The sequence below is a fragment of the Ylistrum balloti genome, unplaced genomic scaffold (assembly GCF_031769215.1).
Source record: "Ylistrum balloti isolate Yb309-2 unplaced genomic scaffold, AGI_CSIRO_Ybal_v1 Utg370016, whole genome shotgun sequence".
Taxonomy (NCBI): Eukaryota; Metazoa; Mollusca; class Bivalvia; order Pectinida; family Pectinidae; genus Ylistrum; species Ylistrum balloti.
The window spans coordinates 445,321-501,409 of record NW_026782086.1 but is presented as its reverse complement, the minus strand read 5'-3'; the positions used below and the strand labels follow the sequence as shown (position 1 = coordinate 501,409).

Genomic DNA, 56,089 nt, shown 5'->3' with positions numbered 1-56,089 from the left:
TTCTTTGTATAACTCAATGATAGTACGGTTGTACAAGTATGACCTTTAAGTACAATTTACTGTACCATTGTATCGCTGTGCATGGCACCGTGAAATGTTGTATCATATTATGGAACTTCCAGTTAGACCATCTATCAACCACTCTTCAATTTATATAGCTTCTCAAATTACCACATATTACGATAAGACTTGTACATATCATGTTATAACACACTGTTGAAGACCATTTCCCTATTGTCGCATGTTAAGATTAGAAACAACGTTACATAATATCGGGTAACACACCATATTCATTATCGGTGATTATCTATTGTTTTATTGATTCCTTTGTTAAACATTATTTATTGTCATAACGAGCCCTATATCATGTGAATGAGAGATGCCGGCGATGAAAGGAAGTGGGGGTGTCAAAAATGGTTGAGTTTGCATGAGAGCGATTGTGTATTCCTTTCCCATACTATAACGTTCACCAATGACGAATTGATATATGACACGCGATCGGGATATTAGGGACTAGTGACTTGCTATGAATTTTCACATGGAAACAATAGTGTATATGTACTTTTCATAACAATAATATACCTGTATCATGATGTCCGCTGAGAACTAGTACACGATGTACCGATAATAATCTGTCGCCAGGAAGAGACGCCATGTTTTAGGTAGTCAAATCGTCACTGGGTAAATGTAGGATTTGTGTAAATGGCATAGAGTAGTGTAATCCATTAATGTCTACAGAATTAAGTATAAGTATTGAAAATAGTGCATTAGCTTGCATGTCTTGTGTATATTTCTTTGAGATTGCAGGAGGTATACTCTACTGATGGACTTTGGTACCAGGATCAGGCGTAACCATGCATGAAACGTTTGAATTTTCGCACATATATCTGGTGTTGTATTTGAAATCATCCAATATTGAAAGGTTATGGTATTCATTCAATTTTGGGTTTTAGTGTGCCTCTTAATTTAGAGTTAGACATTTATTTCTATCAAAATCTACTTTCCTCAGATCCCCCGTAGTTCTCTACACATAACGCACACAGATCATCACTGAGGAGCTCTTGAAGAACAAAATAGCTGTATGGTGCTGTTTGGTTCGTTATTTGGCCAAAGTCACCAAAAATTCAATTATAAATTTGAAATTAAAGCTTTTATTTACTGTCTTGTATGGATTCATTTGACGTCCATCATGAAATTGAACTGAATGGATACCTAAAACCAGATGCACTATAATAAGTATGTCATGCTTGTAATTTTAAATATTATTGCTATACAGTTAAAGGCTCTCAGTAAAGCTCTGAAACACGCGCAAACTTCAAAGATACGTGAAGGCATTTCCCAAACATGGAATTATCATGATTTCACACCATACAACGGTTTATATTACGCAATAGATAAAAACAAAACCTGAAATATATTACAAAACATCGCAATGTTCTTGGGTCTTTTAATTTGTGTCTACGATCGCACAAAAGACACTTAAGTAAAGAAGTATCCAAATCTCACGGCAGCGTTTGTGGTAACCTTCTGAATAATACCAGTAATATCTGTAGATTTTCAGAGATAGTAATCTCATTCAAATTACTACAGAGTTTATCATTATTTATAACATATACTCAAAGTAAATAAGACTGATTACAGAATAAATCGTCTTTTGTTGGGTTGATATCCTTCTTGAGTCAGAGATACATGTAGAGAGAGAGAGGGAAAGAGAGAGAGGGAGGAAGAGAGAGAGAGAGAGAGAAGGAAAGAGAGAGAGGGGGAGGGAGGGAGGGAGGGAGAGAGAGATGTGAGTATAATATAAAACGAATAAAATAATTTTGATTTCATTATTTTATTACATATATTATTCAAATAGTTACATACACACATATAAATTAAACACTTACATCCTCGTTATATAGAAATACATAACTAATGGCAAGTCTATGTATGGAATACCGTACTCACTGGCATCGAGCAGTGTTGTATACGTATATTCACAGCACCAGGAAATCAGAATGGCTAGCTTTAATTAACTTTAAGTATACATAAATACAAAGCTAATGACAAATGTTTTTGCAAAGAGACATAAAAAAGAAGAATTTTGAAGCCTATGATAAACTTTATAATTTTTGTTATGAAAATACAATTGCAATTTCTCTATTTTGTTAGGTTTTTTTTTAATGTGTGATTGGTTCCAACTCATAAAGGCATTTGAAATTAATTTCATGATAAGTAAATTCTATCAGAGGCATCAAAATGCGGAAAAACAACTTCTTTAAGAAATTTGTGCAAAAACATTGATTCATTCATTCATTCGATCATTCATTCATTCATTCATTCATTCATTCATTCATTCATTCATAAGGATGAATTATATAATATTTAAGCACAGAAAAATGATAATACTGATAAATGAATATTGCTATTTAATTATAGTCTACAAATTTTGACAATGATTTGTTATTGCACTTTAAGACTGAAATCACACGCAATATAGTATACTGTTGAAAATAATATCTGTATAAGCATGAAACATATTCAATGAACTGGAACAAAGTATAAATGACAGAAACCAGGGGGTACATTTCTCTTTCTAATTGAGACATTTCTGAATGACGTAGTGTTCACCGTCGGATAACAATACCATTGTTGTTAAATAGTGTTACATATATGATAATGATATAATTACCCCGACTAATTAGAAACGGGTCGACACGATCACTGGAATGCACCCCCTAGGCAGAAGAAAGTTTGTCAACACAGCTGATAAATTCCATGTTCTAAATGTTGGTAAGAAAGTCAAGTTTTTTCATCAGTTAATGTTTTGGCACATTTGTTTGATTTCCAATTCACATTTCATCCATTTTCACCCGTTAGTACTAAAAGTCTGGATGTCAATGCAACATATGAATGTTCCACAAAAATCGTAATTATAGGTTAAAGTAAAAAAAGTTTAAACCTTCGGAAGTCTTGGAGTTTTTTTCACTTCTAAGTTAACTTGGGCTGAAAATCGACGCTGGATGTTAGTAAGTCTTTCCTCCCTCGATCTCTCCTCATACGTAGCTTTGGACCCTCTCCGTGACGACTTCCTCGGTGATCTGTCGCCTTCTTCGAATATTGAATCCACACTATCATCATCAAATGATTTCTCGCTCCTGTCGTCCCAACTGTCCTCAGAACTAGCTCCGTCAGACCTGTAACCGTCCCGTTTAGAGCTTTCAGTGAATTGACGAATTCTGCTCTTCTCTGACTCAAGAAAACTGGAACCGAAATCTTTAGTGGCTTTCGACCTTGCAAGATTTCCTGTAGATTTCTTCATTTTTCTTAGTTCCATTGCGATGTTCTGTTGTTCTTTATTTAGTCTGGATACAGAAACATGCTTCCTTTTTTCAATTTCTGTAAAAGTATTTTTCATTTTGTTGTGAGCACAGTTCATACATTTTTCGGCATAGTCATTAGCTTGTGAGCGTCCCTGTGGTGGATTCACAAGTACTATTTTCCTGTTTTCCATATTGTCTAGTCTCTTTAGCTCTGAAGCAAATATTATCAGAAACGATTATCACTGGATTCCACGATTCCAGTCAGCTTTAAATGACAACCTTTCGAACAACGAAAGTCGTATGGTGTGTTTGGCCCGGTGCCTTGTGGTGTATTGGTAACTTTGAACATCGTCCCGCCTTTTTATACAGTCGGGTGTCACTCTCCCACGACGCTGGTCTCCTACCAGGACGCCAGTAGATCGACAGAGGTCACGCCCACAACAAGTGCACAGGCATTACTCACACTCAGCGAGCGGACTCGAATTACCGTCACTTCATAGTTGGTAGGAAACTCGAAAACAAATAAGACAATGTTAGGGGCACCTTGTGAGTGTGAAAACGAAAGAAATTACCTATTGAAAGCCTAATGTATATATTGTGGTCTGCCTCCTCGAGTGTGAAACTGATATAGGAAAGTTGACTGTTATTTTACCCCTGCAGAGTCTGTTGATTTAGACAGACACTGTATTGCCTTAAGTGTTCTCCTGGCTAGAACAACGCACTGTTGTTATTTATTGTTTTCTTCAATTCTCTCCTACCGTATCCTATTCTCCCGTCATATCAATGGGTGTATATACTCCGGAAAATGAACTTTTAAAACTATTCATATACTAATTAAAATACCACCTAGAACTACAAAGTGGTAAATCATGGTCATCGTTTAAAAAGGATTGTACCCTAAAACAAACTAGATTACCCCAGAATTCTTAATTAAACGTGCTAGTCTTTATTTAAACGGCCTATTGTGTCAGCCTACAACTCAGATAATGTAATTACTGGTAGATATTGGATGAACCTACATTCATGTATTACTGAAACATCTGAAAACTAGAAAAAAACGTTTTTGATATGACATTTTAAAACGGACCATTTTAAAATTCTACGAAGAAAAGGAATTAAGTTTGTTAGTTCATTGTTGCTTTACGTACTTTTAACAGCCAAGGTCACTTAAGGACATGCCAGGTTTGGGTAGAGGAAGAAATCCAGACTTCGCTGAGAAGGAAACTTTGCAGCCACTAAGAAAAAAAATGTGCTTATCAACAGATATTAATAACCAAGATATGATATATTACACATATTTACAAAAAACTCCGTCTCATTTTTTCTATTTTTATAAACAGACATTGTACGATACACACATGTGAATAGAACCTTTTTATATAGATTTAAATTAAGATACAGAAGAATCAAATGATGAATCAAACCTATTCGTCCTTCCAGGATCATTAGTGGTGTTAAGGGCCTGAATTGTTGAAACCGATGAGGCCTCTGAAGAAATCTACTTTGACTGAAATAAATGTCAAATGTCAAATATGGGGAAGTACACTTACCCCCAAATAAAGTAAATGTAATAAATTTCAGCACTAAATGGTTTTTAGAGGAACATATCTATAAATGAGCGTCATATTTCGTGAAAACAGATTTCCTGATATGACCGTGATGTTAAAATAAGACATATTTCCACTGGATAAATTCTCTGGACATATCTATGCCGGACAGGTGATATTATCATTTGCATCAGAACTTGTGACTTAATTTTTCAAATTTAAATTGTTGCCATACTTATGTACATCATATTTATATACATCATGTTGATGTACATCGTATCTATGTACATCATACTATTGTCTTTGTAAATGTGTGTACATCATACTTATGTACATCATGTTTATGTACATCGTATCTATATACATTATATCTATGCCTTATACTGTTTGTATCGTCACTTGAAAAGATAACGTCAAGTAAAGCAGTAAGATATATTTTATATTCTGGTTTGTATTGCAATTTCTTTGGCAAATTCTATTCAAACTAACTTCTTGACTAATTTCCATATGTAGATGTACACTGATACACCACGTAAAGCCGTTATCACTGTTAGTATATATTCACAATGACAAAGCTAATTCTACAATAATGCTATATAGATTTACAAAGACAATAGTATGTAAAGTTAACACCAGGTTATTGATATGTATACATTAATGAAATATGATTTCAATGTCCTAGGAAGTAATTGAACGTGTTTACCTCTTGATTGGTCTTTCTACAAGTTTTGTATCCAAATCGTGACAAAAGTCCAATCTTTGATAATGTATCGAGTTAATGCTCTATACGAGATCACGTCAGGAGGACTCATTTTAAAAGTTTCATTGCGAAATAAATGAAGATTTTCATTGAAAGAAGGATCAGCATGCATTGCACATGCGGAAAAAACAAATTCGTTTTTGTCATAAACAATCAAAGCTATAAAACTAAGAGGCCCCCAGGAGAATGGTTGTCTGAGCACTCCTCGTCCGTCTCTAGGATAGCACACGAGTCTGAGATTTATGAAGGCTAGCGAGTGTCGCAGGAATACATTGATTTTCCTTTGCCGCTCTTTTACGTTATTAAAGACTGACTCGTTGACACCATTAATAAATAGAAAATGGATTGTAGTTTTTGTTAAAGTTCATATTTTAGTGGTAATACCTTGTCGGCACTTTTCGAATCGATATTTGAATCAACTGAAGTGTATACTGAGTAACCAGGATATGCCATATACAAAGCTTCATTAAATACCAGTCGGATTGGACTTAAGACACTGTAAACCTGGATGTTGAATACCTCTCGCTTTATATTCTTTTTTTTAAACCTGAAGGATCAATCTGTCCTTTGTCCACGTTTTTTACTCACTCTATAAATCCTACATTGAAAACATGTTTTTGTTTACAAGCCGTGATTCTCTTTTATTGTTGTTGTTGTTTATGAAGTTGTTTTGATACATTCTGTACTCTGTGTACAGAGGATAATCATACTCACGCTAATTCTTGCCCTCCCTAAATGGTTTCAATACAAATATCACATTTGTTACAAGCTGTTGTTACATAATCTCTGGATTGTTGACTATTTGGCGCTGTAAAATAATTTCAACACACATATAATTAACTAGCTACCATTAACATAATAAGATGTTTCTTGACTGAACTATAGAATACTATTGTTTGTGACTATGCTTCTGAACATAGTAGTAAACCACAGATTTAAACGATAAATATATTGGCGCTGAGTGACAAATTGCAGTAATAGTGTATCTTTAACAATATTCAGTGATATTTTTTTTTATTTTTCTCAAAAAATAAACGTGTTTATGATAATAGAGTTAGTGGAATGCATAACCAGTGCTCTATAAATCTATCAGACCTGTTATCATCTACTCTCTCTCAATAAACCGAGATATCAATAGGTATCCTGACACCTTTATGAAACTCGTAGTCACTGTTTAGGTAATCAATGATAGTGATATTATGATCGATTGAGATGGTTGTCGTGAGAAGAGGGGACTAAAATAGCCTTATATGTATCTTGTTGAATATTTCTCACCGTTTTACATACTTGTCATGTTACAGAGTATTTGTTCTGTTGATATATTACCTTAAAATGATATTTGAAATTCCACTATTGCAAGGAGATAGCGGATTCTGTAAACACAAAACTGATTTAATTGTTTCTCAAGATTTTGTTAAGCTGGATATCATATTTCTGCTTGGCAATAATCCCTATACTAAATGCTCTACGATAATATTCCGTACAATGTAACCATTACCAGTGAAATAGTGATTGGTACAAAAATACAAAGTAAAAATAGTCGATAAATATATAAAATAGTAATTTATGTAATAAACCAGCGAGAAGCTGGTTACATAATTAATACTGGACTGAACCGATATCGGCTGGTGTTATGTTCAAAGTTACTTTCTCACTTACATCTCTTTTCAGTTTTTGGCCTTTAAGGATCATTTTTATTTACAGCCGATGTTATACGATTTTCTGTAATCTTCCAAATATCAGTCAGTAAAAAAAAATTTTAATTTTTTTTTTCATTGTTTCATTACTGATACATAATTATGAGAGTGCTGCTACTACTAAGAAGATGATATACGTTAAATTACATTCTTTTATGATTTTGTTTGTTTGTTTGATAAAGATGTCTTTTTATGTAATATAGAGGTAGTCCTAGACTGAGGAAAGGACGTGATATTTCACGGTTCTGATGTTTTAACAAACGGACATATCAAGATGAGGTACTGGTATATAGCAAATAAGTATAAAGATTAAGCAATCAAATCATTCACTCAAAGAATCAAATCTATTCAAAACATAAAAACATCAACGAATATTTTAAAATCTGCTAACATATTTATTAATGTTTCTCTCTGAAAAAGTTTTTAAATTATTTTTTTCTGCACATTCCTTGTTTATGATGGTTAATGGTACATTTCATATTCCTTTTTTTTTCGTTTGATATATCAATAATCATAACCAAGTTTTTTTCGGTCGTTTACAAGATAATTCCTTAGAGACATAGCATAATCCCTAATATTTTGCCTCATCGTTTTGGTAGTAGTAAAAATAGATGTAAACAATTCTCAGTAGCATGGTGATTTAATAATAACTATGAGGGGTTTATCATGAGGGTGCATTGACACACCTTACATGTGTTTTATCAAAGGCTTAAATCACTTTAATTTTCAATGGTGATTTAAAGTCAAACTTTAAACGCCTTTGTCAATTATAGTCCAAAGATCAGGTACAAATATATTTAAAATCATTTAACTGCTTTTATGAACACAAAGATTCCTTTGATTCTATCGAAAATCAACTTTTTTTAGAGCTGCGCGTCATAAGATTGGAGTATATTAAGATTCATAACATACCAAGGTATTTAGTAATTATTTTTATGAATGAAAGAAGTATGATCGTAGTATAACGTGACAACGGACCCAGTGTTTGGTAGACATTCACGGCAGAAACGTAACAGCGGAACTATTGTAACTTGGTCATGGTTCGATCACTTGTCAAACATTAAATGACTAATAATGTTAAAAACGAATTAAAACTACACAATTTGTTTTTTCTTTTACGTTTTGCTTGTACTTTGTGTTGTAGAAACGTTTCCCATCAACTGGATGATTCATGTTTTTTTTCATTCCTAGCTGGTAAGCAAGACAATGTTGCATAATCACAGTGTAAGAGTGAAAGAAAATTATAAAATGTGTAAATTTATCGCTGATGTTGTGTTTCAGGTGTGTGTTTTGTAACAAATACAATATTGTCATCAATATCAAAGTCTTTCCTATTGCTTTTTGACTATTTGGCCATCACAATCATCAATAAGATAATTGTAAAATAGTATTTATAAAGATTAGGCAATAAGATGTACCGTGCTTATGAAAACCGAATAACAAGTAATGCCGTATTTTCCCTAATACATAATGAACTATGTTTACAATAACCAACATCAAAAAAAAAAAAAAGATAAATAAATAAGTGTAATGTTCCAGCACCACATGTAGTGCTTATTTATATCTTCATGTCAAATTTAAGATCACACCAACAATAATCAAAAAGGTCAAATTACTCTTTTTTATTGGTAATAATATTGTAGTATTAATATTTAATTATAGATAGTATTACTTCATGTCAAGAGGGTGACTTGATAGTGATTCAATCATGTTTGTACTTCATGTTTAATATGTGGCAGTAGTTCATCACGATATCGTCCCCATGTCACTGTTATTACAAAACTAAATCATTATTTCCATGTAGAAACCCTCCAACTTCGATATCGCACTGTTTGATCATCTGACAGTCAATTAATTGAAGTGCAGAAAAACTCCACTAAAGAGCTGTAAAAACATGAGTATTGCTCTGTGTAATTAAAGCGTTTGAATGAATATTGGTAGTTTCTGTAATAAAAAACAAACATTTGATGTCGTGACTTGTCAGTTATCATATAACTGTTTGTAGACACAAGAATCTTCAGTGACAAAGACGGCGACAACCCTACAAGAAAAGATACCGAGTTTGGACATTTAGGTCAGTCAAAGCTTTACATGAGGGTCACGTATATTTCAGAATGTAATTCCCATATCAAAATCCTATGTGCATGACCAGTAAGCAAGTTATACCTACCATTAATTTAGCATTATAAGGACAGTTGTACTTTCCAATGTACAATAAAATAAATCCTTTCCAACTGATGTTACAGGTAATTCTCTTACTATAGTTTTATAACAACCAGCAACGTATAAATATTGCTTTCTTTTATTTCGGCATTTATAATAAATGAATAGATGGAACTTAATAATTTTAAACCGTCTGAATGGAAATTTATGTGAAAATAAGTTATTGTACACCAAAGCGGTCTACTTCACACGAGGACAGTGATATTTTGTCTAATCATTCACATGGCTATTTAGAAGCTGTACTTTATCTATCGTTATATATCATTAATTTGTTTCTTACTCAGAAACATTGATTATGTATGTAAACTTACCACAGCATCAACAATTAAGATAAAATATAAATGTATTTTAAATAAATAAATAAATAAATAAATAAATAAAGGAGACACACAAATGAAAGAAAACCATCATTCCACCAAACAACATATATTCATGATTGGAAGAAAATAATAAAATACCTACAATGCCAACACACATTGACAATACTACAACATTAACGATCAAAAACAAATACCCACGTATTGTCAATGGCCAAAAACGTCGGCTAAAGAGATAAACGGCGGAAAGTCGTCATTCCGTTTGTTACACATACCAGACACCTTTAAAGGAAATGTTTATGAAGAGTATCAGCACACAAGGATAATACCACAGTTTCAACAATCGAGAAAAATATACAGGTATTATCAATAGTGGAAATCATCGACTTGGGAGACAAATAAAACAGGAAAGGCATCACCCTTCCTGTGCCACATACCAGAAACCAAGAACAACAAGTGTTCAGAACAAGTAAAGTATAACAGAAAAACATGTTAATAATTCCAACATTCAAGGACAAGGTCAATACAGAAACAGTAGGTACAGAAAACATCGGGATTATCTCCTATCATCTCATTCTTTACCATGAAATATTAAAGACTGTTTGTAGTCTGTTTTACTTCTTACTTTAGGGTATTACCATTGTTGGAAGATTACTGCAGGTATGTATGTCTATATTTACCTGTTTATCAGGTACAAAATAAAGCTGTTGTGTTGTCGTTACTTTCGCTGATCCCTTAACAAAAATGGTTTGTTTTAATTTTCGTCGACCATTCGTACAAAGTATATCACAATATCAATGGTCGTTCCACCGCAGAATGTATATGTAAAATTCGTGCTCCGTCCTATCGAGAATTTAGAAAATAAAAACCAATTAATGAATAAAGGTAATCTAAATTATTTAGAGGACAAAAGGGAATATAGAAAGAAAAATAAATTTTAGATTTTATATTTGTTTTAATCAATCATACAATCAAGTTGTCCAGACAAATTACTCCTTGTGTTAACGTAGGGAGAGCGTCTGTTGCTCATTGTTTTGTTTTGTTTATTTCACGTCACAAATAATGTTGCTATTTTGACATATTACTTCACAGGTAACTGACCACAGGAATGTTATTTTAGAACACTCACTAGGTTTTTACACAATATGTATAATAGCTGATATCTCAACAATTTGACCAGGAGATTAATGCGGGGTAATCTTCTATACCTTTAAATAGAACGAACGTCTACCATCGTTACAATGCGTGTTCAATTAGTATCCCATGGAAGCACGCACATATCACGTTATTTCACAAGATTTATGCGTGATATTTTGAGAATTACATTTTAGTAATCCGGTTGAAATATCTCGCAAATGAATGAATTAAGATAATTGTAAGATTCTTCAATTTTACACTCAAATACTACTTACTGTATTGATACTTTATAGACAGAATAAAATCCTAGTGTTAACATAAAATCAAACAACGATATTAAGCCAATAAGATAAAATATAATATAAATATACCTGGTTTATCTATCTTGATTGCGCTGTAAGTTTAGCATGAAGACAGAGCACAAAGTGGGGGGAAGCCATGCGAACAAGAATACATAGAATCAACACGTACCCTTATTAAATAAATAGATCGTAAATCTCATCTTCTTCTAGTAAACTAAAAATCTCATGATGAATGTCATTTTCTATCTTCTTTCTCAGTAATCAGGTTATATTAAATAGGGATTATACGTGTCTCTCTTTATTCCTGTCTTTTCTCACCGTTTAGATTTTTCTTACGTGTGTTTTTGATGAAGGTTAGAAAAAATTAGTTTTGAACTCGTACTGTGTCTGTCTACATCCTTCAGACATAAGGCCTGTTCTTGGGGGTTGTTCCAAGACAATGCCATCGGTTGTTCATAATTACTGATTAAGTATTTTTCATTTGCATATCATTAAGGAAACGGAGATTTCGTCATTTCCAGCTTCACTTCTACCATTGATTTTGTAACAATCCTATACACAGGTACTGACAGACCGCTCAGCATGCCCTTTAGCAGTAGGTATTATATATTGTTAAAGCGATTCTTCGTTGATGGCCCTCTAAAACACTGATTTTATTTTCTTATGCTCTCTAACAGTCTTTTTCGGCTTCGTTGTCTATGAAGAGTTTCAGGACAGTTTTACTTCGGATTTCCATATACTATTTACATTTCTGATGAATTTGCAAATATTGATAATGGATAACAAAAACTTGTGTTCTTTAATTAGATAAGATACATTTTCATATTTTGGCTGTAGGGGAATGCGTGCCGAACACTTCTCTCCTGCTAAGATGGTACTTATCCAAGTCTCTGTAACGATCTCTTCATTCATACAAAATTGTTTACTAAGTAAGTTACATACTACTTAAACACAAATACCAAAATGACGATATTAATAGTAATGTTTTTCCTGTATGCTATATAGCAAATACATAGGTACTGATTGCCTCAGCAATTTGTGCGGTATTGAACTTTTTATACAAGCCAGCGATACAGTATTAAATCAGGGGATCTTGATGAATTCGTGACGCCTTTTTTCAGATCAGATGACCACAATGTTTTCTTAGAATGGATAGAAGAGAAGAAACTAAAACAATTGCAGAAATGGCAGCATTGAAAAACAATTCAATTAGAAACAGACACAAGTTGTGCATAGTGACAATGAAAAATACAGAGTAATCTAGAGGTGATTAAGATTCACAGCACGTGTGCAGATCGTTATAGGTAATTTTTTTTAATCATAGTTTTTATCATAAGTATACAAACATTAGGAAATCTAGGTAAAACAGGATATTGCTGACGTTTGGTCCACTTATATCCATTGCTCCCACAAAATCATTTTCTAACATGACAATTTTTAGGTCCTATTCTATCACACTGTAACTGGTAAGGTTGACGTGTAATTTGGCAAAGATACCCAGCTAACTGTCAAGTAGTTTCCAGTCTCCTGCAGAGGTACTTTATTTACCGCCACTGAGTCGTTTGCCCACGTTTGACGTTATACACACTTTGTAGTAAGCAATCATAGATAACATTTAGATGGATTGACCACAGGTACACGTGCAGGCCACATCTAAACAGGTATTACATTTTATTTATAGAAATACCTCTTTGAACAACAACTTACATGTCAATTACACATAGTAAATATCCTAAATTTAAAATATGACTCACATCCTTGTTGATTTTGGGATAAATCTTGGTAGCAAGTCGACGCGACTTTTTCACATGGCTACATATGGAGCAAGTCTTAAAGTCAAATATGAAGTTGTGAATGAATACTCAAACGAAGCATCTAACTGAATGCTACAGAACCAAGTTCAACTTTATTAGTCATGTGTTCAGTCAATAAATCAAATTATGTATGAATGAAAGCCAATGTCCAGTTCCGTCATTATGAGTTTTTAAGCAGTATCAACATTATTTTCACATATCAATAGACTAGGTCGTGGTGTTTATTAATTAAGGTCCCACAACACCATTTGTCTGTTCTATACATGTATATTGTTAGTATGTTTACAAGATCTAAGGCTCCGTGAACAATGATATTTTGAGGCAGGGATTCTGGGTTTTTTTAAGTTCGACGGAACGAAATGAAAACTGAGATGCAGAAGAGACATTCATAACTCCTTGGAATGGTACAGGGGTTAAGTACAACACAACAGGAATTTCACGTGCAGGATGACCAAGTAATTGGTTAATCTGTAAAGTAAAACTACCTCACTACATACACCTATGTTTAAACAAAAGCAGGACATATCAACAATCGTAAATTAAACTAAAAATCGATTAAATGAGGGCAAAATATGAACAAATGAAAGAATTAACCAGTCCTCCCAAAAAGTATCTGAAAGTTACAGAAAACGAAGCATCTTCTGCGTCATCAAACATCCGCCATGTAACTTTTGGTCAATCGAGTCATGTTCTCAATTCAGAAAAATGCTAACAAAATATAAACGTATTTCAAAATGACTCTAACAAAAGAAAAGAGGAACCATTCTTGTTTTATAAATCATGTTTATTTCATTCAATGCCAGTAGAGATGCACTTTACACAAATAGTTACTGATCACAAGATGGCTGACTTCTGACAGTGGAATTACGACAAGCCACAGACACGTGGGTATACTCACAAGGGAAGTCACCTAACGTGGGCGCCAATTACCGAGCTTATTGAATATTTAATGACTCAAAGCATATTGTGAAACATCTATAGTGTTGGATGGGACAATTCTGATAAGATCATATAGATTATTTTCAATAATTTCAATTAAAAGCCAATTTCAAGATTGCTTTTTCTTAATATATTCTTCATAATCTAAAACAATTAACTAATCTAAAAATGTTTTTGTCTTCAGTTTAAATAACCTCATTACTTAGATAACTACCATCACTCGTTTAAACATTAACAAAAGTTAGACACTGCAGAGCCAACATAATACAACAACGCTGTTGTGTTTACCCAACATGTAGGTTTGGTTATACATTGAAGTTTATATGGACAATAAATTTTCCAGACTGAATTAAGTTTTCAAAATAATTTAGTTCCAGGCAAAATCAGAAAGCCTTAATTTACAGAAGAGTACATACCATCGTTACAATGGACTAATGCTACCTTCAGATCAAAGTCTTTTTATCATCTTTACGATGAGTCAACCTATCTCATGGTACAATGTTAAACTACCTTGTGATTGTGATGTTTGTAAAACTATTACATGAACAAACTGATAACATCTGGGTTAATGAGTCCGATTACAGCCCATAATTTCAACATTATTCGTTTCTAGCCTTTTTCAATTACAGTAATTACTTAAACCTTATACATGAATATATCACCAAGATAACAGCATCTAATAACTTGTAGAGATCCATATTTTGTCTATAATATGAATACACAACTTCATCATCCTAACATTTGATGTCACTCTTGTAATACGAAAAGTAGAAATATTACTTAGTTAAATCATAAGAGTTGGGATGAAGTTCAGTCAATATAATGTTGCTTCTTCCGATTCAGCAATTTTTCTGTGGATGTCTTCAGCATTCTTTGATAATTATTCTAACAATTCTACATCTCTTTTATAACATGTATACAGTTTTCAACCACAGTTCATAACAATACGAAAAGTAGTTATATTACATACAATGATTAAATAGCAAAATTTGCAATCAAGTTCAGTCAATAAAATCACTTAAGCTTTTCAAAAACAATTAATACACGACAATATCCACATGATTTTAGTAGTATATTGATACACATGCTAAACACATAATATGTATACATATATGTATTGTGAAAGGAGATATTGATGATTAAGATCAACACCATTGTAATCAGGGTGTGTGTTTAAAAGGAATGAAAGATAAATCATTTAAATGGAACATGGTCACAGGTGGCAGAAGGGGAAATAACTCTTGTGGCAACGCCTACAATAGTTCTAAATCGACTTGCTTATATATGTTTACTAATAGTCAGATACTCCGAAGCATGTGTATTCAACTTTTCAAATCATTAATACAACACTATCTTCTGAAAAGTTTCTTTTGGATACAGATAAATATATGCCTTGTACCAGTACAGTGTATAAATCTTTCTATTCTTTACATTGTGAATGGGACATGGTGTATGGATTCATGTTTTCAAAATCTTTACTGAAAAAAAAAGATTAATAGGATAATAATAATTTCATTTATTGAAGTGCAATCTTGAATACAAGGATAGTAATGATCCAATAATTTGATTTAATTATCAATCAATATCTAAATATATATCTATATGTTTAAAGGAAACAACCAACTATAATAGCCAAAAAAAAAAAAAAAAAAAATTGGTTCTTGATTATGTACTGAAATTATGATTTATATGATAATATATTCCATTTATAATTTAACACAGAAGCATTTCGAACAGGAAATGTAGATATTTCCCCAACAATAAAAGATTACTTAAAGCTCATCAAGTCAACAGACTGTAACTTACTAATCACACTAAGAATTTTAATGTTCCATGCTTAGTGGTGGAGACTAGGCCTACAGGACAGGAAATGTCTGGTTATGTGAGGCACTAATGAGCAGGTCAGTAACACTAATATTACTGTCTGCATGACTGTAGTGTAAGGATACCGATACCTGTTATCTTCCAAATGGAATGTTTTGTCATTCAATACAAATCAGGATGAATTTGTTATAAAAACGTATAGAAAAAAAAGAAAGTTTAACATGTATTCTCCCATTTTAAAGTGACAAGTATGTAAATTTTCAGAAATCACTTATAAATTATATGAACAAAATTATGACAGTACTGTAATTCCTTCTAACAATATATTACAAATGCTTACTAATGTACATTTTGGGATCAAAATTGTGTGAAATTCAAGGTACTTTTTAATGCATGCTTCCAATATAGATAACACCTATTTGAATAACTATTTACACAAAAAAAATATTTCAGGACTTGCACACGTCAAACGTTAAGTCATTTTATTTACAATTATCTATCAAACTACCATTGTTGTTATGTACTATCATACTTTAAAAGTTAAAATTAACAAGTTTTAATAAATACTTGTATGTACCTTATATTTCTTGCAATGCTGAAGCAGATATTTGTAAATTCCAATAAATACAATCAATTAGTGATGAATACCCTGTTATATCAATAGATATTGGTCTCAATTAGTTTAAGATATCTTCAAACCTCAGTTAGCGTGATGAATTGTGATCGACTCATGACTAGAAATTAGATATCAGATAGTTTAAGATGTTTAAATGTACTGTTTCTACGACCTGTATGAACTAACATTGCACAATGTGGTGAAATTTATAAATGATGTACCTTTTAAACTGAATGTCCTACTCCAGGTCATCTAATGACAAATTTAATTGGGTTTCTTTGATATTATCAGATAATTATCAAAGCCATTAAGATCTTTATGTATCTATACACTTTTCCTGTGTCATAAATATGATCTTTATATATCTTTAAAATTCCCTGTGTTATAAGATCTTTATTTATTTACACACTCTTCCTGTGTCATAAATAAAAATTTTTTGCATTTCCTTTATCACAAATACATACAATTGGTGGTATTGTTTTTTTCCTGTCTCTCAAAATGCCCCAAATGAATGATGCTCATCTGATCAAACAATACAAAGCTGAAATGCTATGTGAAATATTTATAACCATAGATGTGATTGGATGATTATGCTGTGACATGCTTACAACGACTTACATGATTGGATGATTGGGCATACCAGTATAATTTTGGTAAATCTACCAATATTCGGAAATGTGAAGTTCTCTATCAGAAACTTCAGACAATATTCTGAAATGTGAAATCCTCTATCAGAAACTATAGACAATATTCTGAAATGTGTTATCCAACAGACACCATCACAGAAAGAATCACCATACACAGAAGTGTACAACACAGAGAGACGACATAAGTGATTACAATATATAAATTGTAGGTTTTCCTTCACTCAATGAGCCATTAGGCAGTGCATCCATTAAACAATGAATGCAACATCATAATGATCTGAATATGAGCAATGTATCAATGATTCCATAGAGGAAACAACAAACACTTTATACAAAAGGTAAATCCACAGGCTGTCCATTTTGATATTGTTTTGAAGATAATCAAACAAAATTATCCAGGGAAAGAACAAGACTGGTTGCCAATAGGTTGAGATCAAAAAGTATCAATTTCTTTTCTTGAGTTACGTAATATCTATTTTAACTGTACACCAGCTTATAATCATGAAAATATTGAATTTCCTCTATACAGCTCTACAAATATAAAACAGCCTGCTGCACTGTGATTTAATATGGCAATATCTTCCTTAAATTACACATTAAATGATATTGAAAGGGATTTCAATATAATTTTAAGACAAATGTTAAAACCCACACAAGCATCCCCTTACAAACAATGTAAAAAAAACATGATTTTATAACATTTTTCATGCAAAAAAGAAAAAACTCATTTGCAATGATTTCCAAAAGTTACATAGACACAAAGTAACTATAGGTATAAAATTGATCACAAAAAAAAAAAAAAATATACAAAAAAAAAAAGAAAATATATTGATGCCCCATATTTCATGAACAAAATACCAGTTCAAGAAAATAATGGCAAAATTTGAAATATCACAATATTTATGTTTTATGAACTGAGCTCAGCAATGACTTGCCATAATGCTATATAAAAGCTTGGAAGAGTTAAACTACTGCATCTTTTATCAAACTTGAAAAAAAAGAAAGAAAAAAAAAAAAAGAAAGAAAGAAAAAATATATAAGTACAAGAAAAGCATATAACAGACCACACTTGGATGTCAATTTTGAAATAATAAAATGTGACCTGTGAAAAAAATCAGAATCACATTTATTCTAATGGGAAAATTTCAATGATTCTTAAAAAGTCAAATCTTCTGGCTTCAACCTCATGACTCAACCTAGGTAGGCATTCACCCTTTGAGCATAATTGGCTAGGCCTACATTTCTCTGGTAGACTTGATTACATTGTAATTGGTAATGATCCAAATAACTCAGGGACAAAGATAATCTATATCTTTCTAGAAGTTAATAATCTAGGTTCATCTTCTCAAACCTGAAGCCTGCCATTCATGAAACTCTTGTTGGCAAGCTTTTGACAATCTGATGTCCTGGTGCATCTCAGCTTAATAAATGTTTTATAAGGGAAAGTAAACTAATAAATTTTGGGAAGACCCAGTACATAAAGAATTTAGCCACAGTTTTTTAGGAAGATCAAAATTAAATGAATATTTGAAGTTATATTATTTTCAAATTTCTTTGATAAACTCTAAAAATTTAAAATCGAATTTATAGCTGATCTGTTAGCTGAGGAGAAACATCACCCTGAGAAATACAAAGAATCTACTTTGTCATGGATAACAGTTGAGCTCTAGTTAGCTCCCCTTGCACCACTAATCCTTATGTCATGTAAAGCACTTTTCTACGTGTATTGAATTAACTTGCAATATTAGATTCAACCTTCATCAGTAGAAAAACTGTTTAAACTACTATTCATTTCTGTACATCCTATTTTTTCTGTGTGTCATGGCCACATTGTTGCCCTTACTGACAAATATGATTCTGATATTTAACTGCAGATACCTACCATGAAATAACAACATCACATCAAACTTAAACTATGACAGAATATTAGTGAATCTGCATGGTTTTTTTATGTGAATATATGTTAAAATCCTTTCATTCTTCACTAATAGTTATAAATATATGACAAAATAAATTACTGCTGAGTAAATGATAATTATAGTCACATGTAGAGACGATACAGAAAAAATAGCACTGAAGCTACGTCTTTTTAGAGGGGAATCCAATATGTACATGACATACTACATGCATATGCACTTCTATAAATAAATTACAAGGTGTCCAAAGACAAGATTAACAGTAATACATGAAAAAATCAGTAAATTCCTCCCTCCTTCCGAGGAATAAGACACCAAAGGGTAAAAGCTTACAGATACATATATTATGTAAGGAAGCAACTGTACACTTTAATGTAGAATACTCACAACATCAGAAATATATTGTTACAAGTAGATTTTTTTAATGCTTCAAGCAAAATTAATCCTTCAACTATTGAGAATGTTGTTTTGACAACAGACTTATACATTCTGAACATGATTTTGATAAATATTTCTAACAAGGCTACCACTCTCCGAAACATTAACAAATAATGTGTTAAGTAGTTATAAATTGAAGGTCAGACAGATGCTGGCTGACTTCAGTAAGTACAGTGTATACTCCAGTAAACGTCTGGATAGAGGTGTGGAATTCTAACATGGGGTGGAGTTACATTGAAGGCTGGTTGATACTAGTGCTGTGGAAGAGATGCTGTTCACTACTGTTGCTGTCCCACTGGCTGTTCAAGCCAGTCTGTTGAGGGTAGGTGTATACAACAGTTTGTACACTGTCAATTTCTTGGGTACACTCTGGCTGACCTTGTTCAGGCTCCAGTCGTGTGACTGGGGTGGACTCCACTGCAAAGACATCAAACACATGAGAAACATAAATACATTATCATCCACCGTGTGCATAATCGTCTCTAATAACCATATCTTTCTCTAGAACTATACTGCCACATAAAGCATAAATATCTTTTTCCATATATGTATTACAGGGTATGAAGACAGAGGAAATTTCTAACATAGTCCTGAAAAATGAACAAGCTTACTTTATTTAACTTTCACAGAAACTTTTGTTTCTTTTAGTCTTTAAGGAGAGGTTAACAGTACTCTATTCATGAGGTCACACATTTGCAGTTTTGTCTATATTTAGTTCATAGCATGTAATTACAGAAACCTAGTTTTATGGTTATATTTCAACAATAACAATTGCAGATCACTATGGTCTAGCAAGCAAAAAGATAAAAGTGCTGAACAACTGTTAATATATTAACTGCTGGACTGTACCGAGATTTAGCAAAAAAATTAAAAATCAAGGGTTACTACAAACAATATTAAAATTATTTCCTGACAAGACCTTGAAGTGTTATTGATATATGTTATTCCAAATGATGACTGGTAATAGAAACAAAAACAAAATACACCATAGAAAGTAACTCTGACATTCATTATGGTCTGTTAACACAAAAAAAACCAATGTATTTGTTTTGTTTTTCTTACTTTCAATTTTTCGATTGCACCCAGTGCATAATTTAACCTAAAATGCATATCAGGATAACAGTTAGCTACAGCTAAGAATGTCCATTATAACACTGATATTGATATCCTTCAACAGGTAGTCTGTCTCTTGGAAATTATTCACTGTATGCAGAAAATATGTATTGTTATATTCTCTTTTATCATTGACAGCCCTAGTAATGACACCTGTATCCTGAAGTGAAATTTTAAAAGCAAGGATAATTAAAAAATGAAATGCAAACAAATACTGGTTATCTTATACCAATTTAACATAATTATAACACTGCAAATAATTTCAATTATGTTAAATTATGATTGTCTTAGCAATGAACTTTTCCCATTTTTTTTATTCATAATTTCAATATAAGAGATTACTCAAAGAAGCTGAACTGGAAAAGATTCTCATAATGAACACACAAATTCACATTATCTTCACACTAATACTTTTAACAAATGAAAAATAAAATGAGCATATGTCTATGGTAAAAAAAATTGCAATATATTATGTTAATTTTGTCATTTGAGAAAAAAAACATAACTAACAAACAGAAAATGATCTGGGTAGTACGTTGGAGTTCTGTGAAAAGTATCTTTTAAATTATAAAGGAATGCACCTGAATGTTTCGTATTTGTCTCCATTTATCCTGACTTAATGTTAAATTTCTTTCATTAAAATTATGCAAATAAACAAAGGACAGAAACTTGGCAAACAAAAAATAGCGTGTATGTCAACAATATTTGAATTTTCTTAAACATATATGTAAATATATAAACATATATATTTATGTGTATCACTCTGTTATGTTGCTCATCCTAGCTGACCTTATACCATCACATTCAGATAAAGGAAAACTTGTAGGTATTATTGACAAGTCTATTTCAATTAAGTTGTTTGTTGTTCAACTGACCAAATCATTGTACAAAAACATTATTAACATGAGAACAAGACAGTAATTTTGTGTATTACTACATCTATGCACAATAGGCCCAAATCAGGTGAACGTTTTACTTTCCTGGAAAATATCCAAAATCAATGTATTTCCAGTAATTGTCCATCAAATTTAAACTAACTAGGTGCTAATGTTCTGACTTTTAAAAAGGTGCTTCAAAAAAGCAGAACACAAATAATATAATTATTATTTGACTTAATATTATAACTGTATGGGAGAAAATATGAATGAAATGAAATCAAAATGCACTAATGTAACAATCAAATCACAACTGCTAAATAAAAGCTAAAAAAATTGGGAACAAACAGAAGTGAACCACAGGCACTTGGCATTTTATTGATGGCTGGAAAAAAATGAAAAACTGAAGCTTTACACATTACTTCACAGAACATTTGTATGGTGTTGGTTTCATAATTTGAGCCACTTTGATTATGACAAGTGTCTGTGATTTAAATCAAGACAGCATTAAGCTTGAAACTTTTAAAACTCAAAAGTCAAAATCAATGAGCAACTGGAATCTGAAATAAACAATACTGGAAGCAAAAATATAGTGTGATGTCACCAATCTAGGACGGGATTGCTGGGTGCATTCACTGTCAACACAACTGAAAATCACTTGCATTTCACCAGTAATTTTTTGGGTTTTTCTTTAGCCAAATTGTTATCATGGCTTTTTGCCAAGGCAAAGACAAATAAAACAATAATTGAAGTGACAAAATTTTGCTTTAAGATTGAAATAATCCTGAGAAATGATGACGAAACATAACAAAAGTTTAAAGTTACATATCATAATAAAGAGGTCAAAAACTAAATTCTCATTTTGCCCTAGCACTGAATTGTGTACTTGCAAAATATAAGTGATTTGCAGTGAGAACATTATACAGAAGACATACCCAATACCAGCTATTTGCCATATAAAGGAGGAAGGTTTCCGTCAACTGGAAGAGTATTCAAACAAGATATTACACTTGTCAGGCAAGACATTTTTTTCAAGTTTAAGATATTATACAAAAAATGTTAAAAAAAAGACATTATCATGTAATACAACACGCACCACCACAACAGTACAGACTATGTTTTTGACGAAACTAGAAATATGAATAAATATTTGAATGTTGCACTAAATCTGTGTTATGAATTTCAATATTTCTAGAACACAAAACTTAGTCTGTCAATGACATTTTACCAAAGTCTTATTTTCATTTTTTATGAATGATCTCCATTAAAAAGGAAACAGCACCCTATTATGTGATGACTATGCTACTAACAGCAGAAATCTGTAACTGACCAACAAGAAGAGAATCTCCATGTTTCCAGTTTTATTTTATTTCTTTTTTGATGAGGAATGTTCTTTGCAAACCAACAGATAATCTTATGTACCAATGGATTCCTGTGCTGTAAGCCTTCTAGAGACTAAACACACATCTGTATCAAACATTCACATGGTGTGAGCTCCTTAAAATGATATAGAAAGAAGTTGCTATGAATAAAACCATGACCCTACAATATTGACATGCATTTTAAACATACATCACATACAACAATGTGTTTAATCTTTAACATAAACCTTTCGTATTATTGGTATTAGCTTTCTTTTCTATTATTTAGAGCATTACATTTGCTTATAGAGAAAAACTGTAGTTTATTAAAAAAAAAAGCGTGAAAAATTGTTTTGCTAAGTTAGGTACTTTAAGAATATTTGATAAACCACTGTGACCTTAAATGTTTTAATTCTTTTTTTATACTCCAGAATACCTTTACCTATGTGCGTGTCTTTGGAAAAAGCAACTTCCTACAAATATCACAACCAAAAATGTTCATAATTAACTAGAAAAAAGGGCTTAGGCCAACAAACAGCCCAATGACTGTTAAATCTAGGTGAGGTATTAATTGCACTATTTGGATTGGAGATTAATATTATTCAAAGTGGGGTAACTGAGATTTCTATTTGATTTTATTTATGAAAAAAACCGTGTCATATTGCAAGTCAAATTTAACTCCACAGGCTTCTTTTTGGAATTTTACCCAAGGTGGTTTGTGTTTCACAGCTAGCTGAGAAACAGACCAGCCTTGGTTTTTGACTGTGTCCATGGGCAAGACACTTTACCCTAATTGTTCTGGATGGCTTGTGGTGGGCCTCCTGTATGTTATTCAGTGAGGTAACCACCAGCTAGTGCAAAGAGGCCCTGCTTCAAATGACAATGTCTGTTCATGTTCATAAACCCAGAAAAAAATAACTTTTCAGAAAGATAACATTTGCTTCTACTACCTATCTATCATATAAAGTTTGAACTGTTATTTAGGTTTTTATATCACAGATTTATGTTGAGTTAGTACAGATATTAAAGAATCATACAAAGGGTAAGGTGTAAATTACAGGTATAAACACTGAATCAATAACACTGAATTTAGTTATTAACAAATTACTTCTGTGTTTTTCTATCATAAATATGCTTGTAACTGATAATAACCTTGGAAAAAAAAACTTGTATACAAAAGAAAAATGTTTCAAAATAAACACAATTCTTTTCATATACTCAGTTGAAAAAAATACAAGGATAACCTATATATACAACATCAAAAAAATTCTGTTATCCATTTACATGTAGTTTGATGACTGTTGCTTGTTAACACTTTTGACTGATATTATAAAGAACAATACCAAGGATAGGCGACCAAGCTATTTTTGGGCTCAAGGATCATGTTTGATCTCCTGTTCAAATGATGTGGAAAGATGTTGTCAGTATTTCAATTTTGAACCAATATCATTTATGAGGAGATATGTAAGAGCAACAATTAGGCCAAGTTGACCAAGTTGATGCACCATTTGAATAAGAGACATAGAGAGTCCGGTGGCCCAAAAATAAACTTAATGAAACCAACTTTTCATTCACATTTCAATCAAAAAAAAACAATTAAAATTTTTGTGCAAACAAAAGCCCTTAAGTTTTCTACTGAAAAACTTCACGACTTTATGTTTACAAGGTAACCTTATTACCAGAAGAGTTGGTAAAAATTTTAGAGATATAGACATCACGATATTAAGAACTAATCCACTACTATACAACAATTAAATTTCCACTATTACAAATTAAACAGGAAAGCAGTTAAAGACCCTGCAACCAAAGACAAAAAGAATATCAGTTCAATTTATTAACAAAACAAAAATTATTGTTATTTGAAAATCAAAATAAATTATGTACATTGAAGAGAAACCAAATGTCTTGTACTGAACCAATGAAATGGCACCACATGCATTGCTAACATGCACTGAGTGCACACACTTACCATGGTAATTGAGTTGGGTCAAAGTCATATTCCAAAGGGGATTCTTTCCACCTGTCAGGTTCAAATCCAGAAAATAGTTTTTGATTTTTTTTCTCTGAACAACTGTCAAAGACCACTTGATTCTTTTTATTTTCAAACTACTAATACCAAAGTAGTTATGAATGCAATTAAAATATGAAAAAAAGACATAATGACTCAGTCATCATATAAATGAATTCAGTGGAATTATTTTTGTTGGTATAAAAGTATTTCAATATGAAATAAATCTAAAACCAATGAATAGCCACTAATAAGGAAAACTTCACACCAACCCTGATAGAGATGTAACAGGAGAAGAAAGACAACAAATGAGACAGGGAAGGAAACATTTCACTGTATAAGAGCCTAAAGAATGCCCAACACTCTAACCTGTCTGTGACGGTACAAATCATGTAATTTGACCATGTTAGGGATTGCCAACCTACCATTGATAGGGGGCAGTTTGTTGTTGATGGAACCGTCTGGTCCTTGGTAGCTGATCATGCTATGTTTGGTGACAGGACCCACTCCGTTACTGCTCCCGTGGAACACCTGTTCTGGTCCCACACTGTTGGTATTTGTTCCCACATTGCTGGTCTGTGAAACAGTAAACAACCAATTCTTTTTTTTAGGACACCTGTGCTGAATTGTTTAATTGAGCAATCATTTTTCTTGAAATTGTCTCTGATGAAAACTAGAATGTCTGTAAGATATGCTGCCTTCACTACCATGCATATACCAGTATCATTGTTTGATAAATTTAAAGAAGTTGTCAAATGTGACCTCTGACCCTATGAATGGCATTGTGTAAGTTACAAGAAGAAATAACATAGGACTTTGATCAGCATGCAAGGGTCTTTTTTGATATTTTACAGTATGACAATGATGGAGAGATTGTTTAGTAAACCATACTTAAGACCTGGCCCTATATCTGTGTTTAGTCAATCTGAATAGGCACCCAAGCCAAATGAGTTTGATATTTGCTATTTATGTTATTTGAATTACATCAATAAAATAAAGGATTATTTGTGAATAATTCATTTGCAAACTTTTATTAAATATTTTACCGATGATCTTGATCAACTACTTCCCATTGTCTGTTGTATCAATGAACTATGGTTAACGTAACGCTTACCACTTTGTAAGAAAGAGTGAGTCTTATATGTGGATCAAATTGAAAAAATTTAGTTAAAATCGGCTCCGTGGCTTATATACCGGTGCAGCTTAGAGCCTTAAAAATATAGTATGTCATAAGTTGGTAATTCTCGCTGGATATTTGTATGAGATGTTCAGTAAGAACTACACACCTTTGTTTCATTAGTTGATCCATAATACTCATGCTTTACATTGACAGCATTACTTTCCTTGCCTGTGGATGCATTCAGTCCACTGTGGATCTCTGTGGTTTCTGGCACCACAAAGCCTCGTCTGTCCAGCAAACTGTGGAACACAAGTGGCAACATATTCAATCTGCAATATTAAATCTAGATCTCGAGTATTATTCAATGTTTAGAGAAGTTAGTTTTTTTTCAGGAAGTAAATACGTATCTAATATCCATTGATGTAATTGTTAAGTGAATATCTCCTCATACATTGTGCACTTTCCAATAAACTTTTGTTTTACAAGTGATAAGCATTCTAATCCTACACAAAGATCTAATTTAATTCACGACTGCAGCGAAACAAAAAATATATGATTATTGATGAATGCTGGTTAGAATACTTACAACATGATGGGACATTCATAACAATCAGGACCTGATAAGAGACTTTGCATATGTAGAAGTAAAGTTTTAAAAAATTACAATGGAAGAAACACTTTATAAAGTGTGACCTTGTGAAAGTAAACTCCACAGAGTTGAATTCTGAATTCTTTCTATAGAGTTTGAGAGAATGAACAAACACGGAAGTAATAATGTTAAATATATCTGTATGATGTACAGTAATGTACATCCGTTATGGAAAATATGTATTCTACTGACAAACAAGTCTTGAAAATCTAATTCAGGAATCCTCGGGTCAGCTGATTTATCAAAAGTGCCTCAACATGAAAACCTGTAATGATTGCATTACCTTGGAGGTGTTGGACCACACAGCACTACCAAACAGTTTTTCAATATCGATCCCTGACTGTAAGGATTGAAATTTTCTTGGCCCCTTTTAGCAGAGAAGGATCCTTTGATCTGTAAGATGAAAACAAATAGTGTTATCAATCATAATTGTTGTAAATTTAAATGAACTTATATTGAGTACAGAATGCTGTTACGACGTCACAGTGTCCTCCGAGTATTCTTTTAATTTGATCTGCATTCCAGATTTTCATGATTTGAATGCATGTGAATTCCATTCTGGCGACAGAATAATTTGTTATGATCTTGTTTTCTTTGTTTTCCTTTTCAGGAAAAGCAATATATCTCAGTTTGGCTGCACCATGAAGCTGTATATATCACTGGTAAACATGCATTTTGACATTGATGGTAAACACATGCATAACAGTTGTTTAAACAGGGCATGCTTTTGTACACTTTGAGATGACTACACTTGATAAAAGCACATGAAAGAAAATCATTTCAATGTATGACTTTTCCTTTTACAGTTCCATCATAGTCCAAGTTTCTAGTGTTCCATTAAAAATGCTTTCACCACAAATCAAGAAATTTAATTTATTTGAGAGAGAAAAATATTTTTAATTGACAATGAGCTGCTCTTCTATCTTTTAATCAATTAGGATGTGGCTATTTTGTCTTATTTGGGACAAAAAATTTACAAGTTGGAAAGCAAATTTCCAGAATACAGTGTGAATCCTTTTAAAGAACTGAGTGAGGATAATTGATCATTTCTAGCGAGGATGGAGATTTTAATCATGTCAAAATGACTGCATAAAAAGTCCTTTTGACAGAAAATCAGATTTACCAAAGCAGGTTGACAACTGAATGTTCTTGACATACTTTCTTCATTACTCCTATCTGTTAACTGTTCTGTATAAATTGTTCAGTATGATCATATTCTCCATGGAAAGGATATAGCTAACCTGGTACTTACATCCTCATTGGTTGTTTGCTCTGTTGCTGTTAAAAAGGTATGGAAGCCTGCAAGAGCTACTATTGTCCACACACTTAAGAAACACATTAACAACTCAATAACAGTACTGAGGTTAAGGAAATTAACAAAATTAATTTTTAAAAAATACAAAGAACTAAACTCTATCAAATAAGTATCGCAGAAAAAGCATGCCAAGCAATTCTTACAGGAAACAAGCAACTAGTACAAAACAAAAAGGGGATTCCTTCAGAGGTTTGTTATTCTATTTCTCTTATCCTATATTTTTTTTTTTCTCAAGCTGGTTAAAAACATTTTATTATAAACTTTACTTGTGTCATTATCTATATAACAAAGATAAACATACAGCACTTCTGACAAATGGATAACATGTTAATTACTTAGTAGTTTTAGTACATGTTTACAACTAGTGATGTAATGTTAATCTCATATCATAATGCATATTTTATGCAAAACATTGTGTTTATTTATATTTGTAAAAAATCTTCTGCCTTTTTTTTTGGAATGTTTTGAAGTTTTCTGTTTCTTTTTGATGTTTTGATCCCCTACTGGTGAAGTAAAGAAGTTTTCCAGTAATGAGATTGTTCTCATGGCTTTGCTATTAGACCTCCTTAAAAGCAAAGTACGTGTAGTATATAAAGTTACACATGCCAATTAAATTGTTCCTGAACTACAGCTTTCTAATTAATCTCAACCAATATGAGAGATGGAAACTGACATTTAATGCTACACAGGATCTCTTATTAATGCTTATAGTTCAGTTCACATAACTACTATCCAAACCAATAGAAAGGACACAAACAGGAAACTTGAGCAGATGCAATCTTTAAAAAGCAAAAATACATGTGTAAAGATAGGTAATCCATAAATGTTAAGCTTTAATCACCATCTCAAACCTTGTCAGCTTGATATTAATGATTGATGTTATCTTTTCTTTTCAGTAATGGTCTGATCTCAACCATTCTATACTTAACGTAAAATATCTTGAACAGTAAGGAATTTCATCTGTCCTAACTTTGGTAGAGTTGAGACAAATAGTTGTAATGCATTTTTTTTTATTCAACTGAGACTTCTTTAAAACAAAGTTAAATTATTGCAATCAATTTATTCTGTTAGATAACAGTCTCCAGCATTACTCAACAGAGCAGAATTATAATGATGATTAATATTGGTATCAAGTAAAACTATCAGACAATCCTGGTACGCTGGTCTGAGTGTAATCTTTAACAATGATCTTCCTGTAACCACGGTATCAAGCTTCCCCTATTTCTTGAATCTCTAGACCAATAAAGGAGCACATTTTTGTCCTGTTTGTCTAGTACTATTCAATTTCAGCAATTTTCTATTCCCTTTGGTACCAGGAAATGATATCCTTGATTTTAATGCTATGAGACAACACAATATCACTGAGAACATGGACATTTGAACCAATCCAGACCTGTCAGATCACAGACTGAGTTAAAAACAGGGCTATTGCAAGCTTCAGTCATTGTTGATTGGATCAAGAAATAATTGAGATAAAATTGTTCTTGACAGTGTTCCCTTGTATTTCCAGTAACCAATTGTTTGTATATCCTATAATCAATAATAAGTCATAGTTCTGCTGAAATATTTGTCCAGTCCTCCCCATTTTAACTCTCCGAATTAAATCTTAAAACAAGAAACATGGAAAAAAATTCTGATTCAATAGTAAAAAATTGTTTTCTATATAAATCTGATTATTGAAGTAGATACCCTGTTTTAAATTTGGAGACCTAGTGCATGTTTCTTCTGATAGACTGAGCTTCGTTTCTCAATGTTAAAGTCAATACAGCAGACAAGGAACACCTTGGTTTCACTTTTATCATGGTGAGACAATTCGTTACAGCATTACTGATCTCTGTTGTAATACTGCTTTAATGTAAACTTAATCATGAATTCAAAGACATAAAAAGGCATGCAAACAAAATCATGCAGGAAATACAGCACCTTTCACCTTTTTGAGAAGAACCATCACAACAATATACAACAAACTTTTGCAGATTGATTAGAAAAAAAAACCAAAAAAAACCAAAAGTTTTTTAGAACAACTGGAAGATTAAACATGCAAAACAAATTGTCAATTAAAAAAAACTAAAAGCAGAAGTCACATGATCTTCTACTTACATCCTCATTGGTAGTCTGTTCTGAGGAGGCAAGGTAGGTATGGAAACCTGCAAGGCCTATGATTGACCATACTGAGAAGAAGCAGATAATGGCTTCCACAATAGTGCAGTTGGTTAAGGTTCATATAAGGTTGTGGTAGTAGTTTAAGAACAGTAAATATCCTCTCAGTTGACGGAAACAAATAATTATAAAAAAAAAAAAAAAAAAAAAAAAAAATCTTGGAAGTTTTGAAATAATAGAATTAAATAAATGAAGACGAACTAAGATTACAGTAAATACTTCATTTCAAATCCAAATTTTTAAAATGAAATCATTTGGTCCATCAAATATTAGGGATATTTTCTGTACTTTAGAACAGAATCACCAAGCTGCAGTTACCTGCAATATATCTATGCAGTAACTTCAGCTGGGATATTTCGTGAATGCATTGTTAATTGTATATGCAAGTTGTATGCAAATAAGTAAATTACTCACATCTTCATTGGTTGTCTGCTCTGATGACACTAAGTAAGAATGGAAGCCTGCGAGGCCAATCACAGACCAGATGGAGAAGAAACATATAATGGCCTCTACGATAGTGACACAGTTAAGGAACAAACAGTTTCAGTTATATATCTGTTAACCATATGGACATCTTCATCAATCTACAATCATCATGAAATATCAAATACAAGCGGAGAGAAATTTTGTATTATACAGTAATTGAAATACTTCGTTTTTCTAAATCACAATGAATTAATACCTAGATGTTGAGAAGGAAGCCATTTCCTTTCTCATACTAGGAGCTGCAATGATTAGAAAAACATAAAGATGTCCATAACACAGATGCTATTAGATATGTACTACACGCTGTGAAGAAAATCACAAAGGATTTGTTTGAGATGGATTAATATGGAATTTGTATTTCTTCAGCATGGTTTTTGTGCTACACAAATAAACACCTATAGTGATGTATTAATTTTTTAAAATGCTTTTTCAGGCATTATAAAAAGATACATAAGTTTGTTTTGGTAAAACTGTCATTTTTCATTATATTTTGTGATTCTCTTGGACAAAATCAATAATAGCTTAGGACCACTAATTGAACACTGAAAACTGTTTACACAGCACCCTAGACATTGTGGAATTCACTAATTAGCAAGTGTTCTCAGCATATGATTTCCCAGAGTTTTACCCTTGAGAGCTTACAAATGATAAATTACCAGCTGGCATTTTATACCATTATTGGTGCAGCCATAAATAGTATTCGGTAATCCAGGTTGTGTTATCTATTTCTTAAAGCAGGTGTCTTCTGTTTGCAAGTTCTCTTCTGATCATCAGTTCAAATATTATGTGTATAGTCAAACATCTTCACAGCTTTGGACTTTACACTTCATCTTTTGAAGAATAATCTTAAACATTTTTTGACAAAACTTACTCAAGAAAACTTTAAAAATATACAGGCATCATTACATTCAGTTAAACACACAGGCCCATGACATTCAATTTAGCAAAATAATGTCAGAACATACATGTGACCAACAGAAGTACTATTCATTATCAATAATTTATAGCTGGAAACTGCACGGTAATTGCCATATCCTTCACTAGTTCACTAGTTTACTTGTCTAACTGATCTGCGAGAAAATTTTTTTTAATCTCCAGAGTGAATGAAGGACACAAGATAAAGCACAATAGGACTATTAAGAAATGGTCAGTTTAGCTCTGAGGTCCAGGCTCTGTGGAGTCTTAATCTTTATACATGTACCAATTCTCTCAAAGAGCTATCTTACAAGTTCAATATATTTTTTTATTGAACTTCCTTTGCTCAAAAAAGGGAATGAGCAAACCTGGGGATATTTACTCACTGTTTTGATGAAGCCACTCAGGACCCTTCCTAGATCATCTAGTTCTAGGATTTTCATGTGTGTCGAGGTCAGTGTCTAACTTTTTGCCAATCTGAAACCACCACTCAGGCCAAAGCTAACTTTTTGCCAATCTGAAACCACCGCTCAGGCCAAAGCTAACGAATACTGTTCATACAAGTCACTATTTTTGTTTGTTTGTTTTTTTTTTTTTTGTGGTCTATGGACAAAAGAAATTGTTAGAATATAATGTTTTACATCCTTAAACATTTTCATTCTGAATCTTCAATTACAGCTACAAAACTATAATGAAAGGATTTAAGTAATACTGTGCTGATGTCAGAAAAGTGACTGTGAAAAGAAAGTGGATTGAAATGTTGAAATAGGGGAAAATGAAAAGTATCCCATCTTACTTTGTAAATGACAAATAACAGGAGTTACATAGAGTCTTGCATTAAAAACCAAGGCCACGTATACAAATAGTCAATACTTTGTGTTGTTTCCTACATATATAAAGCCAAGAATTAAAACAAGTCCAATCACATCAATGTCATAGTAATGGTGGGGAATTCAGTTCTATTTCTGAAAAAAGGATAATATCTCTGAGAATATTCCCCATAATTCTGTTACAGGATTTCATAAAAAAAAATCAGATCAAACAAACAGCCTACTTAGTGTTTTTTGGTAATATGTTATGAGATAATTAAGGATTGGAAGCAAATTTGAATGTTTTTCAAAATACTGGCTAAGATAATCATGTGAAAATTGGATGAGATAATTACACCGGTATAGCAGTTTTCTGGTACAGGAGGTACGGTAGTGCCTCTAAACCAATCTCTATTACCCATATTGAAGTTACTTCCCTGATGTATAATTATAAAACATGTCATGATACTCTAGCCAATGTTTTTTTAAAAGAATGTATTCTTATAATAGAACAATTTGATGAAAGCAAAGTGTGGGTCAATGTTATAACAAAGGATACTGGGATGATTGGATGGAAAAATATTAAACCATGATAACTGGATAGGATTGTAAAGACGTCCTAATAAAGACAAACCAATATAAGGTAGTATCATTAGCAGTGCAACTTTATGAGACAACTAAACAAGATATTTGGACAAATGAACACTAGGATAACTAGACAGACGATAGGACAGTATTACTACTAGACATTACATGTAGTAACATTATGAGGTGATCATAGTGGTAGGTTTAATTTTGGTTATGTATGTGTATAGTATTTTGTGGAGTGTGATAGGCCGTAACATCACAAGAGGGTTGGATGTTGTCAACCATTAGAGAGCTGATCAGGAAAAGTTATGTCAATAACGCTTGCCTTACAATGATCCTCCAGCTTCCATATATATTTCCTGTCTAAACGTCATCTGTGTTACATAGTTGGCAAAAAGCTTTATGGTTTTGTATCATTAACTCTAAATCAATATGGATACCGACTATGTTAGGAAATGGGATGCTGAGTTACAGTGATCTTATAAAAACCTTTGCCAGAAACAAAGCCTGTATGTACATAGCCAAGGAAAATATTATGTGTATTGTGCTTATAAAAAGCCTCATTCTACAAAGATGTATAGGCCTACAGCAGGGGATTCTGTGTGGACAGGTTTTCATTGGAGTTGATCTAAGCATGTTCCAAAAGAAAAAGATACATTTTCCATTATTTTTAGTTCAACACTGTCAAAGAAAACATGAAAATGCTTGATTATTTTTTTCTACTATTTATGCAAAATATCTGTTTTCAAGGTGTAATCATATGCATATATGCATAATATTTTTATGCCTTGAAAATTTGTTTTGATGAAAATTTTCATTTATTAGGAATTAAACTTGTGGTTTTGGGATTCAGAGCCAGTGTTTGGGCAAACAGATTGTTAAATATGATCTATGTGGACATAAGTAGTCAGACATCAGACAAATCAATACAAAGAGCACTTGAATGTCAAACTGCTGTGTGTAACATCTTACAAAAGTGAATTTAATGAAGGAAGGAGTCAAATGGTATGGAAATCCACAAGAGGAATTATTTCTACAATATTTTAGGAACTGTACATGTTGTCATGGTAATGATCGGTAATGGAACAGACTATAAGAAACAGGCCATTTCCTTCAAACTGTTTCATTGTTAACTGTCAGGCAAAACAATATTATTGATCCTGACATATAAGACTGAGAATATGTGAACTGATCCCATTACTCCTTAATCATTACAAAATAATACCCTGTAAAAAGCACACTGAGATAATTTTCTGAATAACATTACACATGAATTGCAAAATTTGCTTTCAATACATTTCAAGAGAACAAATATCAGAAACAACAGGAAGCACAAAAAGGGTACCTGGTAAATATAAGCCTAGTGTTGTTGGACTTAAAATGGGCAAGTACCAGAGAATATTTCAATGTAATAACATAAACCAAATAAGAGGAATTGATCCCAAATTACTAAAATCAACATTCAAATGAACTTCAAGAGAAAAACAAGGAAATTGATCAATGTCTGAACAAGATTTTATCTATAAATGAAAAGGCAAATCCAGTTTACTGACCGACGCACTATAGAGGATAAAGTGCCTAATCGGATCAGAAACTGCCATGTCTTTTTTTCTAACTGACAGTCTTGAGAGACATTTCCAAGAAAACAGCACAAAACAGGATCTATTTTTAGTTCATATTTACCACCCATGTCCAAGACTTTGTGTTCTATTAAAGTTCAATAATCAATATCCTTTTCCAGCTGATGGAATGGTCCATATACAACCCCATACAACCAACTAGCTTCTCTTCTGAAGCTCTAGTCTTCAAAGTTCATAAAATCAATTTTCTTTATCATATCATATAGATGTACAGTGTATATATCTACAGATACCATTCTGTACCTGAAATATACTGGTTATGTATGGTAACTTTAATTTTCCTTCACATGATCTTAAATTTGAAGGTACTCAGCAGTGTTGAAACACATGATATATCTGAGATCTGTCATACCTATCTGATCAAAATGCAAACAGTAGAGCAGTAAAAACAGGATCTTACCTGAATGTTAATGTCATATGGAATTTATCAAATTTTTAAAATAAAACATTAAATATAACATTGACACAAGTGTAATATTCTATTCATCATATAACTCATATCTCTGAAAAATAGGTGAAAACCCTTAAATTAATTCCCCAACATTTTCATTACACTACACTATTCACTACAGAGACAATCATGTTATGTCATCAACAGATGACTTCGTTATGCCTTCACGTTAGTGTTATTATACATGTCTTACTGTATCTATAACATGACTGTATGACAGGGTGGCACAACAGGCAAGTTTTGTAATAAATGTCTACTGGTAACAATAAACCAAAATAATTTCATACATATACAGAACTTGTATTGACATCGGCCAAGACAGACCAATCAACAAAACATTTTACAGGTAAATTTTCAATACTGCATTTAATTAAAAAAGGATATCTAGCTGGAGAATCCCTCATTGCATGGAGGAAATTATCTTTTTGTGAACCTGAAAGAAAAGAAACAGTATTTTTTAATTCAAGCAAAAAGATTCTGGACATGAGAAGAAAGAATGACTATGATCACACTAAAATATAAAATGCAACAAAGACCTTCAGTTAAACAAGAGCCTAGATTTTGAGGTTGTAATATTCAGCATTAAATTAACATTCATATTTAAGCTGTAAAATATAAAATCAGCAGCTATGCCTTGTCATAGCCATATCTTTATGATAGTAGCATGCGTTGCCAGGACAACAAAGCTCTCATACACATACGTTTTACAAATATCACATGAAAAATTTGTTTTTATTGATCCAATAATCTGTTTCAATGACATATTCTCCATGTGGGTTTGACCACTATATGAAAAAGCAAACCTTAAATACTATATCTTCCCTACTGCATAAAGTACATACTACTAACTATAAACTATGTAATCTGAAGAAGTGAAATGTTGGTCCTGGTTTTCAGCAGGCTTTTACTGTGATTTCTCTCACTAATCTACTCTTTCACTAATCTGGGTTACACTACTGGATACTGAGGTGATAAAGTAGTCTGACCTATATATTACTAACACTGACCACCCATGTTTTAAACAATCAATAGTCTGTTGCTTGCTTGATACAAAATGTCCACTATTTACAAACTGCTGTTCTGTTAGATCTGTGTGTTTAATTTGATGTTCTCCGTTATTTGTGCACTCTCAGGCAGTGAAATGTACAATAAGCGATACTATCAGAACTGATCTCCTGGGACCAGTTTCGATAGGCAACCAGAAAATATGATACTAACAACAATCATTGCTCATAGATGGTAAGTCTGGCACTCTTAGCTCATACTCAGTCCGACTGATCTCCAACTTCAATTTTTTAATACTATCATTTTGAAATTAACAAAGATAAAGTGCCATCGTTTTTAAAGTAACAAAGAGAGAGTGCCAATTATTTTTGTCAACTTTCTATACCTATATATGAAACATACAGGTGACCATTTTTAAAACGTTGATATTGTATACCCATTCTGTAAATTTGCCATCTTGTCACCATGCTTCATCCTCCCTCTTTATTAGTATATATTATATTATAAATTTTTTGTTTCCACCAATCACTTGTGGTAGCAACAATTTTTTCCACTTAAAATTTCTCAGAACGACTGCACTGATCAAAGACAACATGATTTACTGCTCAATGATTATTGTCCATTTAGGTTATTAAAATTCTTTTTGATCGATTGATTGTTTTGAGTTAAGATTAACAGAATGGTGAAAATATTCTTACAACAAGAGGCCCATGGGCCTAAACTGTCATCTGACTGTAAAGACGTACATATGAAAGAGGCAAAATATGCCGAAAATAAATTGATCAACCACTTGACAGATTTCATAGACGACATTGTTGGTTCATCTAGGCATTTTCTGCAAACTTGAAAGTTGGCTTTTTGGTTATCGAGAAGAACTCGTTTAATGATTTTAGTAGGTTCCTAGGGGTCAAATCATCTTTCTGAAGTTAAAGAGATAGACTACCTTTCCCTTTCCGGGCCTCATCCCCAAATTTCTGATTACAAGAAGTAATTGCCTATCCTAAATGATGAAATCCACTCAGGCAGAAAGAAGGAGTAGAGTTTTAAAGCTAATTTCAGCACCTCCTCCTTTTGGGCCCCCCTGTCCCTCGACCCTTAGGGGTCAAAAAAAAAAAAAAAAAACGTCCCTCGACCCTTATGGATCAAATAAAAAAAGAAAAAATGATAACCTTTACCTAATGATACATCAGACCAAATTTAGTTGAAATTCACCACAGTATGAAAGAGGAGTGAGGTTTTAAAAGAAAAAGTTTATGCATGAAACAACGATGGACAAAGCGAATTGGCTATAGGTTATCTTGACCCTTCAGGTCAGATGACCTAAAAATTCTAATTTCAAAACAAGCATTTAATGGCTGCCAACGGTTTTGGATAACCAGGCCTTGCATAACAGACACAAAACAATCAATACATAATCTTGATGGTGAACTTGGATTGCTAAAGCCTTCATCATATTGCAATTCTGGCCATGAAGATGACGCTGTTTTATATCAGGCTATATATATGACCCAAACTTTTGTTTTTTTGTCATGTGTATGTTATGCAAGTCTATCAATGATTTTAATACAAGTGTACATGTTTAAATGGTGATCAAAGTAAACGATATGAGGAACAAATTATATTTGATACTGGTATATGATACAACAATGTTTCTGTTATATCCTCCACTGGCGTTTATTTGGAATAACAATTTGAATTGATACAATTTTAACTCCCAAAAGAAATCTTGTTATTTCAATTGAAAAATTAATTACTGAAAATATTTTCTCTTTTTCATATAGTATATTTTTGAAAAATGTTTAACATGGCTGGTTTTTTTCACCTTTCTTTCCTAAGTAAAATATAGTTAATGTCTCCAATTCTTCTATCAATAAGACATCAAAACACAATGTTTATCTCTTTTCACTTAACAAAGCATAAACTAGAAATTAATAATAAAACTTCTTCATGATTCATAACGGAAATTGTAGTGTGTTATTCTCAGGTAGAAGCTTGCCAAAATGTGATCTAATTAAAAGTATAGTTTTCCTAATTTTATGATATTAAACACTGTCAATATGATTACACCAAGGTTAAAGGTGATAAATATACATGTTGGTAAAGTCATACTTACGTAAAATTAAATGTGTTAGCACACAGGCAAATATGTAGATACACAGAATGGAAAGTGACAGTATAAACAGGTAAAAGTAGCGATAATTCCTTTTGCCCACACAGTTTCCTACCCAAGGGCAGTGGTGGTCAAACCGCTCTGAAATGACACATCAAAAAAGCATTATAGTCTAGAGAAAATATTTTAGAAATAGATGAATGAATGGATTTGTCCCAGAGCTTGTACTTGTATAGTTTGGGTTCTAGCCTACAACTCCAGGTTCTCATCTTTCATGAAAGAGCTGTAGTACTTCCTATCTAGAAAGATATCAAGGGGAATTTAATGTTCATCAATTGATCTAAAAACATCTAAAAAGTTACTGGATACTGAAAATACAATGAAAAAAATCTTTTACTTTTGAATGATGATCAAAGGAGACATGTATTTCAATTAATACAATGTAATTAAAAACCAAAGGAGGTAAATGTAAAATATTTTGTAAAAAAGTAAAACACAGCACCCTTGTCAATTATACACATTATCAGAGAGAAAAGTAATAGTTTGAATTAAATTTTCAAAATTTTGTTAACATGTCAGTATTTTCTTGTTCTTGTATTATCACCAAGATGTTAACAACACTTAACTCTACACTCAACAAATCCAGTCTCTAATATTGAGTTCATAAACAAATCATCGTCACATTACATATGAATGCAGAGCAATTATAAGTTCAATGCAAACAATATATTTGTATCAAGTTTTAACTTAAAACTATCCCCAAGATATACAAATACAGTGTATATATATATATATATATATGTATACAATTTGGTTGTTGGATTGATCAAATACTTCATTATCTACAACTGGGAAGTCGATGAAAACTTTTTCTAGATGGTAAGTATAATTTCATATTTGAACAAGGTGGCATTGTCACAGACTATTAGCTGGTTAACATAGTATTACTGTATAATGCATCACTGTTCTAAACAACAAACGCAATAATTCATTGTTCAGCAAATGAGCTGTCTGTTACTCTGTGATCTTTCAATAAAATTTTAGTATTACAACCTAAAACAAGTGACACTGTCTGAGGCTATCTAATGCAAAAGATGATATTATATTGGGTGTTAAGGAGGCAGTAAGGCACAATTCAATACAATCTGACACAATGGAATAATTGATTCAAAAGCCTAACGGGTGAGACTTTTTATCAAATATCTCATCCCGCTCAGACTAATGCATTGTTAATGTAATTCATTATCAATTCATGACTATAAATGAAGAGCCGATGACAATTGTAGTTGGTAAATTAAACCGAACACCACTGAGAAATAACATGACTCAAGGCGATGATTTGTCATCAGTGTTTCATACCACTCATATGATGCTAGACCATCACCAATCAATATCTATAATACATGGCTAGAGAATAGATACTCAAGGCCAGCTTGTTATGACTAAGATTATACAATTTGTTCATTAAGTTTGTAAATACAGTTAAAAGTATGTAACATTCAATACAGAATCTTACATTTAACATTTTGTATGACCTTTTTCTCTTATAAAAAAGAGCCGCTGGCAAGTTTAAATGGAAATTTTGTCATACAGAATGGAAATCTGTAATTATTCTATGTAACAATCAAGATATGATGTGAAGATCTGTGAATCAATACACCATGAGAGGCTTGAAATTAAACCTGCTGACACTCTCCCTTACTTTTTGATGCCACCTTTCATTTGAAATAAATTCCTTTTGTGGAGTCAACATTAAACAATGGTAACCTAGCTAGCTACAGCCAATCGTAACTCTGCTAGATGACTATTCTCAACGATGTAACATTCACAAAATTTATGTAGTTTGTGAAATGACACTTATCTTGGGTAGTTTTATGACTAATCTTGATTGTGAAATAATACTTTTTATGGTCAAAAAATATAAAAGCATTGCTTTCTTTCCCCTGAATTCCTTTATTTCTAGACACAATTGACAACGTGCACAAGCAATAAACTAAACTACCATATTTTCCGGGTTATAAACCCCACTGTCAATAAGCCAAAGAGCCAATTTTTAATGATTTTTTTCATTTAATTCACATATAACTGCACCAGAATATAATCTGCAATGGAAGGCAATTTATTAAGATCATCAGTGAAACTTTTATTATAAGTTAGCAAATGGATTATATACAGATAATCCTTATAACGTAAAATAGCAATTATCAAACTCATTTGGATGGCGAGCCTTCTAAGATTATCTACTCACAGATATAGAGCCTGGCATTAGGTACGGTTTACTTAACAATATCTCTATCAGTGTCTATATAATTTGACCCAATAACCTTATCCATCACAGGATGCAAAAGGTTATTGTAAACTTCTGCTATGGCTTCCGAAGCAACCACGAAAGTTCAGAAGATATTGTTGTGATTCATATTAAAAGATATAGTTAAATCCAGGGGAAAGCTATTTTCATTTCAATATTAAAATCATCCTGTATATGGTTGCAAAAGACAGTACTAGAAAATCTTTCAGTCACAAACACGTGATGATCAGGTATTCGTAAAAACAAGAGTGCCATGGACACAATATACGCCGCCACAAAATATAAAGATCAAGAAGAACCGTAAAATCGCCACTTCCAGCACATCCACCCATTTTAGTAGTGACATTGAGCAAGTTTCATGAAAATCTGATCATTAATTTAGGAGGAGTTGTGTTCACAAATCTCCACTATGAGCAAGCTACAGATACAAAGTTGAAAATGGCATAAATCTTATAAAAATCAATGAACCGTAAAAACACTCCATCATGCACACTGAACCATTGTATTAGTGACATTGAGCAAGCTTCATGAAAATCTGATGATTAGTTTAGGAGGACATGCATTCACAAGAAGTGGATGTACGGATATACGCCTCCGGCGGCGTATAAAAACTTAGTACCGACATCTCATACTGGTGTACTGGTATCTTTGGTTAATATCACTATTATCTCTTCTTTCTGGAAGCATGACATACTACAGCCACCAAAATCTTCAGGGTGCACTGTCAAGCAGGTCAACAGTGCATTTGATACACCTCAACAAAATGGCCGTTTCGAAATACATAACAGTCATGTGCCAATGTCCAGACAATATTTTTCCCCCTCCATTCTGTCGATTTATTCTCCATCATTATATAAACCACACTGGTATATAAACCACATGTCCAACTGACAAGGAAAAAATCTGTGGCTTATATCCAAGAAAATATGTTATGTAGTTGTTAAAATCCAAATTATAAAGTGATAATGAACAATACATATATACACCTGTAGTAAGTATATTGTTCTTAACATAAATGCACTAATATCCTCTGGAAAATCAAGCAGGCATTCTTTAATTGTTTATATCTGTTTGTTTATTGTTTCTTTACATACTTTTAACAGCCAGGGTCAAGAAGGTCTGGTTGGTGAAGGAAAGCCACAGTTCTTAGAGAGAAACTACTGACCTGCAGCCAGTACTTGGCAACTGCCCAAAGTTGACCTAAAACCTGTGACCCAGAGGTGGAGGGCTAGTGGTCATAGAGAGTCAAATGCCTTCACCACTGGGCCACCTTGCAATGTTAAAAAACATATCCAAGGCTAAACAGCAAAACAGGCAAAAGTTGCCCAGTATAGGTGTACAGAACAGTACATCAAGCTGAGTATTTGCAGGAGAAATGTGATCAAATTCCAAAGATATCCAGATTATCAGACTGTTAAACAGGTACCTAGGCAATCAGAGGATATGGCCTGATAAAATATAGCCAGATACCAGCAAGTAAAGCTAATAACTGAAATCAATGGGAATCACACACAGCAGTCTATAAATGGGAAGGCAGGTTGTAGAAACCATATTGATCAAGATTTGGTATTTCAGGTTATATTGATCAGACATTCAGACTTTTTCTCCACATTCACAGACATTAAAGATATTCAAAAGTCACATTTTCTGCATTTAAAATCAGACACATGAAACAGAACTATCGAATAATAAAAATTAATTTAATCCTGAATACATTAAACCTAGCCACTTGTTCACAGCTGTATGACCCCACAGGCCTGATAATGCATTAATATATGTATGCTACATCCATGTACTCTGTTTATATTAGTTATTCTGTACTGATGCCAACATTTTTTCAACTACATACAATCACTGGAATATTCATATTACATATAGGAATTCCAGTTGACCTGTACATATATGACATTAAACATACAACATAGGCTTTCTATGCAACATGGAGATTCAAGTTACATGTCAAAATGATTTTCTGTTTTTAAAACATCGTGATTCAAATCACATATCAAAATAATTGTCAAACTAGATCAAAGAAACAAACTTGATTTATTTTCGGGAGTCGCATACTTTCAACGCTGGTCAAATGAAAGTAGTGCAGAGTACGATGTTATAAGATAATGATTCATCAACATTGTTTATCAGAGACCAAATTTTATCAGGATCATTCTCAGTTTCATTAATTATCTTACAATAATCCAGGCTTCCTAAACATGATAAAGGTAATTTCGGAGTACCATTAGTATGATAAATTATGACATATCATGCTGTGAAAATTCAACAATATCATTTCAAATTTTGATTCCTTTCACCAAAAATCCTTAATTATTCAGTAATAATCAAGACAGCTTCATTACAGAAATGAAAGAATCTTGCTCAATAAAATCGTCAAATAGTTTGGAAAATTGTTGAGATATTCAATTATTTTACAAACTTTAACCGATTACATTATAATCCTTACAAACAGATCAACAATAAAACAAAGAAATCAATACAATTAAGAATTCAGAGGCCGTTATAGGATTCAGAAACCTGTCTGATTTATAGTTGTGTATGGACTTGTACTTTTGGTAATCAATTTTCCAATAAAACATGTAACAGTTGACCATAAAGGTTTTACAAAGATTCTAGGGAAGTTGATAAGTTTGATCCTGAAATGGTACAATTTTATTTTGCCTATAATAATGTAATAATGAAATGTAGGTCTTGAAAACAAATACTCCTCTGTGTGTTTGGGAAGGACAAAAAAAAACCCAATGTATAATGTGTAAAAAGTTTGGAGATCTTGTTGCAAAAAAGGATATATAAAAATTAATATCAAGTTCATTTTTTGTGTGTCCTAATTATAATGACAAACTTTGGTAAGCTTAGGATGTTTATGGTCTGTCATTATCTACAACTAAAATAGCACAAAACAATTATGTCCTAAACTCTTACACTGGTAAGCTGTTGACAGATGTGGTCTATCATCATCTAAAATTAACACCAACAGTTGTGTTCTGATGCCTAACTCTCATAAACTTTAGATGCAAGGATTTTGTCTGTCAGCATATACAACTAACACTTTGTTGTGTACTAATGCCTAACTCTGGTAAGCTTTAGATGCATGGATTTTGTCTGCCATCATCTACAACTAATACTTGTTTATGTCCCAATGCCTAACTCTTGTTAGTTTTAGATGGACATTTTCCTTCATCATCTACAACGAACACGAAAAGTATCTAGGTTTAGACAAATGTAGTTGATCACCATCTACAACTAACTATGACAGCTGTTTCCTAATGTCTAACTCTTTTTAGCTTTAAACAAATGTGGTTTGTCATCATTTACGACTAAATCAAACAGTTGGTCCTAATGTTTAAATCTTGTTACCTACAGAAATGTAGTCAGTCACCATTTACAACTAACTATGACAGCTGTTTCCTAATGTCTAACTCTTTTTAGCTTTAGACGAATGTGGTTTGTCATCATTTATGACTAAATCCAACAGTTGGTCCTAATGTCTAAATCTTGTTACCTTTAGACGAATGAAGTCTGTCACCATTTACAACTAACTCCAACAGTTGTGTCCTAATGTTTAATTCTTGTTTTGTTAGCTTTAGACAAATGAGGTGTATCACCATTTACAACTATCTCTAACACTTGTGTCCTCATCTGTGGCAACTTTAAATAGTGATAAAACTGAACGCAGATATTGTGTTTTGTTTGAATATAATGGAACTTCAGTTATTGAAATGACACAGAGCAAAATTACCTTAGTCAACATATTTACTGAACATGGTTTGTGTAATATATGCAAACACTCATTTCTTTTCTTTTACGAACAGGCAACATATTCAAAACTTAAGGTTTTTTAATCTTTATTTCCAATCCTGAAAAAATTTGGTGATAAATTACATTTCTGATACAAAGCTTAAAATGCTAAAAGAGCCGGTTTGAACTTTCAGTTTTGTGAAATGAAGTCTAGATTTAGAAAAATATACCAAAGAAAATTATCACACGTGCCAGAAAAGCTTCACTGGGATGCTTATTTATGTATCTTATGAAATGAAGATTAGAAACTCAATTGGTCATATTATCAGAATGTCGACGTTTCAATATTTCTTCAAATAATTTATTGTTTAAATTACCAAAAGCACTGGTAAGGTGACAACAAAATGTTCTAATACCAGGTTTTCCCTTTGCCCTATGTGATTGGATATTAAAAATAACTACAAATTTAACAGCCAATGAAACGTGGCGTTACAAAGGTGAACAGATCCCACTCTGTTGGCTATTTTTGTCGGCAAAGCTGCAGTAGCAATCTTCAGAACACATTTGATTGAAGTTGCAGACATACACGTATATGTATCAACTTTGTGATGATACACCATTATGATGCCTATACAGTAGGATGAATAAATTATACGTCAAAACATCAGCTAATGATATGGTATTGTCACACCAAATCTGCCTGCATGTTAACTGAAAATGACATGAATTGTCATAATTGTTCATGATAATTTATGATGGCAGCTTAGATATTTCAAAGAATAAACAAACAAAAGTAAAGGAAAATCAATGTTCTTATGGGAGAAACAAATCAAATTACAAATTTATTGTCTTCAAACAATTTCTGTTAGAAATAAGCCAGTTAGGCGCTACTGAAAATTAATTTCCAGGGTTTAGATGTCTGGACATATGTGTCCACTTATAATGTCTTGTTTCGCTTATTATCACATTTCCCTGTGACAAATGCAACATGATGTTAAGCAGGCTTCATTGTAGTATTAAAACAAGAAAATACTGACATATTAACAAAATCTGAAGTTAAAGTTGTGTACAGTCTCATGTTATTTTTGCTTAAACAGATAAGCAAATCTACTGTTTTGGCAAAGGAACCTTACAGATTTATAAACAAGAAATATTGAATAACTTACCGACACAATTGTCACAAAGACTGCAGTGGGAGGCCCGAGGTGGCCTGAATATCTTACAGGTGAAGCAGTACTTAAGCTTGACTACTTGACCTTTGATGACCACCTCTTTAGTCCGAGGTGGTGGCCTATAGGTACCCGGAGACGTTGAACTCGGGATTTCTGGAAAACAAAGTCAAAAAATGATCAGGTGTTTGTCCAGAAGCCAGATTTAAATGATTCAAAAGGAATTATCATTCAATTTCAAATAAGCTTACAATACAATCTCTGCAACAATTACTATTAGGATTTCATAATGAATACAATTAGCTGGAGATTTTTAACAATATCTTGAAGGAATTTTAAAATGAAATACCGTAAATAACTTGAATATAAAACTATCCATGCATCCTACATTTTGTAGGTAAGGAAACTGATCAATGTGGTTAACTTACCAATTTGTTTCTCCGTGTCAGCAGCTTCATCTGGAGTTGCCCTAGGGATGACCCCTGGATCACTGAAGCTGGTGCGAAATAATGTGGCCATCACAAAGATAAACAATGCTGCCCCTATGGCAGGTATGGCTGGGGTAACATTGGTGGCCAGGTAAGGACAGCTGAAACAGACAAAAAACAATGCATATTGCATACTGTAATTGTGAAGGTCTCTATGAATACTACTTGGTACCTAGTATAGTGGGGACCCTTGCATTGACTGTGAATGTCAAATTTGGATTGGTAGCTAGGTATGATGCATGGTAAAGGTCACTAAATTGAACATGTATATGAAAGTCAAGGGTCACTGGATATAACAATAGAATAGATATTGAATATGAGGATGTTGTGATATAAATGTACTATACTTTTTTGACATATCTGATAAGTTGGTATCAACACATTTATGCATTAAGGTCAAACAACCCTTATTGCTCTGATGTAGGGGCCACAGTAATTCATTAAGTACAGCAACAATTACACTTCAACCTCAGGCAAGACTCTTTCCCTCAACTGCTCTATATAGGATTCTGCTGGCCTAGCCTCCAACATGTTATTCAGCATGCCACTAACTATTATAAATAGACCCTGCCTAAAAAACAGCCCAAGTGTACACAGGACATTCAGCAAGATAGCAAAAACTGTATATTTGGGACATTCTGTAGTGATACCTTTTTATTGAAGACATTCTGTGTTGTGATACCTGTGTATAGAGGACATTCTGTGTTGTGATACCTTTGTATAGAGGACATTCTGTGTTGTGATACCTTTGTACAGAGGACATTCTGTGTTGTGATACCTTTGTACAGAGGACATTCTGTGTTGTGATACCTTTGTACAGAGGACATTCTGTGTTATAATGATAACTGTATATAGAGAATGTTCTGTGTTATAGTGATACCTGTATATTGAGGACATTCTGTGTTGTAGTGACACCTGTATGTAAAGGACAATCAGTGTTATAATGATATCTCTGCATAAAGGACATTTAGTTTTAGTGATACCTGTATGTAGAGGACATTATTGTTGAATTGATACCTGTATAATGAGGACATTTTGGGTTGTAGTGATACTTGTATATATAAGGCATTCGATGTTACAGTAATACTGGTAAACAAAGGACATTCTGCGTTGTAGTGATACCTGTTTGTAAAGAACATTTAGTGTTGTAGTGGTACATCTATATCAAGGACAGTTAAGCGTTATAGTGATACCTCTGTATAAAGGACATTTAGTGTCATAGTGATACCTGAATGCATAGGACATTCTCTGTTGTAGTGATACCTGTATATAGAGGACATTTTTCGTTTTAGTAATACCTGTATGTATAGGACATTCTGTGTTATAGTGATACCTGTATACAATGTATACAAAGGACATTTTGTGTTGTAGTGATACTTGTACACAAAGGACATTCCAAAGAATAAAAGTTTTCGGCTGTACTATAATCCTATGTACACTAAGGTCGAAAATAGTGTAACAACATGGTAAACAGATTATAGACCAAAAAATATACACCAGATGGTAACCATGTACTGTAATTCTGCTACACTTTAACACTTGGTCATCCCTAAGATCAAAGGCCTGTCATTTTGTGTTGTAGCGATACATGTATACAGATGCTATTTAGTGTTATAGCAATATCTCTAAGAATGATTGCTGTGTCTTTGAAACATGTTCTGATACTTCCTTTACCCTCCCAGTCTTATCAGTGTCAGTATTGTAAGAATATTAAGAAATACAATGAATTTCAGTTATGTACATCAAGCATCCATGTAAACAATAAGGTTGACAGACGATACATACAAAGAAACATTAACAAGAGGCCCATGGGCCTTAACGGTCATCTGACAAAAAGCAAGCCAAACCTAGAAAGTGGGTTGAGGTCATTCATTTGAACAAACTTGGTAGCCTCTCCTCCAAGCATCTTACAGGCCCAATATCAGCACTCATGGACTTTTGCTTGTTGAGAAGAAGTCGTTTGTATATTTTAACATATTTGACCCCTGTGACCTTGAAATTGGGCCAAGGTCATTCATTTGAACAAACTTTGTAGGGCTCCATGCCAGCATGCTATGGGCCAAGTATTAGCCCCCTAGGCCTTCTAGTATTTGAGAAGAAGTTATTTAAAGATTTTGACATATTTGACCCCTGCGACCTTGAAAGTTGTTCAAGGTCATTCATTTAAATAAACTTGGTAGCCTTTCCTCCCAGCATGCTACAGACCCAATATCGGCACTCATAGACTTTTGCTTATTGAGATGAAGTCCTTTGTATATTTTAACATATTTGACCCCTGTGACCTTGAAAGTGGGCCAAGGTCATTCATTTGAACAAACTTTGTAGGGCTCCATGCCAGCATGCTATGGGCCAAGTATTAGCCCCCTAGGCCTTCTAGTATTTGAGAAGAAGTTATTTAAAGATTTTGACATATTTGACCCCTGTGACCTTGAAAGTTGTTCAAGGTCATTCATTTAAACAAACTTGATAGCCCTTCATCCTAGCATGCCACAGGCACAATATCAGCAATCTGAGCCTTTTGGTTATTGAGAAGAAGTTGTTTAAAGATTTTAACATATTTGACCCCTGTGACCTTTAAAGTGGGTCAAGGTCATTCATTTGAACAAACTTGGTAGTCCTTCATCCCAGCATGTCACAGGCCCAATATCTACACTCTGAGCCTTTTGGTTAATGAGAAGAAGTTGTTTAAAGATTTTAACATATTTGACCCCTGTGACCTTTAAAGTGGGTCAAGGTCATTCATTTGAACAAACTTGGTAGAGCTCCATGCCAGTATCCTCTGTGCCAAGTATTAGCCCCCTAGACCTTCTAGTATTTGAGAAGAAGTCGTTTGAATGAAAAGTTTACGGACGGCGCACGGCGGACGGCGCACGGCAGACGACGACGGACGAAGCATGATGACTATAGGTCATCGGACCCTTCGGGTCAGATGACCTAAAAAACCTTTTTTACATGCCTTCATCCTGATTCCAACTTACATAGACTTACCTAGAAATTAAAGTGGACAGACTTGACATCATCAATAGTTGAAAGGAGCAATATTTCAATACGACTAGCTACATGCAAATTTAAACAGAAGAATCGAAAGAAAATCTTCTTATGTCAATTTTTGCTGATTCTTTTGATATTGCAACGTTAACTTCACTTTATGACTCAAACTATTTCAGAATGAGGATAATATGCCTATTTTTGCATCTACTGGAGAAAAGACCATGGATTTGTCCCCTTTCCAGTGATAAAACCAAAATTCATATGACCTATTCATGAGTAGATGCATAGAAGCAGTCTTACAATCATGCATATAGTCTGAATAATTCTGACTTTTATATTGTCAGGAGTCTATGAACATGCATGACCAATAGAAAAGAAAATGAAAGAACATTGAAATAATATGTACTATCACATAAATGACATCATAACATTTCACTCTCACCATGGTGTTCAACGACCTATGTAATTTCGTAATATTTACATTTGATGTCCCAAAGATACAATCAAATGTTCTTTCGAAAGTCAAAATCAATCTAGATAGTCTCAATTAAGCACTTGACTAGTTTATGAAAATGAGATATTCTGTGTGAGCGGAGAAATAGAAAATATGTATTCTTAGAGCGTGACATTACACAGTATTTCGTAATCAAAAGGTTACTGAACACCCAATATTGTTATTACTTACTCGAAACCGAAAAATAGGCCGCATGTCACAGTGATTAAGGTGCATGTGAAGTAAAATATGCCAGTCTGTCTGGCCATCATAAGCCTGCCATTACAGCAGAATTTGTTCTTCCCTGGGAACACTTCCCAATTCCGTAAAGATTTGGGAAGGTTCTTGTTTTTATGTGCGATATCGTGAGGATTCATTGGGACAGCCACATACGTAGGATCTTTCATTACCCGTCGTACCCTTTCAGGTTAAATCTGATAATCTTAGCATGATATCAACAGGTAAATAAACTATTATAGAAGTAAAAGTCAGTGTGATCTCCGCGAAAGGTTTGCACATATACTCAATCTTGAGATAAATTTCTTCATAATGATATCCATTCTGTTGTACAGGAAACCACCATTTGTTGTTGATCATAAATGCACAACGCATGCGCGTATAAACATTAGCAATGAAGAAAAATAGAAGACAAAGAAAACGTTATAAGGTTATGTTAAGAAGCATTTTCCAGGAAAAATATTTCAAATTATAGCATTAGATAACAGATTTTTGTGTCAAATAACTTAATATGTTTCCTCATAAAGACCTTGACATTGTCAACAAACATGGCGACCTCCAGTGGAAATCATGCTTCCGATTTTCAGCATTCGCATGTAGAATCTAAACAAGTGAAAAAAAGAGAGTCTGTTGCGGCTGGTATGTTCTCCAGACACGTAACATGAACCCCATATACAAGACAATGTATCAGATGATGATGGCTTGTCAAATGACTAGAATACTTTACAGTAGATACTTAGCAACATGTGTCATTATAACCGACTATCGTTGACTACATTCTTGCATTGGTATTGTAACACTGCGAAGTGAACATAAGTGAAGATTTTTCCTTCATTGAAATAAAATATATTAACCGTCATTATCACAAATGTATACTGCAATAAACCTGAAAATTTAGACAGAAGTTTATTCTTAGTTTAAAAGTCACATTGATCAATCAGGATTTGTTATAAAATCGAGGTCTTGGAACAAGGAATTTATAAGTAGAATATTTTCTTTCAGCATTGTGTTTTAATTTACAAAAACTTTAAAACTTGAACCAAGTTACAGGCCAGTGTTTTACAGTTTGCATATGTAGTACATTTATATATAGAAGTAAACTCTTATAACAACAAATAAAACCTGTACCAAGCAAAAAGTAGAGGGCCTCTCATAAAACACACTATCTATAGTATCTTTTTAGAGAAGTTCTCTGCCCACAGAGGAAACAGCCACTTGTTGGGAGCACCTTGTACATTTGATCTCCACGTGCACTTTGTAGGGATCATTCAAACAAGTTTTGGCAATATCCAATTAATAAACCTGAGGAGCAGAACTGAAGCCTATGTGACCAATCCTTTTTATGGCTCGATATCTGGGACCAGTACAGAGGCAATCTGTTTATTGCTATGGCAACCTTTGCATTTTAATGTGTTGTACATAATGAAGATCTGTACAGTGGTCATATATTACTTTGGAGACCTGCTCTAATTTCGTCATTTCTAATAGTCCCTGTGCAGAGGTCATCTGTTGTTATAGAGATAAGTACAGAGATCATTTATTACCATGGGGATCTGTTCTGAGGTTGTTTGTTAAGGAAACCTGCATAGAGGTTATATGTTGTGATCTTATATGCACAGTAGTATTTTGATGTTTTATACCTATTTTGTAGGTGCTGTGTTCCTCACCTTGACCACAGTTGTGTCTGCTGTCCTTGGCTTTACTGGAGCATTGGCATTGACTAAAAAACAAGATCCTTCTTCTTATGAAAAGGTTGGTGTTTAATGATCATGGCAAATTTCTTTGCTGGGAATGTGGTCTGTTTCTTATAATAAAAAAAGATTTAAATGAATATTTATTTTTGACAGAATCATTAGCTATTTCATTTAATTGAAGTCTCATAATAATATTTTACTAAGTACATAGATGGTATGTGGTATATGGAGAATACATGGTCAGTGTCTTAAAATATAACCTGTATGTTGCTTATGTATTTTAAGACACTTACCATGTATTCTATATACCCTGCAACTTTTATTGAAAATTCAGACTGTCATATTTTCAACAGTTTGTTTATTTCTGATGTTGACTTTATGCTGAATGACACTTGTCAAGATAATCACGTCACAAGGAAATATAGTTTTACACTACAATGGATATAAAAAGCAATTTTTTGAATTTCAAAAAAATTGTTACAACAAATACCAATGCTTATCTAAACAGTTATTCATAAATTAAATGAAATATTTACTTTGATCATGATAATTTACTTACTTGTTTATATTTCAGGGTTCATTAGATCATGCCAAGGGGAAGCAGGTCACTGGACATGCTCTTGCTGCAAAAGCCTTTCGCTGGGGCACACTGTTAGCTTTCTCAGGTGTTGGACTTATATCTTTTGGTGTTTGGAAAATGTTGGGTGTTCATAATGTAAGTGAGAAGAACCTGATCAAAAGTTTTCAAAATTTTCAGTCCAGTGGTCAGATGTTTTACTTAAACATCATTTTATCAATGAATTTGATGAAAACAATATACCGGTACATTGTACATATTAGCAAGATGCATTATGTATATCCCATTAAAATTTTGTATTGTCAAAAGAACTGAAATATTCAGTAACATTCCAGTTTGGACTTAAATAATCTTGTTGAATCCTGCTGTTTCTTGATCCCAGAATGTTTAATGTACTTATAGATAAACATTTTAATTCAGCTTTATGGAGTGGAGATTAAGGTTGATTCATAGGATACTTAAAACAGAATTTAAAAAAGTGGATTCTTTAAATCCAAATGCATAAAACTTTATAGATAAAAAAACAACCAGAAAGAGAATTTGAGTTATGAAATAGTTGATTTTAGCTGTAAACTGCATTCTAATGTAATATTTATCTAATTGAAACAGGGCATCATTTACTTCAAAGCAATATTTCATATTTTAGCAGTAATTTCTTAGGAAATCCGATAGCACCATTGGATAATCTGAAATGTAGCTGATGATTTCTTAACTATGTAACAAATCTACTTAAAACAATCCTACAATTAAGGAAATGTCAGTGCGGTATATACAAATTTGAAAAGATCATATCCTAGGTATGCATCTAATAGACTTGTTATAGAGAGTAAGATTTTATTGTTTTAGACTGGCTTTAAATTCTGTCAGCAACTTTGAGAGAAACTTTTATTTGAGAGGTTTTTTTTAATGATCAGGTTTATTTTTTAAGTGGTCTTCACTGTACTTTCTTGAACTTTTTCTTGAATATGTGGGCGATCTTTATTAGTGTTGAGCTAACCACTGATTATTGGTTAAATGCATATCATGACAAAAAATTATAAACAATTTTAAGTTTTCTTTAAAATTCAACATGACCATGAATGATCATGGCCGTTACATCTCATTTCCTACCTACCACCGCTGTTGTGAATAAAGGTGACAAGCTGACATGCCTTGGTACAATGTATATTGCCTTGATAATTATAACTTGCCCCGAAGGTGATAAGCGACAATTCTTCTCAGCACTCATATAGTGTATGTGTTTTTACTCTGTTAAAGTCTTATAACCTTCACTTGCCATTCACAACACATTATAGACCTGCTCTATATACCATATGTTTTCATGGTGAATTATCACTAGTACTACTGTCCACCTGCCTTTCACAACACATTATAGACCTGCTCTATATACCATATGTTTTCATGGTGAATTATCACTAGTACTACTGTCCACCTGCCATACACAACACATTATAGACCTGCTCTATATACCATATGTTTTCATGGTGAATTATCACTAGTACTACTGTCCACCTGCCATTCACAACACATTATAGACCTGCTCTATATGCCAGATGTTTTCATGGTGAATTATCCCTAGTACTACTGTCATTTTTTGTGTGACTTGTTTATCAGATGGAAGAGTTCACTGCTGCTGTCCAATCAAAGATGCCTATAATTCCTAAGAAGGACGAGAGTGAACAAGGTCGTAGTGATTTTGCGACTCTAAAAGAACTTGCTGATTACTTGGTACAGCAAGATGAAATCAAGAAAAAGAGAAAGGAAGAAAGTGATAGACTTAAAGAAATTACCACATCACAAGATGACACAATTTCTGGTGGGAAGTCATGACCACGAGATTTCTGTATAGATGATATTATGTTTGCGAGTTTAAATATGTTTTGTGAAAACTGAAAGTAACGAAATTGACATTATGGGCTGTTTACGTGTGCAACTGATAGTGACTTAGGTTACTAGATATTTGAAACATTAGTGTATAACACCTTTTAGAGAATTTTATGGAATCTTGAGATGTGTGAATGATTGTAATGAGAGTTTTATTTTCACTGTGATTATTTTAAGGTTATTTACATCAAAAGTTGTTCAACACTAATAAAGTATGTGTTTTCAACAATTACATTTGTTGCATCATTATTTTGGACATCGATAACTCAGTGGTATAGAATCAAACTTTGTAACCTCAACTGACGAACAACGATGTAGTTAGAGTGTCACTCAAAATAGTCTGCATGTCAACAGAAGCAGAGATAATAGGCTGTTAATGTGGTTGTGTCCTCTGTAACATTCTTTACCCTAATTGCTTCTGAAGATGTAACAGATATCCAATTTGTTGTTCAGTCAGGTAGCCACTAGTTACAGGGAGACCCCACCTCAAAATGACCATGGCTGTTGATTGGGCAATAAAATGAATAGAGGTCAAGACTAATATAATCTTTTCTGTATTGTATTGTCTTGACTTCAATACAGATTGAACCAAGCACAACAAAATATCAGGCAAAGGCAATGAAGTATTTTATTGTTTATACACTTTATCTCTCTATTGTACATTGTGTAGAACATTGTATAGAACATAACAAAGAAAGTGTTTATCAAAGATTACAAACCCAGTAACTACAGAATCACAATTATATACTGCAAAAAATTTAATGGTTTTTACATCTCAGCACTAATTGCATAAATTCAAAGTGCTTATCACTGAAAATATCAATCCACTATGTCTACATAGTGGAGATAATGTTGCACTTAATTATTATGCATATCATTTCATGTATTTATCCTGTAATAAGCCTGGTATTAAGCTCCCCTATCCCTACCCAATTATCATAAAGTTTAATAAAATGACAAACAAAAGCTATTTCTCTAATAAGCCCACCCCCAACACTTTGAGTAAGAAGTGATGCATTTGCTATCCGAGATTATTACAGCATAAATACAGTAACTGATGCACCAGTATATGGAAACATTTACTGTACAAAAGGTTCTCTTACAGCTATCTGTTTAATAAAGTTATAATCACACGCCAACAGTATAAAAATAATGTAAAATAAAAAAAATATAACAACTACAGCTACAAAAACAACACCGGTTATTAGGTCAGAAAGATTTAGCCCCTACTGGGTTATTGGGTCAGAAGGAAATAGTCCCTACTAGGTTAATCGGTAAGAAGCAATTACCCCCACTGGGTAAGAAAGATTTAGCCTCAACTGGGTTAGTGGGTCAGAGGGAATTAGCCCCTAAAGGATTATTGGGTTAGAAATTAGCCACTACAGGGCAAGTAATTCACATGGAAGTACCTTCAGTGGACAAGTGGATCAGAAAGAATTGGCCTCTATGGGATTATTGGTCAGAAAGAATTGGCCTCTATGGGATTATTGGTCAGAAAGAATTGGCCTCTATGGGATTATTGGTCAGAAAGTGGGTGAGTAAAAATTTTCTCATCTTTGGTAAGGAGGTCAGAAAAATTAGTGAAAGGAATAATTGAAATAAAAATTATATGTCATTTTGTGTACTATAAGTTGGAGCTACAAAAATATCAATGAAATAATCAGAGTGAAACCACACATTGGTGACTATACCGATAATTAAACAGGAGAAAACAACAACTTTCAACTACAAAATAATAATAGCAAATTAATATCTTCTTGAGTAATATTGTATATAATTCTATCATAGAGTGTTTGTACAATAGAAAGCTGATGCTTAAATTATCCCACTAGGAAATTCAAAACTTGCTCTTACCATCTCAGAACCTACATTTATAAGCTTATACACTGTAAATAGACTTTGTTGTTGTATGTATTGAACATCTTATGAGTGCCTCTGATCCAAAGACCAGTTGTAATTCTATCACATTCAAGTGCATTAAGATGTTTGTTCTATGTTATATAAAGATAATTTATTTTGCCCATCTAAACGGGGACCAGGAGCGATTAAGGCATCTAACTGTTTAAATCCGGCCCTCCACATCTGGGTCACAGGTTTGAGGCCTACAAGGGGCAGTCTCCAGGTACTAACCACAGATTGATGGTTTTTCTGTAGGAACTCTTGTTTTCCTCCACCACACAAACCTAGAACTTCCTTAAATGACCCTGGCTGCCGATAGGATGTAAGGTAACAATAAACAAATTCTTGAATACCAAAAACAGAGACTTGCTAACAGTGTATATTCTGGTATATATTAATTACCCCTGGGTTGAGATTTGTTAATGATAAATTTAAAATACAGTTATACAGATACATGAAATGATAACACCCATGAAAATTAACATATTTGTAAACATCAACAAAGGAATGGC

The 56,089-nt window shown here is 32.9% G+C and overlaps 2 protein-coding genes across 2 annotated transcripts; one reads left to right on the top strand and one right to left on the bottom strand.

The window, feature by feature from the left end:
- Positions 1-18,174: 18,174 nt before the first annotated feature.
- On the bottom strand, positions 18,175-49,807 carry LOC132548510 (palmitoyltransferase ZDHHC14-like). The gene is made up of 12 exons (XM_060212378.1): positions 49,479-49,807; positions 45,743-45,903; positions 45,312-45,470; positions 38,091-38,228; positions 35,357-35,405; positions 30,498-30,600; positions 26,892-27,001; positions 26,126-26,258; positions 25,265-25,415; positions 24,801-24,851; positions 22,406-22,450; positions 18,175-19,899 (listed from the first exon to the last, which is right to left on the bottom strand). The coding sequence occupies exons 1-11, from the start codon at positions 49,691-49,693 to the stop codon at positions 22,416-22,418; spliced, it is 1,305 nt and encodes a 434-aa protein (XP_060068361.1). The 5' UTR covers positions 49,694-49,807; the 3' UTR covers positions 18,175-19,899; positions 22,406-22,415.
- A 264-nt stretch (positions 49,808-50,071) lies between these two features.
- On the top strand, positions 50,072-53,859 carry LOC132548515 (transmembrane protein 242-like). The gene is made up of 4 exons (XM_060212383.1): positions 50,072-50,162; positions 51,175-51,275; positions 51,792-51,932; positions 53,409-53,859. The coding sequence occupies exons 1-4, from the start codon at positions 50,072-50,074 to the stop codon at positions 53,622-53,624; spliced, it is 549 nt and encodes a 182-aa protein (XP_060068366.1). The 3' UTR covers positions 53,625-53,859.
- Positions 53,860-56,089: the final 2,230 nt, after the last annotated feature.

Bases quoted from the DNA above. Each gene is read 5' to 3' on its own strand.
- LOC132548510 (XM_060212378.1), bottom strand. From the start codon at position 49,693: ATGAAAGATCCTACGTATGTGGCTGTCCCAATGAATCCTCACGATATC. The intron at 45,904-49,478 runs GTAAGTAATAAC...TGTCTGTTTCAG, and splicing joins GGCCTATTTTTCGGTTTCGA to CTGTCCTTACCTGGCCACCA. The intron at 38,229-45,311 runs GTAAGTTATTCA...GTGTCATTTCAG, and splicing joins TCTTTGTGACAATTGTGTCG to AGCGGTTTGACCACCACTGC.
- LOC132548515 (XM_060212383.1), top strand. From the start codon at position 50,072: ATGGCGACCTCCAGTGGAAATCATGCTTCCGATTTTCAGCATTCGCAT. The intron at 50,163-51,174 runs GTATGTTCTCCA...CCTATTTTGTAG, and splicing joins AAGAGAGTCTGTTGCGGCTG to GTGCTGTGTTCCTCACCTTG. The intron at 51,276-51,791 runs GTTGGTGTTTAA...TTTATATTTCAG, and splicing joins ATCCTTCTTCTTATGAAAAG to GGTTCATTAGATCATGCCAA.